Below are 72,089 nucleotides of genomic sequence, written 5' to 3'. Positions count from 1 at the left end.
ACAAGTTTCTTATGGGCACAATAAATGTGCCGGTATTCTCTTCTAATAGCACACCTGTTATTGGTGTTTTTAGCACAACGCTAGAGTCAACTGTGTTAAACTAGTTTTTTTCTTTTTTGAGCTTTCCCATTAGCAGCATTGTCTAAAAAATTGCAAGTGTTTACCATATCACTAACGCTTCTATCCTAGCACTACTGATTCTCTTTTAATTTTTTTTATAACAATAATAATATTTTTACATATTTTTAACAAAAAAGTACAAAGATTACAACACTGTTTGAATTGCCAATGATAATCTCTTTACATATTTTCTATTCATTTAACATCATCCATGTACTTCAAGTAAAAAATAGTACATGCAATAGGAATGAAGGATCCTTCATGGTTTGTATGTGTCATCCAAAACCCTAGTCATCAGCCCCACACCTGCATAATTTAAGTGAATAAATGATCAGATATATAATCGTTCTAGAAAAGACTTTGTTCATAACTAGATACATAATTTTTTAGCTAAATTGAAGTTAGGTTTCAACTTTTCATTCATGCTTTATAACTTTAACATATGTAGTTGTTGACTTTCTAAAAAATAAGAGCTTGTTTACACCTAGATATATAATTTTGTCTAAACCTAAAGAGTCTAAGAAGAAGAGGGGAAATGTAGAGAGAGAGAGAGTAATGCCCTACTTTGAAAAGTTTAATCATGTATCTCAGATTTTAAAGAATATTAGAGAACTTATAAAGAAGGTTATTAAGTGGCTGGTTGTCCTAATTCATGGTTTTCTTAGGTCGGAACCAAAGCTGCTAAGGACCCGATCGGACCAAGAGCCCGAGTTCGATGGGGGAATGGGTCGTGTCGATTAAGTGGTATCAAAGCATGCTCAAGACTTAGTCCTAGGGTACCAATCCGGGTCCCCAGGCCATTGTAGAAATGGGTCTGCTCATTTTAGAGAGAGAGAGAGAAGCATACCTGTGGGTGGATGGGAAGGAAGAAAGAAAAAAGAGAGAGTATGGAAAGGCGAAGAGTGACAATGGTTTAAAAATTGACAAAAGATTTATTGACACAGTCATCTCGCATCACTAAAAGGTCGAAAATCCCTACATCGCATGCGAGAAAGGAAGGTCAGACGAAAAATTTAAAACTGAAGCTCTACCGATGCAAAGTGATGGAGATTCAAAGGAAAAGAGCATGGAGATAAAAAAAAAATTAAACTACTGATGTTTATAACGAGCATTACTAAAATCCCTGACCTTCAGTAATGTTCCCTTTAAAAATGCCAATGAAAACCAACAAAAGGGGAGATCTTTATTGACATTTTGCAGAAAAACATCACCAAAACCATAAATAAGAGAAGTTTCATTCATGCTTTGAGAGAACAACACCTAAGGTGAGGCCTTTAGTGATGTTTCTAGAAAAATGCTACTGAAATCCTACTGAAGAAGAGACCTTCACTAACGTTTCGTGGAAGATGCACTAAAAAAATAGGAATAAGCGAAGGCGTACTGATGCTTTAGAGAAACACAACTAAAGATTGAGATCTTGACATTTTCATAGAACTAAAGATTGAGATCTTGACACAACTAAAGAAGAAGATGAAAGCCAACGAAAGATGAGATTTTCACCAACGTTCAGGGGGAAAACATCATTGAAAAAAAACAGCAATAAGAGAAGCTTTGTTGATGTCTCGCGAGAAAATCTACTGTTGTAGGTCAATTGGTGAAAATTTCCCAGCTATAGGCTTTCCTAAATATAAAATCAATATGTGGAACTCTTGGTGATGTTTAGTTGGATGTGCTAGTGAAGGGCGGATCTTCATTGACGTTTTAAGGTGCACCTCGGTAAAAAATTGCTAATCCGTACTCATGTTCATGTTGCATGGTTGGGTGATTTCATTGTGATAGATCTATACCGGTGAAGAATTTCACTCCTATAGGTTTCTTCATATAAACAGAAACGGAAGAGAAAACTTTCAATGAGGTGGATCTACTATACACCAGTAAAGGGCCTCACTAGCGTTTCCCAACAAATGTCATAATGGTTCATCCTTTACTGATGTTTCGTCTTAAACGTTAGCAGAGATGAAGATTCACTGATGCGGTTTTCTTTAATAACCATTTTTTTGTTCTAGCGGTTCAATATCAGGCACTCTTTCAAAACTTGAGGGATTGATAATCGGTTTATTGGATGTTATGGGCTGGCTTGTAATATGACTGACAAAAATGGACGATTGGGGAAGTCATCAAGGCTTGAAGGCCAGGAAAGATAAGGCATTCGATTTTTTCCTGCCCCCACTTGCTGAGAACCTCTTTTGGATGAATAATAAAGCTCTTTTCCAAAGAATTTTATATTCCAACATATGTAAAGTTTTAGACACTCTGGATCATGTAGCCAAGCATTTTATAGCCTTTTCTAAAACACCCAAACGATTGAAGGTGAGATAAACAAGAGATTTTTGGAAAAGAACTTGAAAGGCACCTCAAAATTTCAAGTTCAGATTCATATGTATATTCCACTCTCTGTATGACAAACGTTGGGACGATAGGGCTCACTCAGAGATGCCCCTTGAGCTGGTTCCTTCTTGCAGGGTTAAAAGGTACAAGATGTATATGAGAAGGCTTATATCTTTAAAACAAACAAAAAGATAAATAAACCAATGCTCTTATAACAAATCACCACTCAACTTCTTGAAGTAGACAAATAGGCATTCAACTTTTCAAAGAAGTTACCAAAAAACCTTCTACTAAGACGAAGATTATTTTTTAGTATAAAATGATAAAAAAAAACCCCTTCCGAGGATAAAAATACCTTCGTTCAATCAAGGGAAGAGTTGTTCTTTAAGTGGGGTACATTATCATTTCGTATAAAAAATTAATATTTTATTTTCCTTTGTGTGTTTCTGGCTACAATGATGCGCCTTTTTGTAATTTTCTCCGGGAAGATAAATTATGCGCCTACTGGAGATGTAAATGGTTCAAATTTGAATATGCCTGTATGCATCCAGAAAAAGAAGTACCTGGAGTGCTTTATACTTTTATTAAAATTAATTACGTAAAAGCATTTAAGCTTGTAAAAAAATTCTCATTTGAGTTTTGTAATCTGGAAAGCGCTCATTTAACATATGCCAAAGTTCTGGAGACGAGGGAGAAAAAAGGTGCATAAGTTTTATCAGTTGAGAGCAGCGGTCTGATAAGCTTAATGATTTGAGGGAAAAGGCCATGGGAGGCCGTCATGTGACAAAGTAGGGTTTTGTTGTTCATGGGCACCATCTCCCCGTATCACACTTTATAGTACCACTGAAACCATGGTCCATGAAAAAGTGAGTCGCCTCTCTCTCTCGCTCTGTATTACCTGAAGCTTTTCAGGGTATGGACGAAAAAGCCTGCAACAGTTTCTTCTCTCTCCTCTTTTCTTGTCAGATTCTTCCTTCCTTGTTACGTCTCTCTCTCTCTCTCTCTCTCTCTCTGTCTCTCTCTCTCTCTCTCTCTTGCCGATGTATGTTAGCTGTGGCAGTGAAGGGACCTCATCAAATTTGTTTAAGGCCAAGATGGGATGTGTACGTATTGGGAAGAAATAACTGTAGTATACTAAAATGCTTCTTTCCGAATATATAGCAACAAAAATCATGACCCGTGCACCTTTTCTTTTCTCATTAAGCAAATTAAGAAAAAGGTATGTGATCATATTTTCCTTAAAAGCCGTCTATGGGAAGTAGAGTTTCCTCTTTCTAACTTGTAAGGCACCCTTGGGGATAGAGGATCGAGGAGTCAAAATTGATCATCATATGGTCCATCCAATCTTAGATGATTGGGATGGCTCAAGGTGTTTGTGATGTGTCTGACATATAACGTATATATATATAAGGGGAGAGTGAGAGAAATTAAATGCTAAACAGATAAGAAATCATAGCAGTCATTTATCTTCTTTAAATTTGCAAGTGAGGGAAAAGCAAAGAGAAAAACGGTAATAAACATTTTTGTCATCTAATATTAGTTTACACTTTTTTTTTAATATTTTCCTCTCAACCGCTAATCTGAAAAAGATGAAGGGTTGGAATTGTTTTTTATTTGTCTAACATTACATAATGGTTTCTCTGTCTTTTTCTCTCTTTTATATATATATGTGAAATTTGACATTAGCCAGCTACACTTTTATGGTAGTTGGTTGCTTTTCTATTTTGGGTGGCTAAAAACCATAAAAATATGCATTTCTTTGCAAAAATGCGTGTCTATGCAACCAGTCATCACCAGTGCAACTTTTGCAATGGCTTTCTATGACACAAAATTTAAAAATAAACCATCTAGCCACAAAGATAGCATACTGATTTCTCTATACATATATAGATATATATAATCCTAGGTTTTTGACATTTAGAAGGTAGTTTGATAAGGAATAGTCTCAGCTCTTCATCTTTTTTTACAACGACAGTTGAAAGAAAAACAATAAGAAAAAGTGATGGGGTATTTTCGTCACCTAGCATTAGTTCACATCTTTTTAATTTATTTTTTCTCAACCGCTTATCTGAAAAATATCAAAGGCTAAGATCCTTCGTTACATGTTTAGCAATATATATAATATGTTGGTAAAACCAGACACTTGGGTCAGAGATAAAAACTAGACATATTAAAATTAATTATTAAAACATTTCTTTTGCAATCTAACCTTATAGTTATAATCTTAAGAGTGATTTAGAGAGAAACAGATATTAAGTTATGTTTCCTTAATTAAATAACTTTTTTTATAATAAAAAAATGAATGGCTCTTATATAGTCAACAGTTTGATAGTAGAAATATCTATTTTTTTTTACAAAAAATCTGTTAAACTATAGCAGCATGATTGATATTAAATTAATGTTTATTAACGCATTAGAAGGTTCAGACCTTGTTTAAAACACTTTTAACATGAATATAACAGGTCTGGTTTTTATGCCTTACCTAAATGGCTTGGTATCTACCAATCACTGATATATATATATGTGTTTGTGTGTGAAGGTAAAATAATACTACTAATCTCAAGGGTCATTAGACGTTGTCAACGTAAGCTCAATACAAAGTTGAATTACAACTCAGTTCATATTTAGAGAAAAGAAAAGATCCATCCGGGTGATAAGTGTAGAGCTCCTTTCCTATGAATAATATGATTGTCAGTAGTCCAATGATCCACTAGAATGTGAAAAGCCAAGTTCTACACATGATCATCAACCGTTTATTTTTTAAAGTTGTTCTGCCCTAAGAATGAGATCCAAAAATAACAATTGCCGATAAAGGCATTGGACAAAGATGTAACCAAACAGCAGCTACGGAGTGTTGAGTGATCACGTAATCCCAAAAAGGATGTTGAACAATTTCCTCTTGCTGACAACATGGAACACGGGCTCCAGAATGAACGTTGGAGTGCTTGAGAGAGAGAGAGTCACAAGTTTGCACTTAGTGAAGGTAGATGAAGCATGCTAGTGCATTTGAGTAAGGAGTTTGATCGGCAGTCCAGAGCTGAATGGTACCAATGACGGAGCCCAAGAGGATGGCCCTGTGAGGCTAGGCAAGGTATAGGTTGGAAATGATGAAGCTAGAAATTTCTTTTTTATGGGGCACTAAATATATAGTTAACAACCAAATGTACCTAGGTCTATGGGGCAGTGATCGAGTTTCGTAGGGCTGCCCTATATAATTGGACCCAAGGTCAACTAAATCCAACCACCAAATTAAAATTTGAGAGTGACTTGTCAGCCCGACGGAGACCTCTGCCCCTGTGAAATGGGACAGTAGAAAAATGCAAGTGGCTTCTTGTTGTGTGGCATCATCCGCATTGAAAAGGAAGTCGAAGCACTTAGCCTTGTTAATGGCTTGGTCCCATATAGCAGAAAATGATCGAATGAGGAATAACATGGCTGACATATGAGGAATGGTCGCCTTGCCATAGACCAGCAGCAGACTGTATAAGATGGGATTGACATCCTTGTAATGTTAGCACCGAGAGAGTAGATGCACAGGAAATAGTCATGCATGAATGATCTGAAATGGTCCAAGTGGAGGTTGAGACAGAGATGTCATGTGCTAAATCAGAAAGGGAGGCAATGACATTGGAATGATTGTTGGACCGTGGAAAATGCTTTTGTGTGTGTTAGAGAGGTACCAACTCATGTGTGGAGAAGAAGTTTTGGAAATCTTGCACACAATCCCACAATGCAAGTGCCTTGGAGTTACCGAGCGTTAAAATGCAGTTGAAAAGACAGTAAAAAGGGCAAGTCTGACCATAAGGATCATCTGAAAGAAGCAATGAGAAGGCCAAATATGAATGTGTTGCGATGTAAGAGTTGCTAAGCTGATACTAAATGGTTCATGTCTAGGAGTTTAGTAAAGTGGTAAAGTTGTCTTGTCAAAGAGAAATGATCGTCTCTGCAACAATGTGTTGGTTTGATAGCAGAAGCTGCGCCACATAATAAAGTGGAAATTACAATTTACAACCATCACGACAAATTTCATCCTAGCCTTCAAAATAGCAACAGTGCTCAACTTATTGTTTCTGATGATGTTGGCAAGGATGCAACCCCCGCCACATATTAGGTTGTTTTTCTTCAACAAAAAGAAAATTGGCACTTAAAGTTTAATATTAACTGAAACCTATTTCCCCCAAATGTTGCAACCTTTCCCTAAAGGTTGCCAACGGTTCCTGAAACATTGCCACATTAAATTAAAATAAAACCAGCTTTATCAAGTTAGTTATGTTGGTGCATACATGGTTTTGAATCTATGCATGAATCGGTCAACACGTATGCATGATTTGGTTTGTAGTTAATCAATCATCCACGCATGTATGTTGTTGCTTCCTAGCATGATGATGCTTCTCATGTGCATGCCTAAAACTAAAGTCATGTGTTTCTGCCCATATAATTGATAAGATATAAAAGAAAAACGAAAAAAAAAAAAAAAAAAAATACCGTGACTTTGGCCAGCAGCTTGCCACCGCTATGACGGACGGTGGATGGAGTTCGTCGGACCGTGCTGGAGGCCGGAGGTGAACAGAGTCAGCCATGGTTTCCAGATAAACCCTCATTTGAAAGAAGAAACAAGAGAATAGAGAAGAGAAGAGAGAAAGAAGGGTCGAAAATGAGGAAAATTAGGCAAACGATAGGTTTTTAAACCATTTCATGAGAAATTTCAAATTTAACCTTCAAGTTTGTAAACATGTTCAAAAAGCGTGTTATAATGTGAAATATTTTATATCACCTTTTTCAGAAAATTAATTGCGGAAAGGGGCTCGTTGTAACTTGTATTGCAACAATTCAAACTTCACATATTTATAAATTCTGGGAACGGGGTTCACAGGTTTGAAAAATTCCATTCGCTTCCTGACCTATTTTAAGCAAATTTGGAAATGTAGAGCTCTTTCAAATTTCGAACAAAGGGTTTCAAAGTCACTGAAATTCATTCCACCCTATTTTTAAGTTTAAAAAATTTTGAAGATAGGTTTTGGACCCCCCTTGTTTTGCAATCTCAAGGAGTTTACATGGTCATAAACTTTGGAAATGGTTTTTCAAATTATGGAAATTCAATTGTGCCCTATATTAAGTTTTACTAATTTAACTAAGTGTGGTTTCTAACCAGTTTCCTGTAGAATGAGAATACCACTTTCGTTGTTGATTCTGAAAATTTAATGTACATTATCAGAATTTTCAGCATCGAGCTTTTGACTAACTATTTCAGCATTTCTATGAGAATTTTTTCTCTTCTAAATGAGTCTTTAACTTCTGTTATCTGCAAAAGAAACATCATAGTTGTGGATATATCTTATATTCAATCAAACTTTTGATAGATCTGAATCCAGTTTATTGTATGAAACACATATTTGTAGTTATTGTGAATAAGTCTGGATATGGATCCCACTTGTCTAGAAAAAAAAGTCTGAACATGCATAGTTTAGTTGTCACCAACTTATTTGGATTTGGATTGAATTTGCTTGGAAATAGATACTTCAGTTTTTCTCAATGGAATCAGATTATGTTTAATTTGTTTGAAAATGAACATATTTTATGCTTGTTGAAAAGATTTTGATATGGCTCCAACTTGTTCCTAAAACATTTCAGATCTTATGAATGGATTTCAATATATATATATATATATATATATATAAATCGTTTAAAAGACATTACATTAGAAATGTAAATTGATTGGATTTAGATGAACTAAAAATGCATATGTTTGATAACATTTATTGGTTAAGTGGATTTGGACTGGACCTAGTTTGGTTTTATATAGTTAAATCACATGGATTTCAATGTACTGTCTGGTGTTCTATTTGACTTACTAATTCAAAATAAAAGATAATTTTTACAATATAAAATATACTTAAAATATATTGGTACGGATATAGATCTTATTGTGTTCTAATTGTATCCAGTTAATTTGAATCTATTTCACGTATACCTATTTACATATTGGTTGCTGTGCATACATTTGGACTTGGGATTCATTTGTTAGAAATGTATATCATTGTGCATTGTTGCTGACAGATTTACTATGGATATGACTCGTTTTTACAGACATACATATATGATGTAATTATACCAACTGATGCATATAAATCATATGATGGCCATGCCATAATGTCATGTTTGCTTTGATTAGGCATATACATTTATGCATGTTTAGTAGTTGCAAAGAAACTTGGATTTAAATCTAGCTTGGCTTGAGAGATATACGTCTTATGTGTTTGTGTTTTGTGAAATTATGAATTTGCGGAATTTATATTTGAGGTCCAGAACTCTATCCTAATTAATGAGATGCATGTGCCTGTATACATACATGTGACTGAAATCAATGCTTATGTCTAAAAACTTGTATTATGCCTATCCAAGTTCAGACATGCTATAGTGATGTAAATTATGTGTCTAGCGCATGCAGTGAATGAATCATATAAGCATTGAAAGTATATCTAAATATCTGATCTAAGTAATAAATGATCATAATGACTAATGCATAAGCCCTAACCTTAAATGGTCAAACCTTAGATGATTTAAACTACTCAGAGGGATAAGGTGAAACATTATCTCATGGCATGAGGAATGAGGTGAAGGTTGCCCTTCCACTTAGGTGAGGCTGAGTATGGCCAATACTCATCACTTATGTTTTTGATCATTTGTTGTTGTTGTGTATATTATGTCTTTATCTGGCCAATGCCCATTCCCACCACCATGAGATGTGGGGAATAACTCTCCAGCTTGCCCTTTCAAGAGTTAGTTCAATTGAGGAAACCAATGATCAATCTGTAAGTCTAGTACTATCACATGAATGAATGTTGTTGATGTTTTGGTTGTGCTGTGTGAATAAACCAGTGCCATTCGGGTCTCCACAATTGTGGTGCCTGGGTTTGCCAACATGAGAAACTAAATAATGGCTGCAAGCATGCCAATAGATAATTAATATTATATGCATTTATATATAAATTTATGATGATTATTGCTGCAAATGCTGGTTATTGTTAAATGTTTTATCGATATGCATGTAGATCTTAAATGCATATATTAATACTCTTGAGTTTTATGTGGCAATAAGTTAAGTTACATGTTGTATAGTTAACCATGTATGCTGGAATAAACTGAGGATAAAAATCGTCTTGGGAACTTCTCTAAGTCCTAACCCCCTCTCAATTTACCAATTTTCAGGTGATTGTGAATAGAAGGGACTGTGATAAGATTGCTACATTATATGATGATACGATGTCGCCTAATCGGTCCACGTCAGATTTTGATTGTGTGATTTAGAGATCGTAAATGACTTTTGTATTCTCCACTTTTATGAAAAAAATTGATGGCTAATTTAACCTATTGTTCAATACTGGCCATTTAGAGTAACCAAAGTTTGAAAAGTCATTCTTGTACATTTTGATTTTGAATTTGAAATGATTTTGGGTTTTTGAAATGAAAACTTGGCCTTAAAAATTGGGTCTGTAAACATGAAATGATGAATAATCATTTCTTGGTGTAATCCAACCTTATCATATTCCATGTAGGAAGGTTTATGCTGGAAGATGAAGGAAAGGGTGTGGTCGAGGCTGATGGAGCTCCGACTAGAGAAACAATTAGACTATGAACTATGCAAGCAACAAATAAGGAAAGCTGACTGACAGTGGTGGATGTGATAAGGAAAGAGAGCATGGCAGTTTTTTCATGTAGAGATTATTGGAGGCTGATCATAATTTCATCCATAGAATCAAGTGTGCTACAAAGGTGGGGTTAGGTGATGGACAAGGAGGTGAGTGGCCTCACAAAATTCAAAATTGCAGGAACATTGATGCATAGGACTAGAAGCATGCAACTCGTAGTGGAATGGGAGGATAGGTAAACATGATGAACAAATTCCTGCAGTGAGAGATAAATGATGATGCAGACTTGGGTGAAATGGAGATCACAGAGAACAGAAACAGATGAAGCAGCGTGGTTGAGCATGGTGCAAGAAGGGCACACTAGTCACCCCAGCATGGTTTGCATCATGTGGACCAAAGCAAAATTTGTTGGGAACATACAACCAAATCTTGTGACAATTCATCTCATTTCCCACACATGGCCTGGGTTCCTAGTCCACAGATCCCAAACTAATTCTTGCCAGCTTCAAATGTAGCCACAAAAAGACTGGGAAATAGGACAAATAATCACTTAACTAGCATCCTTTACAACCCCTTCAAGATTTTTCATAATCTTCCATAGAGGGCCAAACTTGTCCATTACAAGCGGGGTAATAGAAGGATTTTTTTCCTACCCAACAAATGGTGACAAACAACATGGGAGTCCTTTGTTGGCATAGTAACATATTAGTTGAGAAACACGTCATCTAGAAATATTGGTGGCAGGGTAACTTTATGTTTGTGGAGTCTCAATCTTGGATTTATTTCAACTTCCAATAGTGAGAACAAGGCCAAAGTATGACTTCTTGTAAACACTCCAAATTTTCCACAAGCCAAAATGATCATTTTGTCCCTAGAGAGGGATGCCCGCACTCATAGGGATCCTCAACCTCAGGTTGCACCAAAACATTTAGTGTTAGTCTCAGATAGTTGCTTGATCCATTAGAATCTAAGAAACCCCAACACTCGAGGTTAACCCTAGGACCATGTTTAGATGTGAACACGAGCCGAGTCGAGTCTGAGTTCAGCCAACTCGAGCTCGAGAATAGCTCGACAAAAGCAGCTCGAGCTCAATTTGGCAATTACGTGTGGAGCTATTAAGGTTCGACAAACTTGTTTGAATACATGGACTATTACTTTACCATAAATCGAGCTCAACTCGATTAAGGTCAACAAACTTGAATGAGCTTTTGTAAAAACTTGCATAATTAATTAACGTTAATATACTGGGTTTTTTAGTTAAAAAAATGAGTCGGATATTTAAAAAATCACTACACATCATTTTCTAGCCAAGTCAAGCTTTTAATAGTTCGACTCGATTATTTGAACGAGTCAACTCATGAACTCGAGCTGAACTCGTTAAGCAAATGACTCGGCTCGAACTCGTTTGAGAGTCGAGCTTTAATGAGTCGAGCTCGAGTAGCTCGACTCGTTGTTCACCTCTAACCATCTTATCATGTTGCCCTTGAATCTTATCATTTCAGCCCCTTTTGTAGATAAGCTATAGAAGCCCTAAAAATTGCTTGTTGCTAGTAAAATTCGAGTTAATTTTACCTCATTGAGTTATTAGAAACCACTAGAATGAGTCCAACAGCCTAAATCCAACCAAAAGTTGCTTCTATTATTTTACACCTTTTGAGGTCACTAGAGCATTTGCAACCCTGATCAATCTCACATTAGGATTTCCTCAATGTCAATTGGGTATTTTCAGTCTTCATTTTATTTTTTGGATTTCAATTTCCTTTTATGGAGTCATCATTTCTTCAAAATAGCTAATCATTGATATCATTTTTGCACAACTAATTTGAATATTTTCGCTTTTAACTGAAAGAACTTTATCACATATCGAACAAAATTCTATTTTTCAATCATATAGAGAGTGTTCGTTTTTGGGCATTGTCACTGGTGACTTCATCGCTCAATTTTGATTTCTTCACATAAGCAGGCTAACATCATTCGTGCATAGTATTGTTGGAGCCAAATTTTTCAAATGAACCCAAAACCCTCTATCCAATTTTGCCTTCACATTTCTATTTATGGAATCAATTTTAGTTTGGTCAAGTTTTAAAATATTGATTTTTCAAGGGCAACTGAAGGAGGTCTTCTACCAAAACTGGCAAACCCCTGTGATTAAGCCAAAGCCCACATCTGATGTGGTCATCTTGTTGATACAAGCTCGCAGGTCTCACTTTTGAAGCGAGGGTCAAAATTATCTAAAGTTCCAAATGAGCATTGTGCAATATTGAGTCGTTGCATAAATTGACTGCACTTATGTATGGCAAATGATAGGTCAAGTTCAGTGACGGTGGAATACTGGAATGACCCAAAAATGTAGTGATAAAATGATGCATCGTGAAAGGTGTTGCCCTTAAAGGATGTATAACATGGCATGGGTGTGCCAATTTGCTTGACTCCAGCCATATCAGCCCTTCGAAGAATGTCCATAAAGTACTTATGTTGAGATAAGATAACTCCAGATTTTGTTGTTGTGACTAAGATGCCAAGAAAATATTGGAGAGGCCCTAGATCTCTTAAAATTCAAGATTTGAAAGATAAAGAGAGAGGCTCAATCATCGAGCTTTGAAATTCAAGATTATAGAGACTACTTCTCAATTTTTGTGTCAAGCATATGAGGAGCATGTTTAAACCACAGAGGGCCATATGGATATCGATCATCTTCATAGCCAAGTGGCTGGGTCATGTAGATAGTCTCTTGAAGGTCCCTGAGAAGAAATGTTGTTGCTACCATCTAACTGGTGAAGCTCCTACTGATTTCCAATGGCGACTGAGAGTAGAGTGTGAATGGAGGTAGGTTTGACCACTGGACTGAAATTGTCAAAATAGCCGCCTATGTCTGCTTCTTGTCCACAGCCCTTAGCTACCATGTGGGCTTTATAATGCTCAATAGAATCGAAAAACATGATTCGAGTTTGTTTATGGCAGGGTTGGGCAAATATAGCCTTTAAAAGACATGGAGAGATAATTTAAAATCAAGTTTATGGTTCCTATAAGGTCTTAAGCAAGAAAACGACACAGCCAAAATTCTTTAAAATGTATACTCTGGAATCTTTTTGAAGATCACTTCATAAGGTGACTTTTGCCGATGAACAGTTGAGGGCATCTGATTCATAAAATATGTTGCAGTATTGAATGCCTATCTCCAAAATCTAGTTGCCAAGCCAGACTGTGCCATGAGGCAAAGTCCGTAATCTACTATGTGGTGATGCCTCCTTTCGGTGGAACCATTCTACACATGTATAAGTGGACAAGAAATTCAACAAAAAATTTCATACTCCTTAAAATATGCTTCCAAAACTTTGTACTCAACACCAACATCACCCTCAAAATATTTAATTTTCCTCTCAAAAATATTTTCAACTCTATTTTTAATAATTCGAGTATTAGTGATACGGGGTGAGAGAAGATGTGGTGGAGATGTTTGCTCTTGATCAATGGCTTCAGACCATTGTAGTTGAAGCAGATCACAACTGGTTGGTTAAGGCTCAATTCTTTCTTTCTGATTGTTTCGAAGGTTAAAACTGTAACATTTGTTAAGGAAATAATTTTGAGAAAAAAGAAGTAAAAAAAGGGAAAACAACAGTTCACTCTTTCACCTGCTTCAACTAGAAAGTGCATCACCACGAATTAGATAATCAAATGAAAATCCTTCTCTTTGAGTGCATTTTTTGCTATTTTTCCAAAGATTTTCTTGTGATATACCCTTCTCAAGAATATTTGAACAGGTAGGACTTCATAAAAGTTATAAGATGAATGGCCTTAAATGCTCTCAATATTTGCTTCAAGGGGGTAGCATAGTTGGTCGGGTATTTGAGCATGTATAAGGCATATCACATATTCGATTCTCATTGGTGCTACTCTTAGAAGTGTCATACCAAATTAAAGTCATGATTCAATTTAGGACCCCAAAGGGATATGAAATAGGGGAGCCTTCGAGTCTTTTCTATATAGTATGGTTGTTAACCTCTTTCTCACCTGAAATACTTGTGATTTCTTAAAATTATAGTCCTGTCTGATTAGGAAATTAAGCAACCACCTTTGATTTTTTTATCCAGTATGCGTTACCACGAGTTGCAAACTCAAGAAAATCTTATTAGCATTACTTTTTCTACTTTTTGCCTTTTATGTACACTATAGTATAACATTAACTTCAATTTGCATGCATCTTTGTACAATGAATGTACTTGGTTTTTTTTGTCAAAAATAGCATTAGTGACTCTTTTTTGTCACTGAATGTAGTCATAGTGATGTTATTAATTCTACTTTTGGCACTTCAAAAACGATGTTAACGTTGTGTTTTTTTTTTTTTTTTTTGGGTGGGGGAGGGGAAATTCTAGACAATTCATTGCTAGTTTTTGCATAAAATGTAACAAATTAAACTTGTAAAAAGTTTTCCAAGCAACCGGCTGATCTTTTTGGTACATGTTCTTATTTGAGTCTAAAATTTACACAACACTAATTCACATAACACCAAAAAAGTACCTCCATTATTATTCCTTTTTTGTATTTATCGGTATCATTTGTCTACGTTCTCACATGATTAACACTATAGAGTACATAAGCTGCAATAATAAAAAAAATACCTAGGGATCACTCCACTTAGCCCCTTTAACAGCAGGCAGCAACGTCAACCATGTTGCCAATTGTAATCATAGTTACAAATATTATTTTTTACATTTTAAATTGGAAAAGTTTTTCCCAGATATGATACTGTGAGCTTAAAAAAATGAAAAATATGGTAAATATTTTAAAACTTAAAAAAAAACTTGAAATTTTGGGGGAAAAAATGAGAAACGAATAAGATAACATCCAAAAAGCATAAGCAACAAATAGAAATGGAGATAGGTAGTTTGACATTACAAAATTTGAAAAAAAAAATCTTAAAATGAAAAATGAAAACTTGATTAAGGATACATTCCATACACTGTCAAGGTTCTAAATTTATACCCAGGCTTAATATTCCGTTGTTTGAAACACCTCCGTTGGACTCTATGTCAATCATAGTGTGCAGGGTGCGGGTACCGGTGTTGGTGCGGGTGTGGGTGCAAGTGTCGCAACGACATATCTCAAAAAATGTAGGTGCGACGGTGCGGTGAGGGTATTTTATTATTATTTTTTTTAATTTATTATATATATAACATAATAAACATATTATTACAATTTAGTTATTAATGTATATAACATACTTGAATAATTGTATTACATACGAAAATATCAAAACAACATATATTATATAAATGATTTAGTAATATGACATTCTAACTGGGCTTGGGTGTGAGTCGAAGCTGCACCCATGTTCAGTGCGCACTCGACTCGATGTGGATTCCGATGCGGCAGTAAAATAGAAGAGTTTGGTGACCTAGGTTGGGCTTAACTAGCCATATTGCAGTCTTTTGTTTGTAACATGTGGTCGTTCCCTTGTTCCCCGACCCAGCACGGCGGCTGTCTCGGTTCTGAAAGAAATGAAATAGTTCCTAGTTAGAAGTATGCTTTTAACAAGTCACTTTATTCTTCGTCCAAGAAGAGGTCTCAAAAGAAGTAAATTGACTTTTGTTCCTTTTGAACTAACTAATTGTCTAGTCAAGCTAAGTGAACGCATGGAATTAGAATTTCTTACATGACCGTTCCATCGGAACAGTAAAAAGAAAATAAGCAAACAGGCTACAAAGCGCAGGAATGAGCGGAAACAGTAAAAAAAAAAAAGTTTTTTTCTGTTTTGGCATTTTTCTCAAAAAAAAAGACGTGTTTTTGCTTTTTTTTTTTCAGGCTGACTCACTTTTCATGTTTTTAACGTGTTTAATTTTCCGAAAAAAAGAAACATTTTTTTGTAAACCTCTACTAATAATTTTCAGTGTCGTTAGATAAGCTAGCACAAAGGGGAAAAAGTCTATCAGATGTCCAAAAGCAATGTTTTGCAGTTAACCAAAGGAAAAAAATCCACAAATAGAAGTACGTCATCGATCAAGTCCATGGTAAAGCTTAATACCTGTTATTTTTCCTACATAGGAAGACATTTTATTCATTGAGATATTGCCATGCTGGTTTAAGATACTTGCAATTATTGTCTTGGAGAGAGTTGGCACAATGGATAAGATAGAAACTGGTAAGCAACTAGTTTATGTGTTTAATGTTCAGCCACTAACTCTTTATGTTGCAACAAGGAGGCCATTGATAGGCCTGGGCGTTGGGCCGGGCCGCCGGTGAGTACCTGGTACCTGGCCCGATCGGGCCCAGATCCGGGCCGGGAAAACCAGGTCTCGGGCCGGGCCCGGGCCCAATGGTGCGGCCCGGTCCAACCTGTCTCCCATCCTCCTCCCTCCTCCTCCCATCCCCCATCCTCCTCCTCTCCTTCTTCCCCCTTCCTCCCATCCTCCCCTCCGCCTCTCCTTCTTCCCATTCCCCCCCTCCACCTCCACCTCCTCCGCCTCTCCTTCTTCCCCCCTCCGCCTCCACCTCCTCCGCCTCTCCTTCTTCCTCCGCCTCCACCTCCTCCCCCTCTGGCCCTCTCCTTCTTCCCCCTCCCCCCATCTGGCCGGGTTGGGCCGGGTCTTACCGGGCCCAGGCTGGCCCGGCCCGACCTGATGCCCACCCATAGCCACCGACATATAAGTTAAAGTATTGTGAGGGTAGCACCTTGAGACATTGGAAAAAGACCCTATACATTAAGGAAAAGAGAGGCAGGGTGAGGGGTTTTGAGCTTCCGCCAGAGATAGTAAGTCTCCCTTATTTATCGGGAAGATACTTGCAATTATTAATTTCTTGAACAAGGTAAATGCTACCACAAAAGCCTTCAAGCAAGTCAGTATGATGCTCCACAATTATTGATTTTTTGAAGAAGGTAAAATCTACACCCAAAGCTTTCACTCAAGCAAGTCATTGCGATGTTGTGCAATTTCTTGAAGAAGGTTATTGTAAAACTTGTTTATTTTGTTAAAGAAATAATTTTGAAAAAAAAAACCGGAAAAAGATAAACAACTTTCACTCTTTTACCTGGTTGAAGTACATCACGATGAACTAAATAATCAAATTAAAATCCTTGACTTTGCATTTTTTGCTATTTTTCCAAAGATTCTCTTCTAGTAAAATATACTTTTTTTAAGAATATTCAAACAAATAGAACTCCACAAGTTATAAAATGTATGGCTTTAAATGCTCCCAATTTTTGTTTCAAAGAGTTGGTTGGCCAGACGGGCTTAGATAAGACGCGTCTCTTGTTTGATTTTTGTGAGTGCTACCCTTATAAAATATTCAAAAGTTAGATTGCGACATTCGAGCTAAAAGGTGTATCATGCCTCAACCCAAGACCCAGAGATAAAGGAAATTTGGGGGTCTTTCAAGAGTGAGGTTGTTAACCTTCTTATTATTAGCCTCTATGAAAACCTTATTATTAGCATTGCTTTTTCTACTTTGTGCCTTGTATGTACACAATAGTGTAAAATTAACTTGAATTTGCATTCATCTTTCTACAATGAGGAATGTATCTACGTACTCGTCAGAAAAAAGATCACGAGTGAATTTGCGTCTTGTAAAAGCCTAAAATGAGGTCCAATCACATGGAAGATTTCTTTGGAGCTGGCATTTAACCATCATCAGTGATTTCTTATCTTCTTTGATGGTAAATAAACGTCACTGAGCTCATGAGTATTGCTTGTTTTGCAGAAGCTTTAGTGACAATTTTTCCCATCGCCAGAGTTGCTAGTATTCAATGACTATTTAGTCTTTTGTCAGTGTATCCCATCATTAATGGCAGTCGAATGTGTTGCTGTACATCGAACAAAAAAACTTGGTTTTCTGTCAGAAATAGCACTAGTGACTATTTTTTTGTCACTTAATGTAGTTATATTGATGCTAATAATTGCATTTTTTATGCTTAAAATGCAGCGTCAGTGTTGATTTTTTTTAAAAAAAAAGGTATCTAGACAAGTCGCTGCTATTGCTTGCACATAATGTAAAAAGTTGAACACGTAAAAATTTTTCCAAGCAACTGGCACATCCTTTTAGTACGTGTTCTTACTTGAGTCCAATATATGGACGAAATTGGTTCAGATAACACCGACAAAGTACCTCCATCACAAACAAAATACCATCATAGTACCTTTTTTTCCTGTATTGATCATTATCAACGTGTACGTTCTATCATGATAAGCACTACAGCATCACAAGCAGAACCAACGTAAGCGGAAAGGGGAAAAAGGTTTTGTAAGATATCCACAAGCAATGTTTTGTGGTGAACCACAGACAAAAAAATCCACAAATAGAACATGCACAATGCTGATCCACCAAGTCTATGATAAAGCTAAAAACCTTTATTTTTCTTGCATAGAAAGACATTTTATTCATTGAGATATTGTCATGTTTGTTTAAGATACTTGCAATTATTGTTCTCAAAGGAGTGGGTACAACCGGATGGGGCAGGGCAGGTAAGTAGTTTGAATCTTTGACTGTCAATTCACAATAGGAAAGTAGTTGTCAATTGTCAAAGCATTGTAAGGGTGGCGTCTCAAGGCATTAAAAGCAAATCCTAAACCTTATGAAGGAGATTATTAGGGATTGGATGGAGGTCTTTGGGCTTCAGCCGAATGGTGGGTCTCCCCCCATTCACGGAGAAGCTACCTGTAATTGATTTCTTGAAGGTAAAAACTACCACAAAAGCCTTTACTCAATCAAGTCAATACGATGCTCCGCAATTATTGATTTCTTGAAGAAGGTAAAAGCTACAGCCAAAGCTTTCACTCAAGCAAGTCACTGTGACACAAATTTCTTGAAGAGGGCAAAGGTACCCCAAAAGCCTTCACTCAAGAAATCAGTAGGATGCTCCGTTACGCAAGAGACTAGAACGAACTTGAGGTTTGGACTAATGATGCGTGCTAACTAGTTTTAATGCTTCCAATTTGTTCTAATTGTTTGGTTGCACTACATTTTTTTTTTCCAAATAGAAGCAGATAAGCACTTTTCCCTTTCAAAACGACATTACTGTGAGATTTTAAAATCTCCAAAGTGTCGAGGTTGAACATATTATAATATTGTTATAGAGAATGGTCGCCATGAGTTTCTATTAAGACTCGAGTTAAAAAAGCTCTTTGTTAAATCAAAGTTCCGAAACCTTTTGAAGGACCGACCGGTCGTTCGTCACCTTCCAGTCCACGTCACAAATGACGCAGGCGCATACTCAACTTGACTTGTCGGGGTGCAACGATGGAAAATAGGGCATATTGCCACCGTTTGATGAATCGCTATTCTCTTCTTCATCTCAAACGTCGACTCATAGCCACATGATTGCCTATTTGTATGTCCAATTGCGATGGTCGACGGTAGCTTCTGGCCATTCCGCCAAAACAAGTAAGCGTTCTTCCTTGTTACTTTCCATTAGTCAAGGGATTCCTATGAGATCCTTTGTTCTTACATTTTTTGTAAGTGAAACCCAACTCAGAATTATCAATTTTCAGACGATTACTTGAGAAAAATCCGGAAAAAAGTGAGAGAAGACATGGAGTTTCAGTTTTGTCTGTGTTTCTTGCCATAGATGCGTTTCCATGTTTCAGATTACATCTTTTTTTGCTCTCTCTCTCTCTCTCTCTCTCTCTCTCTCTCTCTCTCTCTCTCTCTCTCTCTCTCTCTCTGTGTGTGTGTGTGTGTGTGTGTGTGTGTGTGTGCTGATCTTTACGTGGCTCTTTTGTTCGGTCGAATTTTTTGGTTTGACATAATGTATCGTTGTCGATGTTTGCCAAAGTAGTTGGTCTGATAGTTGAAATTGCGGTATCATGATAATCCATGAATTTGAGGTTCGTGTTCCCATGGCTGGAGGAAGAAAAATAACGATGCAGTGGAATACGAACAGGCAGAACTGCGGTCGCCAACCAAATTCGACGAACTTTGATAAAAAGACGACTGATGTGTATGCATTTTTCTGACTTTAGATAGGTTTGTTGAGAAGAATAATGACATGTAACTTTTTCTCTTCTGTCCCTTTTTTGTTCCATGAAGCCAACATGTAGCTATGAACTCTTCAGGGATTCACACAGCAGTTGACTTGAATTAAATTCTGTAGCTCCTTTTCCTTCTCGATGTTGATGTTGCCTCCCATACGTTTACTTAATTCCTTTTGAAGCTCTATCACCATTTGTGCTTTCCCTGCTCTTTCTTCTTGCTTTTTCCCATGATTATTTCTAAGAACTGAAATGACATAACTAATATTGTCAGAAAACTTATTTCTTAACTGAACATGTTGCAAATGTAACTTCTACGAGAGCTAGAAGCACAAGGTACAAATGTCAATTGTGTATAGAGAGGCTTTAACCATTAAGTTCTTAATAAGATCTTGACTTGAACGAACTGAACATCACTTTCTCTTGCTCCCCCCAAGCTATTTAGCTTCTCAGCTGGCTAATGCTCCAATTAATATTTGATGAAATCAGAAAGAAATCCTGGTAGTACTTACAATTTATGGCGCTATTTCTGAATTGAGTGTTTTTAAGACCAGTGACCAATAGAAATAGCAGTTTGGCTTCACTTTGGGCAAGCAGCAGAGGCAGAGCCCTCTTAGAAGGGAACAGGCTTGGAATGTGATGGAAACATATGCCATTTGAGGGCATCTTTTCCTCATGCATTTCATTCTGCTTTAAAGTTTAAACCACCTGCCTTTGCTACATATATCCCTTCTCATTTCCATGTGATGCTAACCTTCTTTGGCATTCGATGAGACTCTGACTATATATTCAATATCTTAATTCTTCACATGTAAATCCAGTGGAAGGACCATATGGTTTTGTTCCTTTGCAACGTTTTGACAAACAATTAGCTTGCAGTATACTTCACAATAGCATTAGTCATTGTGACTATTAAGCTGATAATTATAGAATATAATATTCCTTCAATGAAAGTTAGGTTGTTTTCTCCTCATTCTCGTGGTGTGACATATTGTTGCAGTTACTGCTGCTTTTTCTTCCTTCTTTTTTTATATTGACAACTATATTATTTGATTGCTGATTTGAGAGATCTTTTTTCTTAATGTTGTCACATGATCCTGAAAACAAAAGGAAACTGTACCTAGCATGTAAGACCAAGTTGCACTCTCAGCAGCATGCCATGACATCTAAATTTTGGCTGCTTTCTGATAATCAACACCCAATTCCACTACATCGATCCCCCTTGGGGTGATTAGCTGAGAATTTAAGGGTTAGTCTATAAGCTTTGAGCATTTTATGGCAAGTAATTGTTGCTCAGGTATGCATCCAAAGAGGAAGCTTCTAACGGGATTTTCACACTATTTTTTGACGTGCTTGTGGTCCCAAGGGAAATATGTAATGGAATTTGTCGCCATTTTCTTACAGGCTTATGGAGATTGGCCTCCTTCTTGGTCTCTAGATCTGTCAATAAAGTCATGTCCTGGAGGCAATTGCTGACTCTTGTAATGTACAAAATTTGGTCATTGCAGGGATGTTGTCAAACTGCTGCATAGAATAGAGTGGATGCTTTTGTAGTATATCTGTCATTATGATTGACGATAATCAACTTGAAGCACAAGTGGAAGCACCATGTGCAAAGCCTCTTGGAAGGTTCTCCGTATTGTACTATGGTGTTGGTCACATGCTCAATGATATCACTTCTGCATGCTGGTTTACTTACCTTCTACTTTTTTTGACGGACATTGGTTTCACTCCCAGGTATGTTGTGTATACAAGCATTCTGTTGTATGATGATATTTTAATCTTGCGTAGATAAATATTTTCATGATTCCTTTACATCAGTAATATGTCCCTGTTATGGAAAGCCTATTAAGATATCTGAAATATTTTGCTCTTGTATCACATTGACTCTTTCCTCTTTGTACTAGTATGCAATAAGACCAAACTTATGCTTTAGCTGAAATCTCATGCCTTTCAACTCTTCAGGTCAATTCCTTTCCTTCTTGTGTTTCACTTTCTACATTTAACTTTCTCCATACCATCTCTTTCTATCTCTCTGCCCATGCACCTGCAAAAGTTGACTTTAAAAATCCAAGTCTTGGAGGCAAGACTATGTGTCTGCACATAACAGCCTTTGTATATAATAAGGAACTTGATAATATTCTATATTGAATTTTTTCAAAAAATAATCAAGAGCTTATGTAACTTTGCATCATATTATCAGTTGTCTTGGTTTCTAGCAATTTTTTTGCACAAATTGATCTCTAAACCAATGACTCTGAGTCAGTTTTGCTGCTTTTGCACTGGTTCATCATAGTTGATATTAACCCAAAGCTTATTGGACTTAGATTCCACTTCATTGGACACGTATCTAAGAGAAAGTGGATTGTAACACCTCAAGTAATACGACTTGAGAATAATTTTATATTAATAATTTTTACAGATCTTCAGGGATTCATATGTCTAAGTTCCATATTACCAATTGGCATGGTTTCTTTCTTTTTAGGACCTGGAGTTTGAACCCAAACCGGCTAGTGGATTGATTAGAATCTGCCATACTGGACACTTGGGTCACTTCAAGTTGGGTTTTTATAGTTTGTACAGGTGTTTTTTCCAAAGCTAAGTTGGAACCAAAATCCTAGATTCCAAGAGTCTATATATGTGGGAAGAGAGAGACTCACCCTGCTTAGTTTGAAAAGAAGCAGCGAAGGGAAGATCTCTGGAGGAATAAACTGACAGTTCCATGATTCCCCTCAATCAAACTACTTTTTGTTCTGTTTTTTTTTTCTTAGGAAAAGTACCATGCTTGACACAGTCTTGTCCATGAAAATCTTCATTCTTGTATGGAGTTGCATCCATAGGAGTCAACAATCTATTGGATGTGGCCATATTACATAGGCAAAATGGAGAAACACAAGTTTTCCTGCTAGAATGCCATTTACAATTTGTTTGTCAAAAATTTCTGCAAATACTGTCTCATGAACTTATAATGGATGATACTATGAGAATGCTTGATAATAATCCTACATATTGAGAGTGATGATAAATAAATTTTCTTCATTCCAATCTCTGTGCTGTTTGAGTTGTGTTCTTTCAAACAAATGTAGAGCTTACATGTGTTACAAACTTACAATCGTTTGGGAGAGAGAGAAAAATGGTTATCAGAATAACTCTCACTGTATAGTCACAAAAAACGTATTTTTTTCGAAAAAAACGCGGTAAATTAAATTGCTGTTTAAAACTTAAAAGAAAATGCTTTTTTTTGGAAAAAAATGTTAAAAACGAAAAAACGTGTTTTTAACACGTTTTTCGCTTTTTTCACTTTTTTCATTTTTTTAATGCCAAACATTTTTTTTTTCGTTTTCTGTTTTTTATTTGTTGCAAATGTACTTATCTTTTGATGTTTGTGTTATTAATTTCTCACTTATTTTATTTTTTCCCCATTTTTATTTATTTTTTTTAATTTACCTTTTTTTCCTTTTTTTTCAACCTCGCGTATTGTACCAGAGAAAGATCTCTCCATTTAAAACTACGAAACGTTATTTGTGACTATGCTCTAGTCTCCCCCTTCAATAGAGATTACTAGGGCAATGAAGAAGAATTACAAATAAGTCCACATAATGAAATAAAATTATTAAACACCACTCATCCATATTTTCTAAAATTCTATTAACCACCCAATTAAACCTTATATTTTTTCTCAGTACTCCCCCTCAAGCTAGAGCATATACAACACTTTGGAAACCCATATATAGACAATGGTTTGGTAAACATATCTACAACTTTCTCTTCAGTTGAAACATGAACTCTAGAGATATTCCTAGCTTGAACCATATCGTGTTTATAGTGACAGTCCACTTCAATGTGCTTAGTCGTCTCATGAAACATTAGATTATTGGTAATATAGGTCGCCACCTTATTGACACACATCATCTTCATTAGAAGTGGAACCTTGACTCCAAGATAGGTTAACATAGTTTCAACCCATACCATCTCAGTAGTTGTCTAAGCAATTACCCTATATTCTGAGTAATCAAATTATTTCCTACAAAGATACAATACCCAGTTGTGGATTTTTTGTCTTCAATTGATCCAGCATAATCTATATCAGTGTAGGCTATGACATCAAAAGAATCTCTTTTCTTAAATAGATATCCTTTCCTGGTAGAGATGACTTGAGATACTTGAGAACCATCATGGCAGCCTTCCAATGAGCTTTTTCTTCTTTTCTTTGTAAATTGACTTAATTTTTCCATGGCAAGAGAGGTATCTGGTCTAGTTACTGTAACATATAAAATCTTGCCAACAAGTGACCGATATGACTTGCAATCAATCAGCTCAGGGTCCTCCTCATATAGGTGGAGATGTGGATTCATGGAATATTAGCAGGCTTAGCTCCAAACATCCTTCTCTCCTTGAGCAAATCAAGAACAAATTTCCCTGTAAAAGCACCATACTTTCTCCACCTCTTGCTACCTCTATCCACAAGAAATATCTGAATGGGCCAAGATCCTTAGTAACAAAATGCTTTTTTAGGGATTTCTTGGCTTTAGCAATCTCCTCCTCAGAGTTCCATGTAATAATAATGTCATCAACATACATAACCATCACAGCTGTACTTTTTGGGTCCTTGTTGATAAACAATGAGTGATCAGATGGAGAACTTTGAAATCCAACACCAGAGATCACTTCGTGTAGTTTCTAGAACCATGCTCTTAGGCTTTGCTTAGGCCCATATATTGCTTTCTTCAACCTTTGCAGATTATCACACTCCTCTATCGTTCGAAGTTAGGTGGTTGTTGCATATAGACTATTTCAAACAAGTCACCATAGAGGAAAACATTACTTGCATTGAGTTGAGACAAACTTCATCCATGTTAGACAATCACAGCAACAACTAATCATATAGTCCCAGTTTTGCTGTAGGAGAGATCTCAAAAAAGCCCACTCCATATGTGAGTGCATCCCTTTGCTATCAAGCGGGCTTTGTAATTCTCCAGAGAGCCACCTATTTATTACGGTTAATATCTTTACCTAACTTACAAGTTTAATCCCTTTTTCACACCATTCTTTGGGTGTGGGATTGAAAAAAACTCGTATTGTAAATTTCATGAAATGTGCAACTGGATGCCCGTAATATCATTATAAGTGGCCAAGTTGTTTTCATATGACACATCATTACAAAAATATCTAAATAGGTAAAATCATTTACATGCTTTTGTTGGTATCTCATATTTGGGCCTTTATGTTTGCCATGATGACATAGTGTTACAAAAGTAGGTCAGGTCCATTTTCAAGCCATTGCTATTGCTGCTTTTGTTATGTAGTGGTCAGAAATGACAGCATTTGAGAACTATTTGCATGTCAATACGAAACATTTCCTTCCATAATGATGCTACTATATTTGCTGTTAACTCAGAGATGCAGCTACGGTGATGCTTTCTGGACAAGTTGCTGATGGACTGACCACAATTTTTGTGGGTGAGCTGGTATAATTTTGTCGTCTTATGTGTTAAAGTATTGTTAATGGTTCCTCTTGCATCGTATAAAGTAATTATGATCTTAAATTCCATATCAAACAAATTAAGTTATTGAGTATAAAGTTGCACTGAGCTGGCATCTATGCATGTAGACAAAATGAAATATAAAGCATAGCAAAATTTCTAAAAGGTCCATGGGGATGAAGGGCTTCTAGTCTCCTGATCAGCAGGATGTTGAAGTATCATCACATGTCTATTCATGCATTCTTTTCATGGGGTGCTTTATATACTTTCTCTCTTGTGTGCCTCACTGCCTCCGTGTACATCCGTCACAATAATACTTGCACAAGGGAAAACCTGAAGAAGGAATACTTTTAGTTTTAGGTATCAAATTTCAAGTTCACTTTTCTTCAGAACAAGTATATTTGTATTTCAAGAAGTGCATTTTGCTTTTCACCTCAAACATCTCTTGGTTCTCATGGTGATACTGTGACAAAATTCAGCTAGTGGCTTGACATCTTGGAAAGAAAATAGCATAATTAATCTGTTCATATTGATGATTGCAGCTGGTTGCTTCAGCATCAGAGATGATCCCATTCTGAATTTAATAATTTTTTTCTTTTGATGATGATCATATTGCATGTGTTTAGGAAGCCAATTAGCTATTCTTTATTATGCTCATTTTTGTCTTCTTAATTATGATTAAAGTTTTTCCCCAGATTGATCGATTTGGACATTTCAAATTATGGCATGCCGGTGGATCAATCTTAGTGGCTGTTTCATTTTCATTGGTGTTCGGTGGTTGCCAGACCTGTTCAGCACTTGTGGAGAATTCTCCTGGCCTGCGCACCATCTTCTATTCTGCATTTGCTGCTATTTTCAATGTTGGCTGGGCTGCTACTCAAATTTCTCACATGTAACTTATTTCCTAGACTGGCCTGCTTTGTTTCATAATTCTCCTCCTTTTTCCAATGGCATGTCCCTATTTTTCCTTTGGTAACCCACCTCTTTCTCTCTCTCTCTCTCTGTCCCTCTTTCAGGTCGATGGTTATCTGTATCACATTGAATGCAACAAGCAGAGTGGTACTTGCAAGCTGCCGTAATGCTTTTACCATGGTTAGCTGCTTTCTTTACCAAGTTTTCTATTACAAGTTCTGCCTTTGGATGTCTACAGCAGTAAAATATATTTATTGCTCTTTATATCACTATTCAGTCAAACATAATTTGCTTTTTTTTTTTGCCTTTGTGATGATAGGTTGCAAACCTTAGCCTATATGGAATTGCCTTCTTTGTGTTTAATACCAACACTATGGTAACACCTACTGATGTTGAAAAACAGGTATTCCTTTTCATGAAATGTTACTGTTCATATTATTATTGCCCCATTGTTTTTCTGTTTAACTGTTTTACTAACACGTATATATTTGGGCAGTATAGCTGGATTGCTTATTTGTCAATTTTTGTTGGATGCTGTTTTGTGCTCATATTTCTTCTTGGTACTCGAGAACCAAGGTATGGTGGTATAAATTTATTATATATATTCTAATGCTTTCCCAATCTTTTATTGTGACTGCAGCGTACACTAACAGCCTGGTTTATAAATCTTTTGGTCACAAACATCTTAGTAGTGTGCCTCCAAGTTGTTCCTAGTGAGATCATATAAACTATATAAAGGTGGTTATGGGTACTTAAGGACTTATTCTATCTATTGTTCAAGCAAGCTTTTAAATCCTGAAAGCTTGCTTCCTAGGAGCTTGTCTTTGAAACATGAAAGTGAATTTCAGAACTCTCCAGTAGCAAAGAGCTTGCTTTTCTCTACATGATTTCAGGGTAGACATTGGAAATATACCTTGTAGGCTAAGAAAAATTTAATTGCTTCTTGGAAAAAATAATAGAACCTGTCGACACAGTTATCTAGTATCACTGCTCAAAGATACATTTACTGGAAAATTGAATGTTTTATCATTTTTGAATTTGTTTCCATACTTTTCTTTTTAAGATGGTACTTGTTTCGCTTTATGTTTCCTCTATCTTTCATAGTTCATGCATCAAGGTGTTTATTGAGCTTTTTATTGAAGCAAAAAAAGATTTTTCTATGAAGTATAAAGAAAGTAGCCAAACAGTTATCTACAGTCATAGTTCTTTTGATCAGCCAAAAGTTCTGTTACTTGAACACTACTATGAGAATGTACGGCAAGGTTATGAAGTGCAGGATGGGGTACTTAAAGAATCATCCACTTAATGGGCCAACTAAAAACTATGGCAGTTCTGTCCACTTTCTCTGCATATATGATCCTCATGATTGGCTTTGTAGCTTGCATGAATCAACACTTGAGTTGCTTGATTGTGAATTTGTGATACATATCCAAGTCTTTTAAAGGTCTGGATAGTAAAAACTACAATTTTCTTATGTTTTTGTCTCAAAAGGTCAAAATTTTCATTTAAAAAGAGACATGGTTCAAGTGTCTATTTTCAGTAAATGGACCATGTGAAATGTGTTTATTATGTTAGATTTGTGGAGAAATATTCGGAAATTTTGTGAGTTCTAGTGGCATTTTTTCAAGTGATATATATATATATATATATATATATATACACACACACACACACACACATATATCTTGTTGAGAATCACTTAGTTCAATTTCATAAAGATTGGATGCTGGAAAATAAATAGCAAATATATAAGCCAAACTATTTTTATAAAGCCCAAAATACTCTTCAAAGGAGGAGAAAGAGAGAGAGGTAAAGAAGGAAACAGATGTGTTTCTTTAATGAAGTCCCTTGTCTTCTTTGAGGGATATGTCAGACTCTTAAGCTATGTCACACGAACACTTCAAAATAGCCCAGGTGTTCGTGTCGAGACTCGGACACGCGGGTGCGGGTGCGGACACAGCGGACAATAAAAATAAAAACTTTTTGTTTTTTTTTTCATTTTATATTTGCAACCTAAACTTCACAATTTGATCTTTTTGGGATCGATGGTCTAGATGATTCCCATCAAAGTCTGGTGTGTGTGTGTGTGTGTGTATAGAGAGAGAGAGAGAGAGAGAGATTGGTAAAAACCAGACTGTCAGGTGAGGGACAAAAACCAGACCCTTTAATTTTTGCTAAAAAATTATTTTAAATAAAATATAAATTACGTCCTAATATATGTCTAAAAACTATTTTGATATGAAACATGCTTTGATTCAAGTTGTTTTTATAAAAAATGTTTGCTTTTTCTATTATCAAATGTTGATATGATGGGAGACATTCATTTTTGCTTATTATAAAAACACTATTAAAGTCCAAAAAATGATCAACTTAACATATGTTTTGCAGCAACCTATTCTTAAGGTCTTATTGGTAAGGTTAGATTCCCAAAAGGAAAAAACACTTTAAACATCACATTTACACGATATGGTTTTGAACCTGACCCAATGATCTGGTTTCTATATATATATATATATATATATATATATATATATATAGATATATATAGAGAGAGAGAGAGAGAGATAGGTAGATAGATAGATAATTAATTAATTCATTCATTAATTGGTTGTCATAGACCACCAGGTCAGGGACAACAACCAGAACCCTCAAAATTGACTGCTATTTTGTTTTTTGTACAATCTAATTGTATAAATATGATCTTAAAGAATGTTTCTATGAAACATGGACTAAGTTCATCATTTCTTGATTTTAGTAATGTTTTCATAGTAATCAAAAATTTAATAGCTCTTATAATATCAAAATTATAATAGTAGAAGAACCAACACTTTTCACAAAAACATGCACTTAGGCATGTTTTCTGTTAGATTAGTATTTATAAACATATGACAATGATCATATGTTTAAAATATCTTTTTAACAGGAATTTAAGGGTCTGGTTTTTTCCCAACCTAAGTGGTCTGGGATACTACCAATTTGTGTGTGTGACTGTGTGTGTGTGTGTGTGTGTGTGTAACAAAATTGACTTGTTTCTGGGGATTGTTTACTATGCCAAAGACAGTGTACCTCTTTGCTTCTTGGTTTAGTTAATGAATTTCTTTTTCATCTGTTTTGGGGGAGAATCTTATTTCCAGATTATTGATGTGCAAAAAATTATTCTTCTTATCAAGTTGATATTTAAAGAGGACAATTCCTGTATGTTTCATTCTTTCTAATTTGTTTTGCCAATAGGCTGAAGCGTGAAAGTAAAATCAAGAAGATTGGCAGGATTGGATGGAAGTATTGGTTAAGCAAGGTTCTATACCATCAGGTTGCACTTGTTTATGTACTCATGCGTTTAGTGACCAATGTGTCACAGGTAATTACCTACAATTCATGCTTGGATCCATAACACCATGTTGGTTTGCAAAACTTTTAGGATGCAAATGGCTTTAACTTTCCCCATTATTACCTTGATCTGATATTAAAGCCAGCACTCTATTCATTTAATTTAAGCTAATAATAAACTTGATTTTGTGGTTCTATTATCAGTGTGTGCTATTGAGCTTTACCTTCACCTATTGTAACAACCAGACCCACTCCTGGACTCGGGCCCCTGGTTCGGTGAATCCCAACCCGCCCCCTATCAGTTTAGGCTTCAATCCCAAAAAGGCTAGGAATCAAGACAACCATCTATGTAATAACCCCATTTATAAACCCTTGAAGATCCCTTACAATCTTTACACACTTTTTAATGCACACGCATCCGTGCATGTGGGACCCGAAGTCCGAGTGTTGAACTGGCTCTGATACCACTGTAACAACCAGACCGGCTCCTGAAAAAGGCTAGGAACCAAGACAACCATTTATGTAATAACCCCCTTTATAAACCCTTGAAGATACCTCACAATCTTCAACACGGGACTAAATTTTTTTGGGGTGTTACACCTGTAGCAGTCAATGAATTTGTAGTTTTAAACATTTGTCACGGAGATTGCCACTTGAAGCAATTTTGCAATATTACACTAACAATTGAAAATGTTAGTAGTGAAAATTAGGTTACAATTTTTATACAAAATATTTGCTACATGAACTTATAGTTCATCTTTTTTTGGCAGGCTCTTCTTGCATTCTATGTTATAAATGAACTGCACATGGGTCAATCTTCCAAAGCTTTGGTATGTAGACATATCTCTGACCCTCAGTGGTATAATTTGCCTTCAACTTTTTAAGTTGGCAAAGCATTTCATAAAGTCTCAAAGTTATACTTGTTAATGCAAATCACGTCAGGTCCCTGCAATCATCTATATTTCAAGTTTCATTGTGTCAGTGGCTTTGCAGGTACTTTTCTCATCCGCTTCTCGTCCTTTTCTATTCTTGATTACTCTCCACCTACAGATGCATTACTCCTTTCTGTTCATTATGTAGGAGTTCCATTGGAATGGACATCGTCTGAAGTGGTTTTTTACCCTTGGTGCACTTTTATGGACACTCTCTGGCATTGCATTTTTCTTCTTACCAAAGTGGATGCACAACGTTATGTATCTTTTGGCAGTTGTCATTGGAATAGCAAATGCTTTAATGACAGTAAGCAGACTACGTAGCATTTATTTGTTTCTCTGTTTTCTATGCTTGACATGATACTATTGCCAATCATTTAAGTGGACATGTAACTCCTTGACTCTTGTAGCTGATTTAATATTTATGCTGCTTCCTTGTTGAATGCAGAGAACTATAAAAATTTAGCACGAACTTAGTCTGGAGAAGGAATCCTCTTGTACTAAAGTGGTCCTCCCTAGTAATCCAAGAGATCTTTTTTTTTTTTGGCTTTTTCGAGGCAAAAGGAAAAAGACAATAGCCCTAAGAGGCATAACATAGCTGGTTGGGCTAGTGGCACAAAAATGACACACCACCCATTTGATTTCTGTGGACGCTATGCTCCTTTGCTATATTGAGTGAAGCATGCTAATAAGATGAAGGTACACCATCTCCTTAAGAACTGATATAGCCATAGACCCTAGGGACAAGTGGAAGGGGAGGCGCTTCAAATCTTTATTGGGTGCTGGGTCGTAATCCTCCCACACATCTTGAAAAGAAAAAGGTCTGTCGATTTTTCCAATTTCAGTTCATTTAGTTCCATAAAAGTTGGTCTGACCAGACGCAGAATTTCACTATCTGAATCAAGTCAGATTCAAGTTCACTTAAGTAGTAGTGTTTTTGGGCAGGTCTGGTTAACCTATATAAATGAAACCATTTCTGCTTTTAATGTTCTGAACAACATCTGATGGTTAGATCATATATTCATTGTTTGAAACTATGTTACAAAGATTTATAATCTTTCTTATTATGTTTGTTGTTACTAGGTGACAGCTATTAGCATGGAGAGTGTTCTAGTTGGAGAAGATCTGAACGGTTGTGGGTTCGTGTACGCTTCACTTGGTTTTCTGGACAAAATTGTGTGTGGTGTTGTTTTGTATTTACTCGAATTCAATCAAGGTTTGTATCTGAGGCTTATGCAGTTTTTTTCCTTTCTGCTATCATGTACCTGCAAGTTACATTTTTGTTTACAAGCAGCGGCCGATTAAAACTTCAACAGTTGACTAGGAATGCAACCACGGTTTAATTCATGAAGATTTTTTAATATTTGCAATTCAGGATTGCCCTCTGGTTCGAATGGTGTTCATGCATCTGGACGCTCTTCATCACTCAACGGTATCCATGCAGTTGGAAATTCCCTATCTGTCTACAGTCTTCATGGAACGGGAATTTCTGCTTCACTCACTAGATGGGGATTTGGGCTTGTCCCTGGGATATGTTCCCTCCTTGGGATTGCCGTTACATTCACTATGAACCTTAACACTGTAGTTTCAAAACATCTGACTGAGCCTTTGCTTGAGTAAGGTATCCAATGCATAAGCTGATACACTTCAATCACTATTAAGTGGAAAAGGTTCGTTCATATGGAACTATGACACCATGGGGCTTCTTCGCCTAAGGGGACCGGATCAGAAGGCTCGTCTATATTAATCTAATGTACTTCAGTAAACCTTTTCTGTTCTTTTGGAACCTTCCATACAGATTTTGTATCTTGGGGATACCTTGGTTTGCAAGTCATTGATAGGAGCAGAGGCTTATCGAATGTGAATCAAGTGTTATCATAGAATTTGTTGTAAAATATAATGTTTTTTTCTCATTGAGTGGGTTTCTGCAGAGATGGACGCTAGGATGTCATCTGTCTTAAAGCTGACATTTTTTTCAGTTCATACTTGTAGAATAAGCGGAGCACTATCTTCATCCATTTTAACGTACTTGTTTTCAAGGCAGTGACAGAAGAGAGAGCCAGAGAGAGCATTTATGCAATCCTTCAATCCAACTATTAACGCCTCCAGTGAGTAAGACCTGCAGGAACCGAACCTGTAATGCACTTAATTAACACTTCTCGGGCCCAACCAGCTATACGATACACACGCACACACACACACACGCATAAATGATCGAGGAGTTAAACCCTTTTCCTTCAAAGGATGCAGAGAAAAGGGGAGGTAAAAGGGCAGAACTTCCCACTGCTGACAAATTACCTTGATAACGAGATCTGTTATCACCATCTATTTTTCAGATAATCAGATATAGTATAAACATTAGTTTTGATGGCTGCCATCTACTTTGAAGATAGTTGTACAACAGCGACTGACGGAGACTGTAAATTCACTTCTAAAGGTGATCTGTTAGCTCTCATTTAAATCAGTAATTATACCAAAACATTTGTAAAGTCATTTTTGAAGGTGATTTGCCAGTTCTCATTTAAATCAGTTGTGAAAACCAAAACAGTCTTCCCATTGTTGCGGCACAAAGAACCCCAAGTGGGGAGAGGGAGAGACGGAGATAGAGAGAGAGAGAAAGCGAGAGATATGAAAACAAACTTAATTAAACAAAGCCAACGTACAAAGTTACCACCACCCAACAAGTGTTGGAAGAGGAGCAACAAAGTTTAAAACAGAAATTGAGTAGGGACAATAGTAAGGTACAAATTCAATAAGTTCCGATGGTGGCTAGCTCCTATGACGAGATAAACTGAAAAGTCTGAGCCATGGATGCAGTGCTGAATGATTGTAGACTGCATTATAGACTATAACTCATGACAAACCAAATCGATCACCACATTACAAATAGTCAGATCTTCCAAAGAAGCCTCAACCTTTTAGATTTAGGACCAAGTAATAAGTCTCTCGCAAAGGACAAGAAGAGTAGATTTCTCATCCAGTCGAAAGGTCTGTTGAAACTTGCTGCACTAACAGAATGTGTAGATTCCTCATCCTATCGAAAAAGAGCGAAATAAGATGCAAGTTGTGAACCTCATTTCTTCAAAATTTTCTCTTTGCGACATTCAATAAAATTGGAGAGAGAGAGAGAGAGAAGCCCAGCCAGCCGAAGGCGATCTTTGCCTTAGCCACCATCTCAGGTAAATAAGGACGCTTTTAAAAAGAGTTGATAAATAAGCAAAGAACCCAACTTTTTTACATTGCCAAACCGGAGCTAAATTTTACACCATTAATGGCAAGGTCATCTTTTGAACTTAATATGTAATAAATGACTAAAACATCCAGACATAAATTGCATGCCAATTTGTTTACGTTAAGTTTCTTTAATTTTACAAATAATATTAGTACATGCTTAACTATATTCAAATTATCCATCACCCTTAATTAATAACTAAAGTTTAGCGATTTTTGTTATAAGGGTAGAAAGTTAATCAAGAGCAACTTGGATGAACTTACAACTTACAAGTATATTTTCTTGTCACTTTTAACAAACACGAAACGAAACATTTTGATTGAACTAGCAGAAGACTAAAATAATTTACGGGTCTTTTGAGTTTAAAACCTCGTTACAAACAATAGAGAAAATTAAAAGGATTTTTCAGGATCATTGTCGAATCTGGAACCCTTTCGTGTGTTTTTTAATTCTTCTTTCTTTTCTAAAAAAGGAACCTCTCCACCCCTCATCCTATAAAATGGATGCGGGTTATATGTGGGGACTGAACATATGAAAGGACCAAGAAGCCTCCAACAAGAACAAAGAAAAGAAAATGAGTCTGAAAAATACCCAAGACCTTGAACGAATCTTGGGCAAACACCGTCCCAACCCTTTCCCTGCACCAGGCCGCTAGCCCTCTCCCTTTCCCGTCTTATACAAACAACATAAAGTTTAAAGAAATCATATTTAATCATATGATAATTTATAAGCAAAATTTCGAGGCCTGAAATTAAGATCACTCACGCTGGCCAACAGCCAAAACAAAAGAAACTACTTTGTTTTTGCATTTCAAGAAAAGAAAGATAGCCGATATACTGTGGATTTTTCCGTATCCAAGCCAATAAAAGTACAAATACTGTGATTCCATAAGGACTGGAGATAACATAGAAAGACAATTATGCTCCACCGAAATATAATCCCACTACATTTATCCACCAACAGAAATGCAATCTATATAGTTTAGCCCCAGGCATCAACTAACCACTCACTGATGCAGATCTTTCTCTCACAGATCTCCTTTGAGTAAAGTCAACAGGGCTTCTGCTTCTTGAATTGTATGGAGATTGATGATACGAGTCATCACGGTGAGACCTCTTGTGGTCTGGTGAAATTGATCTGCAGCAAGATCAAGAAACATAGGCATAAACAAAACTAAATTCAGCACGTTTGATGCTCGACCCAAAAGTGGAAGCTGTACCTTGTGTATTCCTTTGGCCTGGGAGAAGGAGAGTGATAACTGGGGCTACGAGATCGGGAACGTGAATAGTAAGGAGAGCGTGAATATCGAGGAGATCGCGAATGCCTGGAATATGGCCTGTCATCCCGTGCTCGACCCCCCCTGCTGATAATACAATCATTTGGACACATGAGGACTACTAAAGATGGAAGCTTAATCAACAAAATGAATCAGACGTGCTAGGAGCATTAAAACTCAATAAGAATAGAGTCCTCCAGATTCACCAACAGCCAATCTGTTTAGTTCAAACTAGTAGACTTTTAGTATGGCAAATTAACATGAAGAATTAGACCTGCAGATTGGATGCTTGAGAACCTGATCGTAGTAGGAATAATACAATACCTTGTACGTTCACGCGCCCTCATCTCAGCAGGCTTCTTTCTATTTTCCTCTGCAAATACAACAGTTAGTTCCCGACCATGAAAAATTTGCCCATCCATCTGATATTTGGCTTCTGCAGCATCAGCAGGTTCAACATACTGCACAAAACCAAACCCACGTGGTTCGCTGCAAAACTTCTGAAGTGTTAGTCGCATCAACAAATTGATGATTGAAGAACAATAATTTATGTACTGAGAAAGTATAAAGCAGAAAACAGATAAATTCTCCACCACTTTAAGAAATTCAAGTAAAGAAAGCACTTGCTTGCTGGCGTCCCACAATTCAGAGTTCAAAAACAGATTGTCTTCATAGTATTGACTTCCAACTCTAACTTCACACTTCACCAGCCATTATCTTCACAACATAAAGATCATTAACAGAAACACTTGGGACTTGAAGTCTTCGAAACTTTCACTGTGAAACCTCAAACAATTTTCAATCAAAATTGCAACCTATACAAACTAAAAGAAGAACAGAAGAAAATATTTGGAAATGTAAGAGTTATCAAATCTCCCTCTCTCTCTCTCTCTCTCTCTCTCTCTCTCTCTCTCTATATATATATATATATATATATATATATATATATATGTACACACACACACACACATATAGGTGATGATTTTTCAGACATTAATAGGAAAAAATTATTTTCTAAAATAAATCTTGAGAGGAAGAGGTCATTCACAGACCAGTTAGGTCAGGCACAAAAACCAGAGCCCCTAAGAATAGATTATCACAGTACTTTTCTCTGGATCTAACATTACAGATATAATCTTCAGAGTGATTTAATAAGAAACATAAATTAAGTCAATTGTTTTTCGGGTCCAAATGCATTCTTTTAATCATAAAAAATTAATGGCTCACATAATATTAAAAATCTGATAGTAGAAAATTCATATTATTCATAAAATAACTAGAATTAAAGCATTTTTTGAACTAAATTAGATATTATTTGGCAAAAAATTAAGTTGTCTGGCTTTTGTCCCAGACCTATACGGCCTGGTGGGATCTACCTGTTTCTCATCTTGAGAATCTCAAAAATTAAAAACTGTAAAAATGTCAGAAAGAATCACGAAATATGAGGTACATTCTTTTTCTTACAAAAACATTGATAAACATTTAAAACAGTTATTAAAATGTTAAAAGAGATACAGGAATGTTTAGAGTATATTTAAAATGTATTAAAAAAATATTGTCAATAACAAAATCATACCTATGTTTGAATAGGTGATATTTTCAAAATCTCATGATTTTTCACTTGCGCTTTTGTTTCCGTTTGTAGAACAATATTTTGGTAAGAAATAAACAATGATGGTTTTGATTTTTCAACAGCTTGTCAAATCTACAACTAAAAAGCCTTGGTCCAGGAAAGACTTACCCCGTATGATAATCACGTGGCAAATAGATGTCCTTGAGAGGGCCAAACTGGCCAAAAGGCCTGCGTAAATCCTCTGGCCTGTGTCATTAAAAAAAAGTACGTGAAATAAACAAAAGAACAATAATCAAGGACAAAAACAGTCTACAAGCATTGTAACTTATGCAGATTATTTGAAAATTACCCAACAGTCAGGATGACAACATATTCAAGCATAAACAAGCTAGAATAGTTCTCAAACTCTCACTTTGTGAGCCTAATAGATTATGCAAAAACCTTAGTGTTTAACATACGCAAATACCTATAAGAATGCAGAAGCTTCAAAGCATATTTTGTTTGCCTTTTTCATTGATCTGCTAGGATAAACATTTCCAAGTCCTTATTCAGTTCCATGCATGGATTGAACCCATTTCTCAACAAAGCAATTAGGTAGAAACAGCTACCCACCCCTTCCCACCAAAAGGATAAGAAAGGAAAGAAAATAATTGGGTGAAAGCGTATGTGAAGTTGTTTGAGCAATGTGACATGCTAAGAAGTAAGATTACCACAAGGGAGTGCATAAATCCAGCATTCCAAATATTACTATGTATGTGAAAAAAACATAAACAAAACAAAAACAAAAACAAAAACACTGCTACTTTAAGTTCAGGAACATCAATCAGATCCACAGTCATACAACATAATTCAAAGTAAAATAAAAAAAACGAATGCACAACTAACAAGCATTGCTGTGCTTATGAATATTTAGAAAGCTTCAACCAGTTGCCACAAACAAACACATAGTACAATACGGTTATAACTTGTTTGTCCTAACGCCTTAAAACCTCCTAGAAACATCACATACATGCGTGTTGTAACTAAGCATGAAGCTAGCACATCATATAAATGAAAAACTAGTTATGGATATTACATTTGATAGTAAGAAGCATTAAATTAAACATGCGTGACAACTTTGAGAAAACCAGCAAAAAACATATAATCCTAGAAAAGTTCACGATACAAACCTACAATCACGACGCAGATTACGAACTAGAAGACTTGTAGGAAGATCTCTTCCCCGAGTTCTATGTCGTCCCCTTGGGCTAGGACTACGCCCTCTTCGACCATAACCCCTTGGCGGAGAAGGACTATAACTGTAGCTTCTTGCCCTCATTCTCAACAGGTATATGAAGTCTGCTGGTTTCATGAAAAAACACTATTAGAGGAAAAGAAAACACAAGCAAAAGGAATCATAGATACACATATATCTAAAAGTCTCAACAAACAATCAATGACCTCTGAATGGTTTCAAAATGGAAATACTACTAGAAAAGAAGAAAAAGAAGGAGAGAGAGGAAGGTGGCAGGAAGAACTAAAAGAAGGGTTTTCCCCAATTCATTCCTAACTTATTGTAAATTGACAAATCCATACCTAACTAATTGTGACTGAAAAATTCATCCCAGGAGACAAATTAGTCTTTTCCTACTTAACAACTGTGAGCAACTTACTGTAGTAGTTATTGTGCACTTATTAAAGAAGCTTCCTTGCCATTCCTCTATTCTTTTGAAGGACAATTATGTCATTAATTAGAAGGAAAACAATCTCGGCTGATGAAGAAAAACAATCTCTGATGATAAATTTAGTCTCAAGGACTAATTTAATTGCTTGATGATAAATTCAGTCTCAAGGACTAAGTTAATTGCTTGAGCAAAAGGAATGATGGATCCACCAATACATCTAAGGTAAGGATGAATACTCAAAACCCCACAAAACATTCATAGTTAACCAAGTGAGTTTTCACAGACCAACTAAAATATCATAATCAGTGAAAAAGGGGCTAAATGGTAGTACAAGATGTCAAGAACGCATGGTTAAACAAGACAGCATAACCAAACTATAACTTCTTAAATTAGAGCTACATTGTCAAACACCCAACCATCCGAGCTACAAACCCCTTTAATTCAATGAAAGAATAGAAGAAAAATAACATAGAGCAGACCTTTAGAACAACACGTCCGACAAAAGTGGTTTGGTTTACATATTCAGCACTAGCAAATCATTCTGAATTTAAGTAGCTAGTTTCTAATAATGCTACAAACACTGCTATTGAAGAAGAGTAGAAGACACAGCCTTCCAGAAGCTATGCAGCATTAACATTTGACGCCAACGTATTATCAGCTATTTTTATTCCCGTACTTTTTTATGACACATATGAACAAAAAATTCAATTAAAGGGCACCATGGTCACCGGACAAAAAAATAATTTTAGTTTTTTTTCCTTTTTCCGTAAATTAAGCTGCATCACTCAACAAATAGGACATAATACTTTGGATTGAGAGAGAGAGAGAGGTTGGGCCCTCCAACCCTTTAGCTTTACCTTCTCCTCCTCCTTCTTCTTTACGACCTAGCTGACAGTGAAAAAACAATGAAAAGATGAAAGTCCAAGAAGCTCAGTCTCCCCTCCGTCTCCCGGACTCCCCAATACCCAAATCGGCGCCCACATACCGATTTTTAACCATTTGAGAAAGAAATAAACAGGCATGTGCCACCAACACTAGGGTTTATGCCGCCCATTTTACTCCTCGAAATTGGGCCAAATCAACCGAACCTCGTTGTTGGTTACTGGGGTTTCTCGCTCTTCCTCGACAACAAGAGGAACGATATCGAATTTGCGCCATCACAGAAAAGAAAAAACACAGAAGAAAGCAACGGGAAACGGAACCACCTCTATTCAGACGAAATAATCTTCTGCCCATTAAAACGGTATATCTTCATATATTGTGCAGAAAAAAAAAATGAGAGAGCAAAGGAAAAACCGGGGCTCGAGCGACCCCCGCCAAAAAGAAAGAGAAAACACACACACAGACACAAGGAGCGAGAGAGAGAGAGTCGCGTCTGGACGTACCTTCTCGGCTTCGTCACTCTCTCTGCCCAACTGCGACGCCCTGATAGGAACACCCGCCCTTCCCCTGCCTTACATAGTACGCTAGTGGCGCGAATGGATCGGGTTACGCAGAAGACCCGAAGAAGAACCGATTTAGTTTATCATGGGTTCGAATCTTACGGGAGCAGGGCTTTTCGACATTGTTAAAAATGCAATTAAGCATGCTTTCGTTAAACTTTCGTCTTTAATTGAAAAGATTCTGTTGTCCCTTCGCATGCACGATGTGATCAGATGGAATAACGAAGAAATGAGACTGTGCAACTCTTTCATACTTTCATGGTTGGCACTTGGCACAGTTCTTTACAACACAATGTTCGTGCATATTCACTAGTAAATTAAAGTTTTTAAATTTTGATTAGGGTCCAAATATCATTTTTTAAAAATTTTATATAAAATAAATGAAAATTTTTAAAATTTATATGCAATTTTTTAAAAAAAATACTTTTGAGCTGGGGCCAGGCCTATGTGGGCTCTACCTTGGATCCGCCCCTGCGTATGCATGTTCTCATTATCAAATATTAGGCTCCACAATTAGTCAAGAACTCGACTAGTTTATAAATGACTCGAGTTCAAGTTCAAATGTATGCTTAAAATGGTAAACAAAGTCAAGTTTGAGTTCTAAGAACTCAAATAATTTAAACTTATAAAGGAGTCGGAGCCCCAGTTCAAATGTATATGTGAAATGTTAAACAAGTCGAGGTCGAATTGCAAGAACTTGAATCGTTTAAATTCGACTCGGCTTGACTATATGAAAGAGTAGTTAAATGAGTAGCAACTAAATGAGCTTAACGAGTTAACAAATAAAAAGAAACGAGATAGGCGGAACAAAAAAGAATTAAACGAATCGAGGTCGAGCTTAACATTGTATTGTCGGTGAGCTTGAGCCTATTCTCTGGAGCTCAACTCGAGTATGAGCCGAGGTAGAGCTTGAGTTATTTGAGTCAAGCCAAATTCAACCTGGCCCAACTCAAGCTCGACTCAGCTCGTGTGCTACCCTACCAAATAGCAAAACACAAGGAACATATTGTTCTCATGTTCTCGAAGGACACAAATTCGTGTTCTCCTTTGGACCCACCCTACCCATATCCAAAGGGCTACAACTTCTTTACCCTTCTATCTCGTCTCCCCTTCTTCTGTCCTCACAACAAATATGACATTTAGGAAGGGGAGTCTAACATCATTTTGAAACCTGTTTCTAGATCCCCCCATAATCAATAACATTATATGTCTCTCACAACATTGGCATGCCATTTTATTTTAGTGAGAGAGAGAGAGAGTTTGAGAAGTTCGTTCATGAGAGGAGCAAAATGAATAGAGTTGAACAGAGCGGTGGCAATCATGGGTGGAGCTAGGATTTTTTCGCTACAGAGGTCAAACAATAGTTTTAAAATTTAACAGGGGACAAAACATAATTTTTCAAAATTTTAATAGGGTTTAACCAAAATTTTTAAAGCTTATAAGTAAAATTTTCATTTAAAAAAAAATGTGAGGAGGGGCCATGGCCCCTTTGTCTCCGCGTTTAACCAAAATTTTTAAAACTTATAAGTAAAATTTTCATTTAAAAAAAATGTGAGATCAACCAACTATATGAGAGAGAGAGAGAGAAAGAGAGCCGATAAAATGGGAAATATATAACAAAATTTGGGGACAAGACGTCCTAGATACAAAAAGAGAGAGAGAGAGAGAGAGAGAGAACCTTTGTGGAGATAATGGAGTAGGGCATCTTAAACATCAGCCGTGAACTAAGACTGAGATTTTCGCAGGAATCAAAAGGGCATTTCGTATCTAAATCCTTGCATCTTCAGGCATGTTTCTTTGCACATGTTTAATTTCATGAGAATGAAGTGTAAAATTATTGCATGTTAGAAAGGTTTTGAAAGATAATTTTGGTGGTGGTGTGGAGTCCTCTTATATGTTGTTCCCTACAAATGTATAAAGTATTGTGCTTGACGAGATTCAATTATTTGTCTAATATTTTCTAAAGATTGACAAGTTTAGGGCAACAATCATCGTAGGTAACACCATTGAAAGACCTTATGATACCTTACATGAAATTTATGAGTTTAAAAGCATGTTGCATTCATTAAATGCAATTTGCAATTTCTGTAAAAGTCAAGTTAAATTAGTTGGTGGAGCCAAGGTATGGCCCGCATCGGCCCTGGCCCATCTTAATTTTTTTTTAAAAATTACATGTAAATTTTAAAAAAATTCACTTATTTTATATAAAAATTTTGAAAAATAATATTTCGACCCCTAGACAAAATTTGGAAACTTTAATTCAACCCCTCTCATGAAATTTTTTTTGGCTCCGCCCTGTATAAATGTGCAATCAGCTTCTTTTATTTTGCTTTGGCTTACTTTTTTTTTTTTACGTTTCTTGAAGGTATAGCAATCTTTAAAAACGAGGGAATTTGATGATGCATGAAATGAATTATATCTTAGCATCAATCACATGCATTTCATCAATATTTTTAAGCTTTTAATCCAATTTTTATATTGTTTTGCGCATGCACCAAGAAATACCTGTTCAAACTGCACTCCAAATGGGGATAAAATGAGAGAAATAGAGACGTTTTGGAAGAATTCTATAAGGAGATTTGGATCCAGGTTGGTTAGAAGAAACCAAGTTTGACCATGAACGGTATCCAAATCCAAGTCCAAGCACCAAAACCCATAACCGAGGAAGAATTAGTTGAAAAAAAAAAATCTATAAAGCCCATGGAGGAAGCGTCACCTAGTTTTGAAAAAGAAAGACACATTTTTGTGTTGATAGGTCTATTTCAAAATATGGTTTGCTGCTATATATGATTTAAGGACAGATTATTATTATTTTTTAATTGTAAAATGCTTATATCTTGAGATGACTTTTTGAGCTTTTCTAAAAAGGTTGGCTCTTGACATTTTAAGAATATAATGAATCTGATTTATGGAATTTGGATGTCATTTGCCTCAGAAACTTATATATTTCCAAGAATCGTCCGTGAATGCGTATTTTTCTATAGTACAGGGGTAGGCTAAGCTAAGGTCTTCATATTGTTTTATTAAAATTTTTGTCTTCTGGATTAGAATCAACGTTAAGTTGCCTTCCAGCAAGCCCTGAGTCTAATTTGCATGTTTTTTTGTTGAATTTATGTGTTTCATGTGCTAATTTTATTATGTTTGAGCTAGAATAGTTAAGTGTAATCTAGAAATTAGGGTTCTTAGGTTTTAAGTAGGCTTCAGTCATTTCCCGTCATTTGGTTGCAGTCTAACTTTGCTTTTTTGTAGTTTAGGTTTCTTGAGATTGATCCATTCTAGTGTGTAGTGCAAAGCAGCCCTGCCTTTGACCCTGGCATCTCGTCGAGATCTTGAGCATCTTTTTACTATTCTAAAGTTAGGGTTTTGCTTGATTTTGTTTGAAGTTTGTAAGTACTTCAGTGTGAAATCCACTCAATATTTAATTAATAAGGCTGATTTTTGGATTTGAAATTCTACATTTGAATCTTTTTCACTGTGAACTTGTCCTGTTTCTCACTAGTATTGTGAAGATTTGATGTAGTTATAATTATGCCTCGGCATCGGGCTGACCCGGCCCAGCCCGATACCCGACATCCGAGCCCAGACCCAGCCTGGTTAAAATAAAAATTATTTTTAAATGTAAAATAAAAAATGTTAAATACAAAATATATTTTTAATAATAAAATATATTTCATTATTAAATAAATATAATATAAAAAAATAGATCGAACTGAATCGGGCCCCGTCAGGCCAACCCCGCCGGCCGAATACGTTATCGGGTCAGCCTAGACTGATTTTTTTCGAGCTTGAACCTGGGCCCGATCGGAGTAGGGTACCCGGGCTCGATTAGATCTCGCATACGGTGATGAAATCTCATGTTAGCCCTAGAAATTAATGTCTCACTTTCATAGCCAAGCTTTCTCTCTTAGTTATTTCTAGTTGTTTTCAAGACTGTTGGCTGAATCTGAAGCCCAGACTAAGGTCATCCTATTTAATTAGCATTTGTCTCGTCCTTAGCACGCTAGGTATAGTTGAGGACCGACTGAAGAAGTTTAGTGAGGAAGACCCTGGCTGCAGCCCACCTCCCATTATATTGGTGGTCGGTTGGGGCCCATGGAGAAATCTACTTGAAGGTCCAAGGAATGTACAATGAGTGAGTCAAGCTCGACCTCACCCAGCTCAAGTGACATATTTGAGCTCGAGCCAGCTCTAGTCAAGCTTTATGGCGCATTCGGACATAAATATAAAAATCAAATTCGGATTGGATTTAGATCGCAAAATCAGATTTTGGATTCAAATATAACTTTTCTTTATTTGTATTCGATTCCGAATATGTGATTATTCGAAAAAGCGGATATGATTAAGGACATATCATTTCTGAATCCGATCCATTAACATCCTTATAGAACAAGAAAAAGGGAAGCCTAGCGCAAAATATGGTTGAAGTATAACCAAATAGTCGAGTTCGACCGGATTATGAAATGAGAATCAAAATTGTGTCAACTAAGTCCTCTAGTTTCCAATTCATTAGATGATAATATACCTATATCTCTATAGAAGATCAGGAAGGGAAGGTATGAGTTGACTACCCAGGTTGTGGGATGGGGATATGGGGACGAGCTTAGATTCATATCAAGCTTGGTTGAAAATGAAAATCAATTCAACACTAATACCATTTTTTTTTTGTTATCTGTAAAACTAAACAAATAATCCCTCTAAAAAATTCATGTTTGAGCTGAAATTTCAAATAAATCAGAAAAATAGAATGCATTTTTGGACTAGAAACCTTTGTGTTGGATTTCAAAGTTAACTACATTTCTAGATATATAGAGAGCATGTTTAAAAGACTTACTGAATTTTAAAACCTTATGTCAAGAATTTGTAAATTTATAATTCTGAAATTGCAAAACAAATGGTCACAAAGCCCCTTTTTTTGTAAAAATCCAATAAATAAGGCAAAATGCTCTCTTTAACCCAAGAAGTTTTTTTGTTCTTTTGAAATTATAAAATAAAAACCTGGTCGGAAACACCATTTTCAAGAATGAAAAAACAAAAAATGAAGCTAGACAAATTTTCATCATCTTAAAAACTCTATTTGGAAATTAAAAGGTGCTAGCATTCAAGTTTTACAGGAAACGAGTACTAAATCTCTTCTTGCAAACAATCTTTTAGAGAAATGAGGTGGAAAAAAAAAACTTTTGCAGACTTAACCTGTTGTATGAAATTTTGAATTCATATGTGAGGTAAGTCCAAAGTCGTAACCCTTTATTTGTAATTTAAATTATATTTTTGTGAACATTTTTGCAAGGTAAACATTGCAATATTACAAGAATAATCTCGAAAATTTTAAACAAAAGAATGGGACAGTTCTGAGTTTTGTTTTTGTCAGAAGCATAAAAGCCACTTTTTTTAATGCCCAAAATTTCACTTTATTGCTTCTTTCTTAACAACATATATATGTTTATTTTTAAAATAAGTTAAATGTAAACGTAAATCCATTTGAACTTTGAAAATCTGATTAAAGCTGATATAATCAATGATAAAAACTCAGCAGGAAAACAAAATCCGTCATTGCAAGAAGAAAAATCTTTGCAAACACATGGCACTGATTTCCAAATAAAAACACGAGTTAAAATGAGCATCAATCACAACATTAAAATAAACCCCATATCTTTTCTTGCTCAGTAGTGACAGTTTTTACAAAATATATAGTGTGAAATCATAGTAAAAACCAAAACACGAGAACTTTGATGGAAGTTCAAAAACATTTTTTTTTCTTAAACTAGTTTCTGGAAATAAAATTTGATCAACCTTGAAGTTAACTTAATCAAGATCCGTTATAGAAAATGCTAACTACAAAAAAATAACTTTTTAGAAAAACTGTTTAGGATTTTGAAGCAAAAGCGAATCAAAACATTCTTTTCCCTATGCAAATACATTGCAACTTTTTTTTTTTTTTTCAAAGTTGAATCCAAATCCAACTTGGGGTTAGTTTTGTTGAAACTTAAAATTCTTTTTATATCTAGAGAAAATCAGGAAGGTACTAAATTCGATTAGTCAAATATGAGTCTTAAACATAAATATGTGGCCAAAAAGTATTTTTGGAATTTCAATTAAACATACAAGTAAGAGAGCATTTGATGTAAGGCTTGCTCATAATTTTAAGTTGATAGCGTACCATCCATCAAACACATGAAAAAGAAATAGCACAGTAACATGTTAGATTGTTTTATTTACACAGCATGAGATATTTTAAATATCTCGTGAACTTAATTCCCATTCACATATTAATGAATGAATCACATAATTTGGACCATTTCTACCAACATAAGAGATTTCAGGCCATTCATTCACCTTGTGCAACTGTATTTACAAAGTCATGACGAAAATTATGCCTTTTAAAATGAAAGGTATTCTTGCCAATATCATTGGATGGGAGCAAGGTGCCTTTCTCCCTGGAATGCATATTCAAGAACGGATTAAATCGTTGGTTCAAGAGATTGCGTACAGCGATAATCATAAACGACAATCGATGCTAGCCAAGCTTGATATTTCTAAGGCCTATGATAGGGTTCAATGGCCTTTTCTAGATAGAGCTTTGCAACATTTGGTCTTTTGTGATGGCTGGATTCAAAAAGTCTTGAAATGCGTGACTACTTTGTCCTTGCGCTGGTTATAAATCGGTTTTGAAGGAGATTGTTGCAGCCCGTGGCGTTGAGTGGATCACTGCTGTTCGTGACATTTTTCCACAGACCTTCCAATGGTTCGTAATAGGAAGGATAGTGTGTTAGATCGCTGCCCAGCTGTGGACGCTGTTTGTCTTCTGAAACGACAGACTCCCCTTACCTCAGCAGGAGAATGGAGTTTGTAATGGCTTCCCCCCCCTTTTTTTTGGTGTTGCGATTCTTTAATGTAGATAACTAGACGATTTGTCTTCCTTAAATCTTCTGAAATAAAGCGGGGAGGCATCGCTCCCAGCAGCTTTGCATCAAAATCACATAGTTGTGCGGCCACACTCTTAACATGACCAAAGGAAAAGTCCTTTTTTCATATGAAAATGGACATTTTTTTATGGGCATAGACGAACAATACATGATGCCATAACTTGCCATTTAGAGAAATTTGATCGTACTCGTGGAATACAGTTTGATAAGTGGTAGCTATCCAAGTAATTTTCGCTCACTAGGCAATCAACCAGAAAACTGATTGACAGTCTTAATGTTGAGCATTACAATACAGCTTTTGCTCACCAGTCTAATGAAGGGAAAGTGTAACATTGATTGTAATTCCCATCGGGAATGCTTTTACCACAAAACACTATGATTCTTGAACTCCATTTAGCTGCAACGACCCCAGCTTCTACTTCCTAGCGGTGATTGATTTTGCATGACAAACTGAATATTCATTATATGTAAGAATCCTGAAGTTGGTGTTAAAACCATCAACAAATGCTGGCAGCAGTAAACACAGAAGCACCTCCACGACAACTCAGAATGCAAAGTTCTGCTAACCAGATAGAAGTACAACCAATACTGACATGGCATATTGATGTGCCGAATTCAAAGAACATCTTAAGTTCCCAACTTGCTAACAATACTTCAAACTCCTGAGTCATCTGCTTATCTTAAGAGAACTGAGAAATAGATGTTCCAAATTTGCTTCCTTACTGCGACGACCAAGCTCCGACATTCCACCCAGTTCTTCTAACTCTTGCACCTCTGCTTTTTTTTTAAAAAAAAAAAAAAAAATTTGAAACAACTATTTCCATTAGAAAATTGTAATGACATGATAAGATACAAATGACACCAAAGAACAATTTTGCTGAAGGGAGAACCATGATGAACTTGAGATAATCAAGAAAAGAGAAAGAAAAAGTATTACCATGTGGGAGACACCTAAAATTTTCAATTTCTGATGAATTTTGAACCTCTTCCTCTTCTTCTGCCCTAACGCACATTGCTTGCCAGTGCAAGCTTTGTATTTGTTTAACATATGCATCAATAGCAGATCTCTCTCCCTTGAAGATGCATCCGTCCAAGAAATCCATGAAAATTAGCCAAACAAAATTCTTCATCGAAACATCCACACAATCAGGTTAGAAATATAAAGCAAGCCATTGGGTGAGCATTATAGAAGCTGATGTTCCTGCATCACCACCTATGAGCATTATAACCATCTCTTTTTTGTTTCTAGGGCCAAAGCTGGAAGTCTTGTGTAGGAACCATGAAACCATGTCAGATATATTATTCGAGAACAGGTAATACAAGATCAAGATGAAATCTATCATGACTTCACATCTTTTTGGAAGGGAGAACAGAGATGAACCCCTTAATCAACTAAAAATATCAAAGTCATGAAACATTAGTGAGATGGCCAAGATACCCCCCAACTCCCAAGATACAAGAGAATCCTATGAAGCTGAAAACTCACAAGAAGCTGCACCCATGAAACCTAATGTCTTTTACAAAAACTATAAAAGAGAAAATGAATGCCAGTTATTCTATCCAAGAAACATGGTGTTCTTCTGAAGGTGACATAAAAGAATATGAATGATTATATTCAATAACATTTGCGCAACAGTGCAGAAAAAGCATGAACAAACATGTAAATTATGAGTTTATCTTCATAACCGCACCTAAATCTGCAGTCACCACATTGCTTATAAGAAATCTCAGATAAGAGTAAAAACTTAAAAAGTTTGGTGTAAATAATGTCGGTTAGAACCTCAACCAAGAGAATGCCTGGAAATCCGGATTTTAAGAAGCCTCCGATAGTCATATCTTTGCTCCATTCAATTATTGACTTACGTTTCTGGACAGACTTTACATGATGAAACCTGCATGTATGACACACAATAAACAAAAAGAGATTTGAAGAGAAGCAGTTGATTTTTGAGTGCATACCAGATCAAGACCCGTTTGACATAGATTGGCCTATTCAAAGATTTTCCTGGCACAATCTCTTTTTTGAGAAGATCTTGAGAAATTTGATCAGCTACAACTTCAGCATTTTCCTAGAGAGAGAAAGAGACAGATTTTAAACACCTTAGTCACGGAAAGAGAGAGAGAGATTGTAACAAAGTTGCACAAAAATGTCAATGAGTGAACCACCCTAACAATATATGAAAGTTACCGCAAAATGGGAGGGGGAGCAAGTCTCGCCAACCGACAGCCAAATTCCAAAGCTTTAAGCAAGAAAATACAGTATGTGAAATGTGGTTTGATATAGCTGGGAGGCTGATTTATCCATCTCGATATAGAACCAAATTCCACGTCTCAAATGCTCCACTATAATATAGATAGCCATGCATGCCACACCATCATCCAATGCTTATTTTGACAAAAGAGCATAGGACCTTAGATTAAGTCCCAAATGAGGACCGAGGGACGAGGGGTTTGGGCATGAACTGTTCCAGGTCATTGATATCATCAGCAAAGCAAAGGAGCAGATCAAAAAGAGGTGGTCAGTAGATCCTTCCTGAGAAAAACATCAGAAGCATCTGCCTGTGGGCTGAAATCCACTATGTTTTAGGGAGTTTTGTGTTTGCACTTTGCACCCACTGCAAGTAGATGAAGACCAGTGTGTGCCTCGTATGGAGGTGGATGCCCAAATGACCTGGGGTGGGAACCAATCGGCCAATGGAGGAAGCAAAAACCTGGTAGATTTATGGACTGAAACCAGAGATTTACTGTCTTTGGACCATGCTGTGAAATCTAGCACTGACATAAACTGGAGTTGACAGCATTCGAGGACTGAAGCATGCCTTGCATCTGTATGTGACGCCCAGGAGTCACAAGAATAAGTACAGGCAATTTAAAAAGATGGGGCTGTATTCTTTAAATGAATATTTGGTATTCCTAGCCCACCCAAAGACTACGGAAACAAGAAAAGGAGATTAGATGTTTCTTAAGCATTGGTGAGAGGCCATTCCATAGAAATGCTTTGAAGATGCTGTTAATCTTGTTCCAACCAAATGTGGGAATGTGCACCATATAATGAGCTGGAATAGAAGATAGGATTATTCTCTCCTGCCAGCCATAGAAATATACCTCCTTTTCCATGAGTTGGGTCTTTGTCTGGACTGCAGATATCACTAGAGAGCAAAGACTTGCTTGGGATAAGTGTAATAGAACGCCAAGGCTACTGATTGGGGCTGAGCAATGGGCCAACCACAAATGACAGAGGAATGGCATTATTGGCTTCATTGACAGTGAGGCGACAAAGTTAAGAGAAAGCCTTGATGATATAAAGCACAGCAGACATTTGAGAAGTAGTTGCTTCACCGAAGAGGATAATATCATATACATAGAAGTAAATGGAATGGTCAAGATTAAATTGGACATGAGAAGAGGACATTCGCTTGAGTGGCTCCATGAATAAGAATATTCAGGACTTATGAGCTACAACAAATAGCATCGGTGAAAGCAGACATCCCTATCTTACTCTACTGTTCAAGGGAAGGGGCTTCCTAATGAATCATTAATGGATATAATGGCTTGTGATTTGCAAATTAGTTCTTTCATCCAGTGTTGCCAACGCATGCCAACATGCGTTGTCGAAGGCCTTTTAGCTTCATCATATTATCATATAATATGGCCTTCGGGAGGATGCCATTGAATGTGCTAATTCTGATGACAAGAAGTATTGTTAATGGATAGTTCAGCCTGTAATGAATTCAGCTTGAGTGCTTGAGACAAACTGTAAGAGAAATAGCCAGAGTCTATATTAGCAAAGACTTTAGCTGTTATCCTCGTTAGAGCAGACACGACAGATATGGGCCTTGAAATTGAGATTTCATTTCTATTAAATATCTTTCGAATAAGCAAAAGCATGGTCCAGTGAAAGCCAGCCGGACAGGAGTTGTGATGGAACTCAATGAAGTCAGAGAGTAGGTCTGACTTAACATCTTGTCATCTTCCCAAAACCAATTGAAGTCCACTAGAAACCTCTCAAGCCAGGTGCCTTTAGGCCTGAAAGTTGCTTGATGGCATCCCTTATTTCTTAAAAGGAGAACTGACTTTGCAATGTGGTTGCCTGCTCATTAGTGAGGGAGTAGAAACCCAATGGTCCCATAGAGCCAAGCGAATGTACAGAGGCAGAAGCAAAAAAGATGGGGAAATAATTTATTGCTTTTGGAAGAATATCAGTGCCATGAAGCTCCTGACAATTGATTACGATAGAAGGTATGAGTGAAGCATGAACCTGGTGGTTGCCTGTTTGTGGAAGAACGCTGTACTTGACATCACCATGAGCAAGCCATGTTAGTTTAGAAAGTTGCTATCACTTGAGAACTTCATGGGCATGCCATTCAGCAAGCTGTGATGCAATTTCTGACATGAAGTGAACTTAAGATAGTTACATCCTGGATAGGGCCAAGGAAACTGAACAGCTCCAGTAAGGGATACTAATTCTTCCTCCGATTGAGGAATGAGTGCCACGATGACCTCCAAGGACCGGCACAATGTTAAATGGATGTTGTAACGTGCTTGAATTTGAGTAGAAGCACTAACACAACACCCAGGGCAGAGATTGTAGAGGACCATGATTCATGAACAATGGTGGTAAACTATGATTCTTTTAAACACCCTTGCTCAAACACAAATGGACAAGATCATTTGAAACCATGGCCCCTATTGATTGTAAGGCATGAGTTATCAGAGATCATGTGAACCACGGCCGAGAACCAATGTTGTTAGTGGCACAATCAGCCCAGAATGAGAAAATATCTGAGCGATGACCATGCTGACACAGAATAGGGCCTACCCAAGCCAGTATAGTGTCCCACATGGATGAGAGAAAGGACTTGGAAAAGGAGACCTATAGGTCGACTGAAACTAGTGGGAAGGATATTTTGAGATTGAAGAGAATATCAGGAAGGGGGTCCCAAAGGGGTCACTATGCAGGAGCATTGGGAGGAGAAACAGGATGGAGGATGGAAGCAAAGTTGGGATGGGAGAAAGAATAAAAAAGTGGCAAATGAAAGGGGGAGAAGAAGAGATGGGAAAAATGAGGAGGGAGCAAGCAATGAAGGAGAGGAGAGATAAAGACATGGGAAAACGAAGAGACACCGAAAGGGAAAGCCTGAAAGAAAGGAAGGGGCTAAACAAAGGGGAAGGAAGGTGGAGACATTAATAAAAAGAGTGAAGGCAGAGGAACCTCAAAAAATAGAGAAAGCATGGGAAGCAATGACCGATCACATAGGAGGGGTATACACCACAACTTCCAATAGGGTAGAAGGGCAACTCCTGTAAGTGTGTAAGCTGACACGAATGAGAGGCTCCAACACCTTCAAGGAACAGTAAATGATGCGGCACTACATGGGGATTCAAAGATTGATTAGCAGTGAAACGTTGGGCAACATGGGCAGCAGTTGGGCCACGGTTACTGCCATGACAAGCTGGAATGGGCAGCTTCGCCAGAGATTCTTACTAGAATAATGGAATTTCAGAGAACATGGAGGAGAAACATCAGGAATCATGAGACTTCAGTGGCACCCAAATAGATCCAATAGAAATGGCAGTAAAAGCAGATGGACTGAGATTCGGTAGAAAGATTGTGACTGCCCTGTTGCATTGACGGCTGCCAAAATAGGTATGAATCGGCATATTGTGGATGAGGTGAAACGAGGATACTGAAATGGGAGCATGTGAAAACTATATTAGATGAGTTGCAAATATGTCACATCCACAACATATGTAGGCAGATGAGAGGGCATTATGACATTATCCTTGGTACAAGATGTGCACCACCAATCATTGGGGAGAGGGTTCACTGAGCATGCACATACCAAAGTAGGATGGAAAGAAGGCGTCCATGGAGGACAACAACAACAATCGCCAACCAAGGAGGATGCAAACAAGGCCCTGAAAAATGGACAAGAGAGGAAGGACAGATTCAATTGGCATAAAGGACTTCTTTGCAAAGAGAGGAGACAAAAAATTGGAGACCTGTTGCTTTGATCACATTCAATTGGATAGAACAGTTGAGGAGTCCAGCTCAAGCCACAAAGAAACCAGAGGAGAAGCGAAATGAAGCTGGACTTGGAAGTCCTGGCATAAAAGACCATGCTAGATCCCACCCATTTAGTTTTGAGGCCAACTTCCAAAGTCCCGGAGCATTCATGGATGGACCGTTAAAGAGAGACACATACCAAAATCTATCATTGGATCCATTGTAGTGAGCAGAATGCTGAGAGCATGCAAATGACCAGCAAAGTTGGATGAAAATCTACTATTCCCTCTAACACTTAAAGTGAATTTGTTAGTGAAGAAGGGGCATACCATGGTATCCACAGAGAAGGACTACCCATCGCATTCACTGCCAAGGGAGACAGTGGGGCAAGGAAAAGAGAGAGAGAGAGCAACTTTAACATTTAACACAGACTTAGCTACCGAGAGAGGCATTTGTAACACACCCTTTCAATGCTGGTTTCTGTAGGTTCTCGATGGCACTAAACCATACAACTTTAGAATTGTGCTAACCACTATGCTTCCAATAATGAATGCTAAGCTGCAGAAATGCACCAAGACTAGGATGGACATGTTAAGACTGAACTTTTGAAGGATAAGAGAACAGACCCAACTATGTCAAAGAGAGAACCTGTTCCGAGCAAAATTCTCCACCCCCTTCCCCTCCCCAAGAGAAATAAAAGAAAAGAAGAAAACCTTATTCATTTATGAAAACTTCAAAAGCCACTGACAAAGATTCCTCTAAAAATTATACTATGAGACACTCCAAGAGGTAGAGCAAAAAAGGCCACAGGTGGCATTTAGAAGATAACATTCATAAGGCCTCAATTGGACAATAAGACCAACATGAGCAAGAACTAGAGAATGCAAAACATACAAGAAGCAAAGTCAGAATTTGGAGAGGGAAAATTGTCTATTAACATTTGCTATGAAAACCTGGAAAAATGGTCTGAAGTGAGAATTAAATTCGAAGCAGGTACTGGGCAGTGAAATTTTAGAAGAAAAAAGTGGATTGCCTGGTATCTATGGACATACCACAATAATCAACATCCATTGTCCATGAAAGATGGTAAAAATATGCACAAATGGTACCATGAACAATTGGTAGTACTTGAGATTAGAATTCCAACGATAAATCTTATCCTTTTAATATCAGTTTTTTTCAGTTCCAACTAGAAAAAAAGCGATTGCAAACAGGCTTGTTGCTAGAGGAATTGCCACAAAAGTAGCACTATTATAAAAAAATTTACCAGATCAAGGTGGATAAATCTTTCCTAAGCCGCATCTGTGTAGTAAAAAAGTTGAAGGTAACATGAAAATTTACTATCCGACCTTTATGGACATTGTTGAACTGGAAAACATCATGTCATCATCAGCATGGAGGAAATAGAAATTGTATAACTAAATTACCTGAATGAGTTGAAGAACTTGAAATCCAGCTTCTTCACCAATCAACTTAAGGGCTACATCTCTAACACCATTCTCTAACATTTCATAGCAGTATCTAGAAACCCCTCCACATTGGATGGTAACCCTTAAAGGTTCAACTTCAGGATATCCACGAGGCATGTAAAACCTTGCACTAATGTGACTCCCACCAATTTTGATTGCTAGTAAATGGATTGTGAATGAGATGTGAAGTTCACCAAGAATTGAGTCTGCAACCTACAGAAAGTATAAAATGCAACAGCATGGAAAGAAATGAGAACTGCAAGACATTTTAGAAAAGAAAAGCTTATGGAAAATGTCTATCAATATGATACTGACCAATATAATGCCATCAGCTTCAAGCATCACCATATTTAGGAACTGCTACCCTATACAAGTTCCACTTATATATTTATGCATTTTTAAAGTAAGCATCCTCCAACACCAACATACCTCCCCTTTTATATGCAAAATTCATGTACAGGATCTCACTTTCATATCACCCTTAATTTATGACAATTGACCAGAGGTTAGTTTAGCAATTCAACCTTTAATTCACATAGGCTTAGGCTAGAGGTTCAGTTAGTGTGTTCTTTTATTTTCTTTCTTGTTTGTATGTGAGCCCTGTTTCTACATGATGCAGACACGAATGTTCAATGGAAATGTCCTCATATTATATGCTACAGTAACAGAAAACAAAAAAATGAAACTGTTAAACATACCGATTCTGCATGGTTCTTAAGAATTTCATCAACCCCTTCATCAAATTCAAATTCCCCATCTGCTCCATATATTGACTTCAGAGCTTCCACCTGAAGAAGGAAAATATGCTATTAGGAGTCCACATTTTAAATGAAAAGGAATACATATAACTACTACGTGTATAGCTCCAGCTGTACCACAAGTATCCACTTTCATATAGGCAAGTTTAAGATTCCCTGAGCAATCAAAGAATCATGTTATTTAATTTGTTCCATTTGCTACAAATAACCATGCTATAAGAAGTAAACTACCAATATCAACAGCAGCTCTACAGTACACAGAGAACAGAGAAAAGAACTAATGGTACTCCTAAAACTGACTTTGTAATATGTTCTGTCTGCCACATCCATTGTTCCACCTGCACATCATATTGTCCCATCGATAATGTGCTACAAATAGTTTTCCATATAAGAAGAAGCCACTCATCAATAGCAGTTTTACATAGAGTGCTGAGAAAGAAACTAAAAGTGCTCCTAACATAGCAGTACTTTCTGCATCCACCCACTTTTCCACCTACATAAAACCCATTGATCTCATAATCTGTAATTTACATAGTGTAAAGAAACTTAGGAGCCACTATATGCAAAGCTGAAATGGTGGCCAAATTTTGTACACACACACAGGTATTGAACTTCTTATACTCTAGTCTTCATCAGGCTGGGTCATTGCTTTATGCCAGCAGCTTCAGCAACTTACCAACCATTGCAGATCGTGTGGTATGATCAGACAATCCACATAAAGGTCATTGCAGTCAATTTGCTCACAGTATATGCACTTACCCTCCACTGACAAATAAGCACTCTAAATGTGTACATTTGGTGGGGGAAGGCCACGTGGTATTCAGTTGCCAAGCTTATCATAGATTTTCAACCCTTTGTTTTGCTCTCAGGCAAAGTAACTTTGTGATTAGTATCCTTAAATAAAAAAAATGTTTTTTTGTCTTTCATGCATGCAGTTGAAATTGAGTAGATGTTCTGTTTCCTGTGGACTACAATCTTCTCATTGTCCAATCTGCAGTTCACTATGACTAGAGTTTCTAGCATCTTTCCATGTGATGATGTGTGTGTGTCATTTATTCAACTTGAGTTAATCTCCAAAATCCTACAAGAAATTGGTTGAAAGGTTTTGACAGGCAGCCACTCACTGCAGAACAATAGGCTGTACAACGTTGAACCATGACCTAGCAATTGCTGTCTAATAACCTAATCAAGCACATCCATGAATTACTTCACCACAGTCAACTTGGACGACTGAATCGCATATACGGGGACACACATCCAACTAGAGTTGGATTTCCTAAGTTAGCCCAATAAGAAATCTTTCTTCTTTACTGCCTTACCTGTTATGCTTGTCCATGGGAGACTGAAAATTCTCCATGTAATGGCAGCAACAAATGTGTAGCTGTGCCATGCCGATCACGCTTATCTAAGGAACATACTAGCCAATCAAAAGAATTTCCCAATCAAGAGGATATAAACAAATCGACAAAATTGCAGGAATGGACTAGGAGGGCGAGTAAAATGGAAAAACGACGGAAGAAGTATCGCTTAGAAACAAAATAATTCTTTAATGAATACACCATAAACCTGAGGTGAATGGTGATAATTTTCATAAACTCATTCTTGGCAATAGCGTATTAAACAAAATTAAATATCCGTGCACTTCTAGTCATCTATAAATGACTCACGATTTGGTTGTCAGCTGCCATGCCTAACACAAATTCAACCTATGGAACAACCCTTCAGCAAAGCCAGATGAAACTGAAATCACAAAGATCTTTGCCTTCCAGATGGAAAAGAAGTCACTAAACTTGTGCATTGGAGAATAGTGCATGTAGAAGATAAATATGTTTACCGTGAACTGTGAAATCATTGGTGTGTGTGGTTTCAGGGTGATTGTGTCGATTGAACAAGACAGCCCCATCCAAACAATTACATGCAAGACTTCATCAAGCATATTACACTTCTTGATCATGCAAGAAATTTAAGCCATCGCCACAAAATGGTAACCTTTTTTCATTTGTTTTGCTATTGTTCTAATTGAAGCAACATCCTGCTGCCACCAACTTCGTCCTGCTCCACTGCATTGCCAAGAGACGATTCAGCCTCAGAAAAGTGAAAGCTGGTCATGCTTCTCCATATCATAACAGAGTATATTGCAAAATCAGGAACCAATTTGCACCCTCACAGCCTTGAACACAACTATGCGTATTTATTGTGCCTACTACTAATAAGATAAGTTTCTCAAAGGTTTTGGAAATTCTAGGATGATTGGTTCGATTGGCTCTCTCAAAGTAATCTAAAATCTTTCAAAACAACAACTCAGACGACAAAGGCAAAGATTCCAAACACAATCATCATAGATAGTGGTGGTGACACAAATTTGGGCTGCAACAACCGAACAGTAAAAAACATCTTCTTTTTATGTGATTGTCCTCCCATTAATGTTCCTTCTCGAAGTAGTAATTTACTAGAGCAGAGAGTTACCTCAGCTAGTTGCCGACCCAGGTTACGCTTCCACGAGGGTTGTCGGGTTTCGTCGCCTTGGCTGGTGATCTCGGGCAGTGACGCATCCATTTTTGGTTCGTTTTCCCTTGAAGGAGGGCGAAAAGACGCACTTCTAATGGTACAACAAAAAGTCGTTTGCTTTGAAAAATTGGCATCACATAAGGAAAGTGAGGATCTTTTAAGATCAGCATTTTTAGTTGAATAAATAAATAATTGAAATTTGCCTGGCATAGTTTTTAATTTATTTTCTGTTGTGAAAAATGGTTGCAGATGATGCATTAGCTATGTTTTTTTTGTTTAGCGACGATTTTAAAAAGCATTTAGCAATTCCGTTTGTTGTCCTTAGTAATGAAAAGTGAAAAACATCCATTCGGAGAGCTGGCATATATATATATATATATATATATAGCAAAATTTAAATAAGCTGGTTACCACTATAATTAGATAGTTTTTTTTTTTAACTAAAATCATGTTAAAGGTAGTGGTGGAGCCAGAATATGATTGGCTGAGGGGCACTGGTGCCACTAACCATTGTAATTTTTGAATCATTATGGTGTAATCTCAAGTGCTTTAAAAGAAATTTTTGATTGGCTGGTAAGGGCCACCGCCCACACCAGCCCTTATGTGTCTCTGCCACCACTTAAAAAGATGTATTTCTTCCTGGAAAACTATGTCCAAGAAACTAACAATTACAAATGCACATTTATTTATTATTGAGGTGACTGTGTGATTTCAATTCATGTATATATAAGCATGCGTCTGGCATAGAGAGTACGCTCTCTATAGAGAGTCCGATCAAAATGATCAGATGTTCCATCTTTTTTTAAAAGAAAAAAAAGAAAGAAAGCAGAAGTTGCCGCCTCCCCACCGTGGTGTCGGCGATGGCTGCCCAAGCCTCGTCAGCTGCCAAACATCACCGACGCTGCTGAAGGGAGGCAATGGCCTAAAAAAAAATTTTCCTTCTAATGGAGATAGGCTATGGAGCCCGCCATCGGCCTACAAGCTAGGCTCGCCGCTAGCCAAGGACTAAGCACCATCCGAATGTTAACACATTGTCTGGTCAAAAAGATTGGACAGTTCTCATATGTCATACCCCCAACACCAAATGCATGGTTTAGAACAACACTCTTTATATATATATATATATATATATATATATATATATATATATATATATATATATATATATATATATATATATATATATATATATATATATGACTACCATTGTAGGTGGATGGTTAATTTTTATTTTGAGTTGTTAAAAACCATCGCCAAAAGATATATTATATCGCTTAAAACTACAGTCAAGCAACTAGCCATCACCAATACACCTTTTGTGACAGTTTTTAATGACAGAAAATAAAAAATAACTAGTTGGCCATAGATGTAGTAAGCTGATTCCAATTTTCCTATATACTTTCTTAGGTAAGTAAGGTCATGTTTTTTGCTTGGTTCCCCCACGATCAGATCCTAAAACACCACCAAATAAGATTACAATCATAAGCCTTAGTAATCTTACCCACTAGTAAGAGATTTGACACTAACTCTCGCACAAACAAGGCATCTTTGAGTTTTTGCCTTCAAAAATTTCACATCATCACCTTTCCCCATCGCTTGGTTTAGTGTAAGATTCGTTAATTTCAAAGGTTAATTAAAGTCTCCTTGGAACTTGTCATACTATCAGTCACCCAAATCTATCATGCTGCTAGTATTTTCCAACTGAGATAGGAAGCCATAGTTACCTGAGTCGTCTTGATCAAGAGTAGTGGTGGCCAATGTAGCTGCAGTCTGCGGCTTTGTGAAATTATGCAAAAGTTGGGTTAATTTTCCATAGGGACTGGAGTCTCACCTTGTTCATGATATGCATGAGCAGCCTTATTCTTTCCACCATTATTTGACCTTTTGTTCGGCTTCCAACACTTGTCCCTTGTATGGTTTTCTTTCTTTCAAGATGTGCAAAAGATTCTTTTCCTTAAATTCATTTATGGTGGTGGAACCTCACTCTTTTTTGTTTGGTAACCGGTGCAGTTTGGGATTCATTTTCTTCACCTGTCTTAGTTGAAGGGTTTATGATGTGCTTCCGGCATTATTCATGCATAGTTATATAATATATAGTACAAATTTTAGGAAGGTCAGAAGTCATAAGAAGCATCAAAAAATTTTTTCACTTTCTCCATTTTTTCTCCATGATTGACAACATAAATGATGGTGGGAGTATAGGATTCCCGTTCATCCCAAAGACCTCTGAGTGAACCAAGGTATTTGCAAAAGGCCATATATCCTTGCTTTAATTTATTGGTCACTTGAGTACTCTGATGGTTCATGGCGCAGTTGTATTGCTGACCATAGAGATAACAGGTAGCATCCCAAACATCTTTTACAGTTTTTAGAAAGTAGAAACTACAAATTGTCTCCTTTCTATGGAATTTAGTAACCAAAACATAAAGTATGGTCATTAGATTCCCATTCTTCTAAATTTAGATCTTTGGTAGGAGTCTTAGGCTTTCTCCCAATGACATGGCCAAGCCTCAACTTGCTGCTCAAAAATAATTTGGCTGATTTGGCCCATGTCAAATTACTGAATCTGTTTAAGAGTTTTGTGGTGACCTTGAGTGCAGGATTGACAATATCGTGAGCTCTAAACAAGTGTTATTTGCATCGTGCAGATCCATTGTCACACACCTACTTTTTTTCTTTCAACATAGCACATCGAAGTGGGATGACAACAATCAAAATAGAGTTACACATATCAAAATAGCAATGAGAAAAATAATCCATTTATGAACCAAAATCAGTTCATACAAAAATGACTTTACATGAATGAAGCAAAAAACATGACATGCTGACATGACTATAAACAAAATCTCCCTAGTAAGATATGTGCTGAGTCATCCGATCAACCTACTACCTTCAGTCTAATAAAACATAAAAAAATATAAATAACAAAAGGTTGAGCCCTTAACGTATGTGACAAACTAGATAATCTCCAACCGCTAAGGTAAGGGCTCAAATATGAAAACCGAACATACAGAAGAAAATAATCAATTGATATAATGATGCATACATGCATTCTCATAAACTGTATTGTAGTCTCTTTTATATTCTATAATATGTAGGGATTACTCAATAGTCACAATTGATATGTATGTTATATTCAATTCAATTCATTCACATTCATTTCATTTATACTTGATTAATTTAATTGACAGTTTCTGTGGGTGCAAAACACAGATCGTGCACACCACGACATTTAGTCGAAAGTCAAGTTTCATGGTGGCTTGAAACAATACGGATCCACACAAGCTGCAGAGGTAGAACAATCTGCCAAGCAAATGTATATTTCATTGAGAGTTGCTCAGCCTTTCCTAAGACACCCAGGTTGGGAATGTGGGAGCCCAGCGCTCCCAGTACAACACGTAATGATATCATGAGGTCTTGCACTGTCTGCGCTCCGAACAGATGAGACTAGTGGCGAGGGCATGATATATCTCAAACATATTGCCATAACCCGTTGGCCTCAAATCAATTCATCTTTCTTAATTTGTCAGTATGAAGACACATTTACATTAGAATTAGCTAACACACAAGGTTGGTTTACTTCAAGAGAGTAACCAGATCCCAAACCGCCTTCATAAGGTCATATATCCAATTAGTATTTTTGACTAGCCAAATCACACTCTATGAGTGCCTCTACCCATTTAGTCCAATCAATTATATCACTTTTTAGAGGCAATACAAGCAAAAAACTCATAATGATAATAACAATTAAACCATAACCATTCAAACCATAACAATCATTACATACAAATGCTTGCTTAACTATAGAAAGTAGTCTCGATTCGTGGTTAGCTCATAGTTGTCGTAAACATATATTATGTTAGGATGTTCATTAATGTATAATCGGGGTTGAGGAGGTACTCGACTCGATACCCCGCTTAAGCTAACCTAAACAGTTAAAATTCTAGCACACATATATCACCGCATAATAATTAAAAAGCAGTCAATCAATCTCACATATTCAATGATATGACAAGAAATACGCTGATGCACTCATCGTTCAAACAAGAATACATTCATAGGATCTAATGATCATAAAAGCCCACACTTGGGCAAACAACAAATAATCTAAGTTTGGTCCTAGGCATGGATTTACCTAGAATTCCATCATACATGTCGCACGCCTCCACAAATACCAAAACCACTTCAAGCTTTGGATCTTGCCATTGAGGTATGCTCGACATACCCGATCCACCTATAAAACTCAAAACAATAAGTTTTCTATCCACTTCATCCTAAAAACCTATTTAGGTAAGAAATATGACCATGGTGTTGAAGGCCATTGATTCTAAGAAGTGCCAAGAGGTTGTGACAGACCTATCTAAACCCCAAGTCTCCATTCATCCCAATAATTATATACATCTTAACTCAACTTCTTGTCGATGTTCGAAAGGAATACACGTGTTGTTTCCAACTCGATGGTTGACACTATGCTACTAGTAATCACAAGTTGCCATGTTGCTATATAAGCTTACATATATTCATGTGCTTTACTCATATGGTCTGATGCCTAACTACTGCATGCTTGCCAGAGTGCCTGTCCAATTTAAAATTAAGCATGCTCTACTCCAATATAGTTGAGTGCAAGTAGTTCCTTATGCTACTAACACATTTTGCACCACTAACTTGTTGGCCTTGAGTGACCATAGGGCCGCACAATTGAGGTCACTAAGTATGAATCTTTCCAATTACCTTACTAAGCACAACATCAATTAATCAAACACTCAATTTCAAACTACTAACACCAAGTTGAGGCATCATACTTGCAATTACACTTTTCCTTTAACAATCTCATTGTTTCCCTGTGTCTCAATTTGTATAGTCTTTTTTTTGCCTACTTGCTTATGCTTGTTTACTTGTAAGAGAGTACCCTCCTACCAGTCTAAGTGTCATGTTGGGGATTTTGTGTTTGGAGTGGTCAACATTTGAATCATTGTATGCGGCTTCGGACAATGCTATGTAAGCAAGTTTAGATTATTCTTCTTTCTTACCTCCCTTGTGATGTACAAGCTTTTCAAGAGAAATACATTGTGAGTTTTTTTTATTCACATTTTGTGTTAGTTATGCACTTTGATTTTCAAATGATCTATGTGCCCCTTTCAATGGTTTTAAAGCTAACGATATAAGGTTCTTATCATGCCGCATGGACTGAAGTTGTCAGCCCATGACAATTGGTATCAAAGCCAAGTTCGGCTCAAGCTGGGAAAACGGTTGGAGAGTGGGTGTAGATTATTGTTAAGACAACTTTTTGAACTGGATATTGGTACTAGGAATTCAGAGTCATGTCTTTTGGGTTGATCAATGCTTCTACAATGTTTATGGACCTCATGAGCTAGGTTGTCTAATACTACTTGGATCGATTTGTTATTGTATTTGTGGATGACATTTTCGCGTATTCAGATAGCAAGACAAAACACAAGGAGCACCTGATGAGTGCATTGGAGATTTTACGCAAGCATAGGTTATATGCCAAGTACTCAAAATGCGAGTTTTGGCTAGACAATGTAATCTTCAATTCTAGAAAATGGATAGGAGATTTTACGCAAGCATAGGTTATATGCCAAGTACTCAAAATGCGAGTTTTGGCTAGACAATGTAATCTTCAATTCTAGAAAATGAATACTTATTCTTGATGGTGATTTGATTCAACGTGCGGTAATCAATGCATAAATGCATCATCTCATCATTTTTCTTAACAAATAACATGGGTGCTCCTTAAGGTGACACACTGAGATGTATGGAGCTCTTATATAAGAGTATACTTGTTTCTTCAAATTTTCTAGCTTCGTCGGTGCCATTCAACATAGTGCCTTGAAGATCGGGGATGTTCCTGGTAATAGTTTTATCTTGAACTCAAACTTATTGTGTTGGAGGCAAACTTGTCAACTCTTCAAGAAATACATCAAGATACTCATTTACAATGTTTACATCTTCCAGTTTCATCAACTTAATCTCATTGGTCGAGATGTTGACCATGAATGCAACACTCTCTTTTTTAACAGACACTTGGCCTTTATTACAAACACTATGGTCTTGACAATTTAATTGACTTTTTGAGCTTGGAATTCCATAGGTTGCAGTTCATGATTTCACAACTATATCTCCTTCTTTCTACAATCTATATTAGCATCATGCACATAGATCCAATCCATACCAAAATAACATCAAACCCACTCAGACTTATGATTACCAACTATGCAGGTAAGTGATATTTATGGATCTGTATATCTACATCAGGCAAATACTGGCTACAAGAATCTTGAGTATGCATAATATTGACCATCTTCATAACACATGGCATCATCTTGGCGACACTCTTATTGAAGTGGTAAATTGGCTAGATGTGAAAGAATAAGTCACCCTTGCATCAAATTACACTATAGCAATGTGATAACCCAGAAGTAATGTACCTTCAATGAGATCATGTGTTTGAAGCTCATCCATGGTAGTAGCATACAAGCACCCTGTAGTCTTTTGTACACCTAAAGGACCGGTATGGGATTCTTCAACTCTTTTTTTTTTTTTTTGCATTTTTATGCAATCTTTGATAAAATGTCTCATCTTGCCATAGTGCAAACACACTATGGTCTCCCAATAACATGACTTCTCGGAGTGTACATACAAGCAAGTGGGACACCTAGGTAGAGTCAAAATAGTCATTGCCCCCTGTATGGTGTCACTGCGTGTGGGTCTTTTTCTCCTATATGTTTTGTCCTCTCACCTCTCGTAAGGTTTTGCCTTGTCCGTGAAGTTGTGCTGCTTGGCCTCCATCTATCCAACATGCATGTGCCGGTTTGGCTTCTTATGATGGTCCTTATGTGTCCTTGCCCCCATCCTCCTCCATGCATCCACTTCTTTAGTGACTTAAGGGCCCGTTTGATTGTCGGGTGAAATTTAACGTGGTAAATTTGCCATGGTAAATTTTTCTGGAAAAATTTACAGGATGAAATTTTTCCTTCTTCCAATCTGAGGCCCTGTTTGATGCATAAGAAGAATTTAATGCGGTAAATTTAACCCTGTTTGATGCACAAGAACAATTTAATGTGGTAAATATTGTTTTTTTTTCTTTTTTCGTCCCCAATGATTTTATTGCAACCACTAAAGCAGTTGATCGGCGTGATATAGATTTTATTGCAACTACTAAGGCAGTTGATCGGCACGATATAGGTACGTTCTTCCCAAGTATTGATGAAAAGAGGGCTAGCATATGCAATACAAAAATCAATGACTAAGCGTTGAATGAAATTGTTATGGAACATATCTTAGAGATTGGATTGACCACCATATCAGTATCAGACAAATTTTTAGTTGTAAAAATCAATTTGGTCATCTTCCTCTCCTCCCCCTTATGAGAACTGCTCTTCTTCATATTGTAGCCTTATGCCCAACAATGAATGCCTCCGTTCCTTTCATGGAATTCCAATAGCCAACATCTCTGCAAAACATTTTATCAAACACTTTGTGCACGTCCCAAGCAGCCCCACATTTCCCATACAAATTGATCAGAGAAGAAGCCACATACACATCCTAATGAACACCCAACTTCGCAGCCCAACAATAATGCTTTTGCCCAACAATAATGTCTACAACATCCGTCGAAACATAAACCAACTTTAATTTGCTGAAACTGACCCTTCAGGCATTTCATCAAACTAGTGTTCTGCACTTCGGACTTCATCACAAGCGGCATAAAACCTGACCAACTTCATCCTCAAACGCGAGTTTCCCCTTGATAACTCCCATCCACCATTGAGGCTGCCGTTCAGCAATTCCCCGCTCCCTCCTCATCCTGTTTCCTCTCCACAACTTCCCCCTCCTCATCCTGTTTTCTCTCCACAACTTCCCCAACCAACTGCTCCCCACATCCCGTCCTCTACCTCGCCTGCTCCGAATCCGGGTGCCACAGCTGGTTGCAACATAAACTGTGGAACAGAGGGCCAGCGAGAACTGCATGTAATCAATTGAGAATGCACCACAGAGGGCCAGCCAGAACTGCATGTAATAACTATGCATTGGTAATTTTGAAACATACTGAAGGGAGAAAAGAAGAACAGACACAAATTCTAAAACGATGAACCAAGGGATGCCAAAAAAAATAATTTATTGCAGATTTGACAAAACTGACTTCTCAATCTTGGCACCACGAACTTCATTGACGTCATGGGGATCCCTCGCCTCCATCCCTGACCTTCATTCTGTTGTGCTGCTCAAGTCCTCCAATTCCCTTTCTTCGTCTCCCATCTCCGGTTCTGGCCTCCTCTTTCGCCGCAAGCTCCTTTACCTCGAGAGCCTACGGGTTAACTCCTCGGCGGCCATTGAGAAGAACCCCAATCTCTGCACCGTCGAGTCTTGCTTCCCATGGCCTCATCTCCGGAAAGCCCTAACCCGATGCCCGCGAGGGAGCTCGTCGACTGCGGAGGAAGCTCCTCAGCTGCCGCCCACCATTGACAGCGCCTCTCTCAACCCCATAACCTCTGGACTCAGTTGCTGAGGACGCATGGGAGGCTTGGTGGGGAAGAAAGGCCTTCTGCTGGAAATGGCTCGGCCCGAGGAGGGGAGCTGCGACGGCGGAGCAGCGATGGTGAAAGCGGCAGTCCAGCGGGGTGAGCGATGGTGAGAGCGGAAATCGAGCGGGGTGAGCGACGGTGAGAAGTGAGAATGCGAAGGAGGAAGAGCTGCGGAGGAAGTCGAGCGGGGTGAAATTTCACCCGCTCCCTTTTGCGTTGAGCGGGTGAAATTTCACCCTGTTTGTTGGGTTTTCAACCGGGCGAGTGAAATTTCACCCGCCCGTACAGATTTTTCCCTCCCCACAGGATTTCACCCGCCCATCAAACGGGCCCTAATAGATCAAAAAAACAAGAAAAAATGATTAAGAAATAATGTAGATTCTAAAACCATGGCCTTTGTCTCTGGTTGTTTGCAATCTTTGCTGGATCCCTAAGTATTGGATTTACCTAAATTAGAGGCATGAATAGTTTGAAACAAACTCAACATGGCAGAGAATATGAAAAACAATGAGACAATATGAACTATAGGAAAAGTAAATGAACCTGAAGGCTCTCGGGGCACCAATGATGTATCCTAAAAATGAAATGGGTGTACAAAAAGCCTACAACTAACACATGTATCAGCCAAGGCAAAACCCAACTTGAACAGAGGAAGTATAATAAAGCTATAAATAGACAAAATGTATTGAAAGTTAATACATAATAGATTAGTTCAGATAATGCGAAGTGACTTTTAAAGAATTGAGACCCTTGTTGGGTATAGAAGGTAGACTCTATGCTATTCTCTAAAGAATTCATGTGAAGTTTTCATTTTACTTGCTCTTGGAATAAAGGAAATTTCATATTTGGCCTTAGCTCTTTCCCGTGATTTCAAAAATGGGATCACCTTTTGTGATTGTTCTAAATTACATGTCTGGTCTATTTGAAATCTTAAGTAGTGAACACAAACATTGAAAGTAGTAGAAAAAAAATCATTTTCATTGTATATAGGTATGCATATGTACATTTTCAACAAAAAAAAGTGGGAAATGATCAACTTGACAAAACTCTACACAAATACACGTTAGACATAAATAAATATTGCAATGGTTTTAAGTTCAACTAGCTAGAGCAATATCAATGTAGCATATATCTTGATTGGGTGCATCCAATGATGCTGCACCAGCCCCCCTAATCGCATTTCTTTGGCAAGATGAATAATTAAATGTACCCTAATATCAAAATAAGATGTAAGAATATCATTTCCATGTGATGTAGTATAAGCACGACACGTTCTTGCAGTTGGTTTATTCTGGTTCTTGTAATGTCTTTGAACATATTGTTCTAAAAAACATGCACAACTCTATAAGAACAATTACTTGGTAAGGAATGGTTCATCTCACAGCCAATGAAAGAAATTGATGTAATAACATGTGATGGTCGTGATTCTTTAGCCTGCAATTTTCACTTCTTTCAAGCTTACATGTTGTGATATATTAGATGCAAAGTTATTAGGAGTCTTCATATCCTTAAGAATTTTGCAAAAAAGTTTGTTTTTCATCTTTGCTCATATAATAACATGTTGTAGATAAATACATTTTCCTACCATTCATTTGCAGATGCAATGCATGTTTTACATTCATCTCTTGTAGGTCCAAACACACATATAGATGATTTTTTTTCTTTCCTTACGTATCTGACAGTGTGTCGATGATGTTGTCACATATATCTTTTTCTCTATATGCATTACATCCAAATTATGACACAACATTTTATGCTCTCAATAAAACAAAGTGAAGAATATTCTTTTATTTTTCTAGTTATAGGGTAGTCCACTGGCTTCGTCATTCAATTGGTGCAATACATTAGTCTTAGATAGCAGTGTAGCGACATGCAACACATTTTCTTACTAAGCTTAAGAGAGCGGGAATGAGTATCCTTATTACATATAGGACATGCTAGATTTCTCTTTTGCATATGCAGAAAAGTCGTTTATTGTTTATACTAATGTGGCCTGTATTTAGAAGTATTGTTTAGTTGTAGCATTATATGTTTTAACACCTTCATCCTACAAGAATTTTAGCTCCTCGATCAGTGGCTGCAATTAAACATCTATTTCATTTTTAGACGCTTTTGGCCCAGAAAACAATATAGTCAATATTGTTGATGTCTGTTTAATACAAACTCATGGAGGTGAGTTATATGCAATTAACATCATTGGCCATACATTACATGACACACTTAATGTTCTACAAGGATTAAATCCATCATTTGCGAGACCTAATCTGACATTGTGACTATTTGATGCAAACATGAGATGCAACTGATCAAAACTTTCCAAGATTGTGCATCAGTGGGATGCCTTATAAACCCTGTCCTTGGTACAACCTTCATGTTGCCATCTCATCTCAACTAATATCTTTGTGGACATGAATAATCTTTTAAGCTTAGTTACAAGTGGAAACTGACACAATATTAGCAGGAACTTTGCGTGCTTTAGTAAAACTTGTTACACTTGTTGTGGAAGCTCTGTTCTCCCTCCATCTTGACAAACCACAATAATCACACTTTTCCTTATATATGAAATCTTTTCATTACAACATGCAATTATTTAGGCAAACATTGATCTTTTTATAGTCCAATCCCAAGTTTGAAATTATTTTTTTTGGCTTTGCAGTATGTCTTAAGCAATTGGAAAGACTATGGAAATGCTTCAAATAATAATTTAAGTAATTGGCCAAATCTGTTGTCGCTCAAACTATTGAGGCGCTTAAGAAACAAATCCACTAAAAATAACAACTTTTATCAACAAGTAAAAGCAAAGTAATTTTATGTTGGTATCATGCAAAATTCTTGCATGTACCTCGTCATATTCCAAATCATCGTCAACCTTCTTCATTTCATCACAATCTTGATAGTCATCGACACCCATATTTTCACATGAATCTCTGATTAACTCATGTATTTCATCAATGTCTACTTCCATATCATCATCGCCATTGTTTTCAGTCTCCAAGTGATGATACCATCTTGTATTGATCATTTTACATCACATGATCAAATACATCATCCATTATCTACTAGAATGAATTGATATACTTGCATGACAAGAACATCTGATTTTTCATTGATAATAATGTTGTTGTTATGAAAATAAAAACCCTGTATTCCTTGCAATTACTCAACACTTGTCCTGAACACCACAACCAAGTTATATATCAAGTGATCAATCCAATATATAAGCTGAATGGAACAATGTGATAATATATTTACCAATCTTTATTAGTCCAACTCCTTCCCTTCATGGTAGACACCAACTTTCAAAATTATTTTTGAAGAACTACCCTTCAACATGTAGACAAGAAAAAACAAGTACATAACAAAGCCAGTAAATAGAAATTTATAAATACAATATTGCTTCAGTTGTAGTTCTTTCATTTTGATTGCTTATTTTAAGGTGTAACCGTAAAAAATAGCAATTAGTTTTACGTGGTGCTTCACAATCATGTGAATGGACAAAGAATTTAAACAAGTTATTGTACAAGCAAATTCATGAAAAATCATACACATAGATTAGATTTTGCAAATATTTTGAGACTCATCTTACAAAATCAGATCGGAGCATCCAATTTTTATGGTTTCTTTCTTCCTACATGTGTTGATCCACATTCTTAGTAACGCACTTGAATAAATATATGGAGTATCTAGAATGCAGGAAAAAAAGGTCTGATCTTATAATACCTATATATTTTTTCTCAGATTAAAGATCGATTTTCTAAAGAATCTGATCAACATAAAAAATGCAATGCATTCTCCTTTTGTACTAGATTATTACTGTAATAGAATATTCAACTATAGTGAGGAATATTCAACCAGTTGCCCCAATAGCAGGAGTTATTTAATATGAAGTTGCTAGAAAGTAAAAAAAAAGTACAAGGAAATATAGTTATTTATTATGCAGCCCCAATTAACCCAGTCATATTTGAGTCTTAGTAGGCTTATTGTCTTGCCCACATGAAACTGTTTGCGTTCCGTCAATTTTTTTCTCTGTCATGATCTAAATTCTCTTATATATATATATAGGTAAAAACCAGTCACTTAGATCAGGGATAAAAACCAGACACTTTAATATTTTTTTAAAAAATTATTTTAAATAAAATATAAACATTCCAATATATTTATAAAAATAAAAACTATTTTGATATAAAACATGCTTTGAATCAAGTTGTTTTTATGAAAAATGTCAGTTTTTCTGTTATCAAAATCTTGACGCTATGAGAGCCATTCATTTTTACTTATTATAAAAACACTATTAAAGCCCAAAAAATGATCAACTTAATATATATTTTACACCAACCTATATTTAAAATCATATTGGTAAGGTTAGATTTCTAAACAAATATTTTAAATAGAATATTTAAAGGATCTGGTTTTTGTCCCTGACATATTGCTCTGGAGAGTATGTTGGTCACCATAGGCAAGATGCAAATGCATAGTTAGTGAACTTAAATGGTGATAATGTATATGCATACAAGACGGGCCATCGATGAGTTGTTGACCAAAACTAAAATATGAATTCCATGTGCATCCGTTTCAATAATATCAAACCTCCAAAGGTGTAGGACCTGCTCTGGAGAGAAAGTATTTAACAAAACCAAGTAATGCAGGGGAAAAGCCGAAACATTCACAAGGGAAGCAGGCTGGCAATAATGAGTTAGCCAGGACATAGTAAATATGTACCTTAATAGGACTGCCAACTGCTATGCATGGATGGTGCAAAAGGGTTACAAATAATTTACATAATGTCATATAATAGGGACTATTTTGCAAATATAATCGAAGAAAAAACCCAAGCAAAATCTCATCCATTTCAACAAAGGCTAGAATTATCTGACAGGAAAGCAGCTGTTTTTGCATGAAGAAATGGCTTACTTTTTCCCAACATGTGCCAAGCAAACAAGTCAAGGAAAAATATGAAACCCTCAGCTGAATCTTGAAGGCTATCATTTCATAGGAAAACACTAACCAGAATTGAAATTTCTCAACTCAAGGCAATTTTGAACCCTGACTTGAAAGCAAAATACCAGTTTTCCTGTGGCAAAGTACTCGTGCTCATGGTGATGGGCCTCCCTTGGTGGTGTGCTGAACTGTAGGAGTTAAACTGATAGGGTACCGAGTGATTGAATTGAACAATCAAACCATAGCACGCAACAATGTTTTTCTTGCTTTTCAGTCAAAAGGGATCACAACCTTTTGATGCCATGGTCTGTATCTTATTGTGTTCATGTCGCTGGGCAGGGAAGTCTAGTGCTGAAATAAGGAAAGTGGAAACATTAACGTTGCAGCGCCTTTAACTGTATTCACCAAGTACTACAAAGCACAATTTTTTGACTGATAGGGACTTCAAATTAGTATTGGAATCAATTATGCCAATCTCTAAGCAATTGAAAAATCAAAGATTAATAAACCTTGGCGAGATGTGAGGTGAGACTTTAACTGTTGGAAGCATATGCTGCAATCCTTTTTATAACCTTGCAAACGATGTGCCTTGTTCTTGCATCTTCATTTTGGCTAAGGCTGCAAAGGGCCATGTACAAGTAATTGGTGGCTGCAATCACAGGCTCTTATAGGTAGACCTGTTATTTGCAACTATCAGCATGAAGTTCTATTCAATCACATGGACTTTCCAAATGAAAAAAAGTACAGCATTAGAATAGTAGATTTCAAAGCACAGGTTCACTTGTTCCAGTCTCTTTATACATTTTACTCACTTTTACAGGCACTCTCTAAGAGAATCCACTACGGAAAGTTTGTAGCTGAGGCAAAGTTCCAAGAGTCACCAGCTGTTTACAGAACTGCAATTGAGGCCCAAGTAGGGTCTCGCCCTGGATGTTGTTTTGATTTTTAGGAGATACCACTTCATCAAGCATTACAAAAAGAAAAATGATATTCAGGACAGGGCTCAGCAGATGAATCTGCTGAAATACGAGGCAGTGGAA

At 36.8% G+C, this 72,089-nt stretch overlaps 3 protein-coding genes across 6 annotated transcripts; 1 reads left to right on the top strand and 2 right to left on the bottom strand.

The window, feature by feature from the left end:
- Positions 1-19,314: 19,314 nt before the first annotated feature.
- Positions 19,315-32,696, top strand: LOC116255753 (uncharacterized). Its single transcript, XM_031631715.2, has 13 exons — positions 19,315-19,472; positions 21,568-21,796; positions 25,458-25,527; positions 26,238-26,434; positions 26,559-26,634; positions 26,774-26,857; positions 26,951-27,030; positions 29,686-29,812; positions 30,552-30,611; positions 30,724-30,774; positions 30,862-31,020; positions 31,797-31,929; positions 32,089-32,696. Exons 2-13 carry the CDS (start codon positions 21,627-21,629, stop codon positions 32,331-32,333), a joined length of 1,452 nt encoding a protein of 483 aa, XP_031487575.1. The 5' UTR covers positions 19,315-19,472; positions 21,568-21,626; the 3' UTR covers positions 32,334-32,696.
- A 2,034-nt stretch (positions 32,697-34,730) lies between these two features.
- On the bottom strand, positions 34,731-39,890 carry LOC116256834 (serine/arginine-rich SC35-like splicing factor SCL30A). Of its 3 annotated transcripts, none has more exons than XM_031633340.2 (6): positions 39,844-39,890; positions 37,964-38,132; positions 36,963-37,040; positions 35,546-35,710; positions 35,165-35,308; positions 34,731-35,082 (listed from the first exon to the last, which is right to left on the bottom strand). In XM_031633340.2, the coding sequence occupies exons 2-6, from the start codon at positions 38,110-38,112 to the stop codon at positions 34,944-34,946; spliced, it is 675 nt and encodes a 224-aa protein (XP_031489200.1). In that variant the 5' UTR covers positions 38,113-38,132; positions 39,844-39,890; the 3' UTR covers positions 34,731-34,943. The 3 variants fall into 3 exon arrangements, with proteins under 3 accessions (XP_031489200.1, XP_031489202.1, XP_031489201.1); XM_031633342.2 differs by having other exon boundaries at positions 35,165-35,305; XM_031633341.2 differs by having other exon boundaries at positions 37,964-38,135; positions 39,844-39,888.
- A 7,078-nt stretch (positions 39,891-46,968) lies between these two features.
- Positions 46,969-57,708, bottom strand: LOC116256695 (uncharacterized). 2 transcript variants are annotated; one of them, XM_031633108.2, is made up of 7 exons: positions 57,524-57,708; positions 54,998-55,087; positions 54,258-54,512; positions 48,783-48,892; positions 48,604-48,715; positions 47,761-47,896; positions 46,969-47,600 (listed from the first exon to the last, which is right to left on the bottom strand). In XM_031633108.2, exons 1-7 carry the CDS (start codon positions 57,611-57,613, stop codon positions 47,491-47,493), a joined length of 903 nt encoding a protein of 300 aa, XP_031488968.1. In that variant the 5' UTR covers positions 57,614-57,708; the 3' UTR covers positions 46,969-47,490. The 2 variants fall into 2 exon arrangements, with proteins under 2 accessions (XP_031488968.1, XP_031488969.1); XM_031633109.2 differs by having other exon boundaries at positions 46,969-47,597; positions 57,524-57,702.
- Positions 57,709-72,089: the final 14,381 nt, after the last annotated feature.

Source organism: Nymphaea colorata, chromosome 6 (genome assembly GCF_008831285.2).
Source record: "Nymphaea colorata isolate Beijing-Zhang1983 chromosome 6, ASM883128v2, whole genome shotgun sequence".
Classification (NCBI taxonomy): domain Eukaryota; kingdom Viridiplantae; phylum Streptophyta; class Magnoliopsida; order Nymphaeales; family Nymphaeaceae; genus Nymphaea; species Nymphaea colorata.
Note: the sequence above shows the minus strand (reverse complement) of the source record. Positions and strands in the feature narration are given on the sequence as shown.

What these genes read in the sequence shown, in the direction of transcription:
- LOC116256834 (XM_031633340.2), bottom strand. Translation starts at nt 38,112, where the DNA reads ATGAGGGCAAGAAGCTACAGTTATAGTCCTTCTCCGCCAAGGGGTTAT. An exon ending in AATCTGCGTCGTGATTGTAG is followed by an intron (nt 37,041 to 37,963) that starts GTTTGTATCGTG and finishes TTAATGACACAG; the next exon opens with GCCAGAGGATTTACGCAGGC. An exon ending in AGGCCAAAGGAATACACAAG is followed by an intron (nt 35,083 to 35,164) that starts GTACAGCTTCCA and finishes ATCTTGCTGCAG; the next exon opens with ATCAATTTCACCAGACCACA.
- LOC116256695 (XM_031633108.2), bottom strand. Translation starts at nt 57,613, where the DNA reads ATGGATGCGTCACTGCCCGAGATCACCAGCCAAGGCGACGAAACCCGA. An exon ending in TGGGTCGGCAACTAGCTGAG is followed by an intron (nt 55,088 to 57,523) that starts GTAACTCTCTGC and finishes TTCCTTCTTCAG; the next exon opens with GTGGAAGCTCTGAAGTCAAT. An exon ending in AAGTTCTTCAACTCATTCAG is followed by an intron (nt 48,893 to 54,257) that starts GTAATTTAGTTA and finishes TTCTCTCTCTAG; the next exon opens with GAAAATGCTGAAGTTGTAGC.
- LOC116255753 (XM_031631715.2), top strand. Translation starts at nt 21,627, where the DNA reads ATGATTGACGATAATCAACTTGAAGCACAAGTGGAAGCACCATGTGCA. An exon ending in GCCGTAATGCTTTTACCATG is followed by an intron (nt 26,635 to 26,773) that starts GTTAGCTGCTTT and finishes TTGTGATGATAG; the next exon opens with GTTGCAAACCTTAGCCTATA. An exon ending in CTTGGTACTCGAGAACCAAG is followed by an intron (nt 27,031 to 29,685) that starts GTATGGTGGTAT and finishes TTTTGCCAATAG; the next exon opens with GCTGAAGCGTGAAAGTAAAA.